Raw genomic sequence first — 72,089 nt, forward strand, 5'->3', positions numbered from 1 at the left:
CTGATAGGGACGAAGGGTACTAGAAAGACCAGGGTTCCGATTCTGGCTCGGGATTTCGTCGCTTTGATTGCTGAGAGGCGACTGTTTGAGCCTCGCCCTATCCCTCCGGTGCACATTCATGTGGCCTCCTAAAGCTTGAGCAGACCTGAACTCCCTATTGCAGAAGCTACATGAATAAGACCTCGGAGGCCACACGCACCCGAAATCCTCGGCAAAAGCCTTCTCCTCCCATGAATCGTTGCCGATCGGTGTCATTGCCTGCCCATAGTGCGACTTGAGAAGTTGTTGAATCCCCGTGGTCGACATCGAACACTGAGCTTGCTTCATCAATCGGCGGATCACAAGGAGAAGAGAAGAACAGACTATCAAAGAGAGCTGTGTAATCCCGGTGCAAGAGTCTAGAGACGACTCAGTTAAATATAGAGATGATCAATAAAGGAGAGGGAGTTTATTGTTTGTCTGTGATCATATTGAATGCCACGAAAGCTACCCTCTCTCTCTCTCTCTCTCTGGGGAGAGAATCTGTTAAGAGAAAAGGCTGAGATGCAAAAGTCTTCTTACTAGCTTTGCGGTGTGAAATTGCTAGTTTGGCTTTTGCAGCGAAGCTATGTCTGTTGGATTTTTTTGGTCATTTTGGCTATACCGTCATTGTTATATGCATGATTTAGGCAATTTGCTGAAAAGGGGGGTCCCATTCGGAGCAACTGTCATGCACATGCATTTGATCCACATGCTCGGGGAACGAACCGTCCAATCAATCATCTGCGCCTAAAACATGTAATCATCCGATAACTGTCATTCTTGGACTTAATTATAGTTTAATTAAGTTTCCGTGGGTGATTAGTAGATGGGGTTACTTAGAAGACTCAACAAGCTGCTTTGAACTTGGGGGCGATTGCTAAATTATTATTTTAGGTGGGGGAGGTAGACCCCTTAGTCAAGATCTTGCACGGGACAAATCGAGGACTTGGGCATTATATTGGATTTAAATCTGAAATCTTGACATAAAGTATCAAACACACAACAGGTTTTTCTTTAATTCCCAGCCGATTAAAGAAAACAAAATTAAAGCACTTCTAATTCTTGGGGTTTTGTGTTCTGACCGAAAAAAATTAGGGTTTTGTTTTAGATCATGAACCACGGTTGGTACAGTAATTAAGGTTGTTAACTGTTATATATTGTTTCAATTATCGGTATACATACACGATTATACTATTGTGGTACAGGGAAACCCATTCTAGCATAAAAATGAACAGTATAATGTAATTACTAGTGTTTGTGTGTGCATAATTTAAGGCCTAATTTTGACAACCTAATGATTGGGAGGCATTATCAAAGCACAAGGGCTATATCTGATTGTTCGGGAAAATTGCCAAAAAAGTTCTAAACCTATTGTAATTGTGCTAATTTAGTTCCAAGCCTTTTTTTTTTGGGCTAATCGAGTCACAAACTTTTTTGCATTTGTGCTAATTCAGTCTATCTAGCCAATTTTGGCTGGAAATCACTAACATTGACGCCGACCGTTCTACATGGTGTGGTCGGGTGTTGACATGGACAATTTGTAATAATATTTTAATATTTTTTAGAATTATTTATTAATTTATTCTTTTTTTTCCTTTTTTTCTCTTTCTTTTTTTTTTCTTCCCTTCTTCCTCTTGTTGCTCGCTGAGGTTTGGCAACTGGCTAAAGGCAAGGGCCAGCGAGGTTGACCTCATCGGCCCTTGGCAAGGCTCGACGTCGTCGTGGGCGAGCTTGACCTTGCCCAGTAACGACAAGGTCGAGCCTTACCCTTGCTAGTGGTAGGTGAGGCCTCGCCTCTGGTCTGGCAACCGGCTAGAGGAAGAAGGAAAGAAAAAAAAATGAAAAAGAAAGAAAAGAAAAAAAGGAAAAAAACAAAATAAATAAAAATTATTATTAAAAATTGTCCAAGTTAGCACTGGCCACGCCATGTAGGATGGACCGAATTGGCACAAATACAAAATATTTAGGATTCAATTGGCCCAAAAAAAGAAGAAATTTTAGAATTGAATTGACACAATTGCAATAAGTTTAAGATTTTTTTGGTATTTCTCCCTTGGTCGTTCCTAAAAGTATGAGATCTAAAATCCAAGTTTGATTTAGAGGGTTATACACGTATGCTTCAAGTGTTAATAATTGATGATGATTCAGCAGTTCTCGACAAAGTTTGAATGTAAATTTTGATAACAGGATTTATACTGTCACTAGATAATAATCCAAGGACTACAATTTTAACCGAATAATAAAAAAGGACCAAACTTGAAATCACTTAGGCTTCTTACACTTTTATCAACGGTTAGTTTGGATGTATGTATTTGGCTATGAATTTTGCAATAATTAACTTCTATTTTAGTGCAATTCCAGTCTTTTCGATCGAGGCATTTGATCCATGTCCACCCTTCTTGGTGTGAATTCAAGTTAGTGCATTGCTAACAAATTAAATTTACCGGAAAAGATCCATTACCATCTTCATTAATTCCAAGGTCCATTGATAATTAACTTACCTCCTCTACATGGATATCATATCGGTCTCTCATAAATCCAATTTCTTATAACTAACCACACACGAAATCCTCATTGATAATAACCCCCCAACACCCCCCCCCCCCCCTCTCTCTCTCTCAAATTATTTCCACTGGAAGCTTCTGCAATGCACGAAATCACGAGAGAAGGTACTAGAAATTATATAGAGACAGCGTTACTTTGCTGTCGAGATGAAAAATGTTGATGGTTTGAAGACTTGATTAGTTTAATTATCTCTTAATAATTTATTGGAGCTCAATAAATTGTGTGAACTATTTAAACGATTTCTTCAGACGGTCATCTTCTTGATGTCACGCTTGAAGATGAACATTCCAATTGACTTGTATGGAGCATGTACAGTTAATTTGACAGTCCAATTGTTATATATTCAAAGGGTTTGGTTTTTTTTTTTTTTTGCAAATCAAGAGTTTTAGCTTGCCAAAATTTAGCGCAAGCCCACACATATATACATGTATAGATATATTTTAATAAATATTTCTTCCTCAAGGCTTGAAGCATATTTTCTCTCGCTTGCCAAACACAGAGAACTGAAGATGATGATGAGACAGGTTCTTAGTCATCCTTTTGTTGTTCATTTACCAACATTAAACTATTCATACGTTCACATTCAGCATAATTTACTAAGAAAACATGACATAAGCGCTGACTAAACTCAAACTTGCTCGACCCGCATGATCATGGTGGTTCAGCACCCGAATGGAATCATCTGATGAGAAGCCTCTAAAGCAACTTGCAAAGAAAATGATTCCCTTTTTCATTAATTGACAGAAACCCTGGAATTCCAAGAACTAATTTTTTATAAATCGCATGGTTCAAACAGCATAAAGGATAAGAAAGATCGACCACGTGATTTACTTTTTTGCATGTTTGAATCTCTAACCACCATAGGCTAAATTCTTTTATAGTTAATTAAATATTGCTAAGTTTTGTCTCATAACAGATGGATATATTCCACCTAAAATGTCTCTATTATCAACTAGTGGAAGAAGGAAAACATATTAATTGGGACATAATGGCTCCCCCCCCTGAATTCTATGACTTGAGCACAAAGCAACAAGGAAATGACCATTTAAAATGACCCTTTGGAAATATGTGATTTAAGAATTTCTTAAAAAACTATTTGTTGAATATGACATTGATTGAAGTGCTTTTGTCAAATTATTGGACAAACTTCTATCGGTTTGATTGGGTTTCTATACGACGGGTAGGGAAAAATCATTCGACCAATCCTAAACTTATTGTACGAATGTCAATTCAGTCCTAAATTTCTCCATTTTGTCAATTTAGTTCTAAACCTTTCCGCAAAATTTTAATATAGTCATTCCGATCAATTTTTATGAGAAATTGCTAACATTACGGTCTAGTCATCCGTACAATAGGTTTATAATTGATTGGACAATTTTCATTGATGGGTCGTGTTCTAAACTCAGATTGTAGACGCATCAACAGTCAACTTTGTGTATCGGAGAAGATACACGAGATCTAGATGCATGCAATTGTAGGTTTTTCTCTCTTTTTTGGTGTTTATTTTTTCTACGATGATTATGTGTACGAACTATTTTATCGTGAAGGAGCTCAAAATGTCAATAGCTACATTACGCCTAGTATTGTAAAGGGTGTCGCACAGATCAATATTCTAGACGAATCATGTACGGATAAGATACCATTTGGAATTGTGGAGAAACATTCAAAATACGCGTATGCCCTCCCTACGAAAATAGGTATTGTTTGTTTATTCATCAAAGGGTCCTACTCCACATTAATACGGAATTTCGAGAGACCGTGTTCTAATATAGATGATAAACCACATCATTGATTGACGAATAATTTAAGCATATATCACAAGCGGTCTTATCTCCTATTGATCCAATCTCTTGCTCATTGTATAATTTAGGGTGATTGAGGCCGCTTGTGGGAAATTTCTTTTAAACTGATGGTGTATTCTATAAGTACTCTTTTGTCCAAGAGAATTAGAAGTAGCGTAGGGTAAAGGAATACTGTCTATGTTTTAACCCATTTTTGTTGCTCCCCTTATTAACTCGTTTCAGTTCCATGTGTAGTTGAATTTAATAGTGAATAGGGTCTTTCCTTGTCGTTCGATCGTTCGTCACATTTAACATAAAATTGGATAATGAGACATGACATTCTAAATTCATTTACTGAGTTGATCATGCGAATGGTCAGGAAGTTATCTCCTTCAGGCAGTATTTTTCATTTTCCAAGAGTGCGAGAGAATGGAATTATAGTAGAAATTTTAATAAGATAATGTGACACTATTACCGAAATTAGAGATAAAAACAAATGGTACATACGAACGGTCGAAAAAGAAATGCTTAACTACTTGAATAGAACCCCGACAGTTGGTGCATTTGGCTAGAGTGTTGACGAAATTTAAGCTCAGAGATTGGAGATCGCCCATTCGAATCCCACCAACTACTTGCAAACTGCTCAAGATCAAGGCCATTTGCACGAGCCAAATGCTTCTTATTAATTGGTTCATGGGGTTAATAGAGCGTCCCATGGCCTTTGGGTAGCCGGGTCTATATGCCCGTGCTCCGGATAAAAAACCGAATGGATGGATATCTCAAGCTAGACATAGCGTTATGGTGCCAAAGAGAAGAAAACCATGTAGTCACTGCCGTTGTCATGCCAAGTGAACGTCAACGTGAGCTCATCCAACGTGTATGTATATATAGGATTGGCTCAAATAACAGCAGGACTTTATTTGGTGTGGACTATCTAGTGAGGTTGGAGGGTACGAAAACCCTTGTATAGTACTAGCAAAGTTCCATTTAATTTGGAATAGTCATCTAACCGAGCCCAATAGCTAGTGATTATGATATACAAGAACCTTCATGTTTGGTTAAATCTGTAAATTTACATTCAATCATCAGAAGAAGGATTAAGATAGGATAAGAAATCCTCCGTATTACTTATATCCTTGTGTTTCGGGAAAATACCAAATATAATGTTGGATCGATATAGTCATATCCGATCATATTAACTATCTCGTGTACCTAGGTTAGGAATGAAAGGAAAACAAAAGAATTCCATTAAATTATTGAATAAGGCCAAAATGAAAAAAAGAGATCTAAGAAATACACGGCCACTACCGCGATGGTTGAGGTTCACACCTCAAATTTTTCATATATTTTTTAGAATCTTTTAAGTTTGACTTAAGACTGATGAGTGGTTGAGCTAGGTTTGACAAATGATATACAAGGTATAAAACCCACTTTAAAACCACAAAATTGGATTTCTCTCGATAAGACGAGTCTTTTGACACTTATATTATCATCCAAAATCAACAATTAATATTTTACTCCTTGAGATTGATCGCTCGTTTTTTTTTTTCACATAAAGGAAGTTTGCAATTTTTGAAATTTAATTGCAAATAATGAATCTAGAGATCGCAACCTTCCAACGCAACAAAAATCGAGACGATTGGATTTAGGCTTACGAGTTATCAGTTATAATCAGTTAAACTTCAAATAAATTTTCTAACACTTGAAAAGGTCATGGAGTCCAAAACCTTACCAAGAAGTTTTGGAATCAAACGAAACTTTCCAAATCTCTAAGTCATGACATATAATGATTTATGAAAATGTCAAGTCACTGAAACAAGATCTAATTCATAAACCCAAGCCTTACGCCTCAACAGGGGCCAAAACCTTAGGTCTATGATATCATGATTTACCTCTCAACATTGGGTTTGCTAGAAAGCTCTAGAGACGAGCATTCCAATGCTGTAAAAATCATACAAATTGGACAGTCGGATTTGAAAGTTATGGGACAAGACAGTCACATCCCTCTGGTTGAGGTGCGTACACCTCCGGTCGATGAATGCAAGGCTTGGCTCGGGTCAGCATTGCCTACGCCAAGACGATCCCGCATTCATTTTCAGTTATGGCGAGTCTTTGAGTTGCTCGTACTCTCTTGAATTTCACTCATTTTCCAATGTTTGGTACAGGAAAATTATGAAACACATATTTGAGAAAAAGTCTCGAGTATAACCTCGTGTCTCAAGATCAAGAGCTTGGGTCTCAAGCACGGGTGCTGTAATCCCGAGACCGGGTGCTAGGGTCTCAAGCTTAGGTGCTAAGGACTTGGGCCCAACCACCGAGAGATTGGCACTTGGTAGCTTATCCCAAGTGAGGCAGCCGGGATTTTGAGCTTGGCTATCAAGGGCTCAGGCATGGAGCTAGGTTCTTGGGCCCAGGTTTGAGGCACCTAGGTACCTAGGGCGAGGGGCTGAGGTCCTTACCCTAACCTCGGGGTACCTAGGCCCAATCGCTGGGGTCCTTGGCCTGAGCGCCGTAGTCCATTCCAAGTTTGGAAAACGATTATTGATTTTTAAAAGACAATATCATTCTCTTTAATTTAAACATTGGTTTTTCCGTTGATTACAAAAAATTTTCCTTAAAATAAATTTTCCTTAAATGAAATTTTCTAAACGATCCAAATACTGAGAAATGAGGAAAAAATTTTTCGACATTAAATTTTCCAATGAAAAAAAGAAAGGCCCAAATGCTCGATTGAATCTGGACCGATTTGACAATTAAAAGGGCCTCATGGGTTCGCGGGCTTAACTTTGAACTCATCAGCAAAGAAATTTTGCTAAATGGGTTCGTGGTCCATGTCAACCTGCTTTAAATTATGTGAGACACCGATTCATCGTGTACACAACCAATTATTTTCCCCATCTTATAAGAGAAGTGTGACCAAATAGGCCAAGCCTAATTGGCTCCTAACGAATTGGGAACCTGAACCCATCTTGTCTTTTCTAAGTTCTAACTATTATAAGTTTAAATACATTTTATAGTCGATCATCAATGGCAGTCTAATCAATAGTATTCTATAATTAGCTTGTAAACCCGTAGTGGATAGTTAGTAATATCCAATTTGGTATTCATGAACAAACCTAGCTTGTCCAATTTTATTTATAGATCTAATTGTCCATCATTGGGAAAAAGACAGGAATATATTTAGCTAAAATCATTGTGAATTACCTCCTGTTAAGAAAGGTATGATTTCATAGTTGATGACGTAAAATGGAATGAGATGTATGAGAGGTCAAACCTTTTCCAAGCCATTGGAATGAAATCAATACTCAATTGCTTAACCAATTAGTTGATTTATGAAAGTGACAGTAATTTACAATGAACACCATCTCCCGTGCCACGTACCAACTACCGTAAAAATCAAAATCCACCTTAATAGATGAACCCATCCATAACATGATACGGAACAAGGGAAATACTAGGGGTGTGTAACCAGTTTGGTTCAGCCAGTTCAGCATGCCGAACTGGTCTTACTCGGTCGGTTTTAGGCTAGTTCACTTTGGGACACGGAAATTAGTTTAGTTCCCTGGTAAGAAATTTAGGAACCGGCCTAGACCGATTTGGCCCTTAGTTAGTACTGGTTTCAAGGCCGGTTCATCGATTTGCCAACTCATGTTCAAGCACAATCGACAAAATAAAAATGCTATGTATACCGCATGGATCCTCTCTTATGTTGGAAGACAAAAACAATCTACATATTGTAAAGTTTTGGTAGAATGCCGGCCAATTGTTTTAAAAGATTAAATTATTAGATGAATGCATGACTTAATATGTAAATATTCTAACACTCCCCATCATGCGTAGGAAATATATAATATTTGAGAAATAAGCGGTACGAAAAGATTTGAACCCAAGCCTTCTACTATGATACTATGTAAAATTGGGTGGGGCCACAACCAATTGTTCAGCGTGATTTAATATTTATATATTCTACTGTATCACACACGAGTTGTAGTGAAGCGTTTACAATCCAATAGTAAGTTTCAAGAGGCTCTCTTTATTGAAGTAGAAATTCTGTTTACACTTGGCATTGTGAAGAGGGAAAATTGTTTATAAAATTCTAGACTTATTGTACGAAGGTCAATTCAATCTTAAGCACTTTAATTCTGTTAATTTAGTCCTAAGCATTTTGACAATTCGCCAATTTAGTCATGCACCTTTCAATTGTGCAATTTAGTCCTACATCTTTTGATGATTTGCCAATTTAGTCATAAACATTTTGACAATTTATCGATATAGTCCATCCGGCCAAATATACAAATAATAGGTTTAGGACTAAATTGGAAAATCTTTGAAAGGTTTAGGACTAAATTGACGCGAAAAAAATTTAGGACTAAATTGGCATATCGTCAAAACGTTTAGGACTCAATTACCACAATTGAAAGGTTTGGGATTAAATTGGCTATCATATAATAAGCTTAGGACTTTTTGGACAATTTTCTCTTCGTGTGTATGTCCCCTTTAATATTTGTGAAGAGTTAGAGATCATCATGACATTTTATGCATGCATGGATGATTAGGAGTCGTGGTAAGCGTAGAAATGCCCAAAATACAAAGAGGTAGACGTACGATGTTTATCAGTAAAACTACACTTCTGATTGGAGACTCCTTTAGCGCCTTGGGAAATATAATGGAGAGTTTAAAAGAACTTTTTTTTATTTGTTTTATATATATATATCCTTTTCCACATTAATATATTAGATTTTACAATTAACTATGATAATTAATGTGGCGAATAAAGATAGGGGCGAATCTATGGATTTGCACTAATTCATGCCAATTATGATGCTTGTCGGGAGTTGTTATTGTGGCATTAGTGGAGATTGAGATCATAATTGGCAATGGACTAAAGCCATCGAGTTATTTATATATATAGTAAATGGTCACGTAAATTTTTAACTCGGGAATTAGAGGTCATTCGCGCGAACTCATCAACTACACGCAAACTAGCTAGATTAGAGCTATTTACATAGATTAAAAACGTTCGACCAGAGAAAACATGGAATAGAAATCTGAATTTAAAGAGCTTTGTGAGATTTGCAGGGTGCATGATTCTCTAAATATTCGGGTTTTTGCACCATGCTTTTGAATTATAAGAAAAGAAAAGGTGTACCCGACTATCATGGAATGGATGGATGCGTAACACGCTCGAAAAGCAGTTTTTGAGTTCTAAGATGACTCCCAGATGTTATAATTACCAGTTGGACCTGCGAGTTGCGACAGGCATAAAGACAAATATCAACTATTAGTCAAAGTGTCGATGCTACTTATGTAAATAAAATTCTAGGGTCATGCCGTTGCTATTTATTATCTAGAATTAAAAACTTACTTATTATCATGTCAATATTGAAACCTAATCATGAGGCTGCAAATGTTGTTATTATCTAAATGGGATTTGAATTGGGATGGGATGGGATTGGATAGGATAAATGGGATTTGAAATACTCCAAATATTTTCTGGATTGTAAAAATATCCCATCATATGTTTAGTGCAACCTAAAATATGATTTGAAATCTTTAAAAAAACATCATTGAAAATCCGCAACCTAAGAGAAAAAATAAATTATATTTTAGGTTCCTTCTCATTTGAAAAGCTTTTATTTGTTCCTTCTCAACCTAAACATTTTAGTTGAAAATCCTTCTCATTTGAAAAGCTTTTATTTGAAATCCCATCTTCTATCGGTTCCTCTTGTACATGAGACTCAAACCCTCGACCACTGTAGTCAGCAAGCAACAGTCTCTAGGAAGTCAACCTCGGAAGCATGGTGACTCTCAATATACACGAGTTCACAAAGTTTTGGTACGACCTTGTGAACAGCGGGACGCACTTCCTACGGATCTTGCGGCCGGACTCCATCGCCGAAGAAAGCAGCGATGCCATCTCGGAGGATTTGAGGGAGGCGACAATGGTTGAGGGGTGCAATGTGGGGTGGGAGCGCAAGAGGAGATTTTGCACCATAGGGCCGTTGCAACATACTTGATTCACCGATAGGTAGAACTCGATGCTCGAGAGCATGGTCACAAAGTCGATGGTGTGCTAGCCATTCTTCGTCAACCAACAAGTGAACAGCCACCTCATGAGTCACGCATGAAAGGTCGGGCTTGACGTGAAGGATGCACGCGATAGGGAGGTTGTGGAAAAGATGATCTATACAAACCTCTCACCATTATCGTCTTTAGACTCATTTTCACCCGCACTTGTCGAAACACGATTGCCGGCCGGCGGTGATGATCAGCATGGTCAGAGGCGACAACTATCGTGTATTGGTTGGAAGTGATGATGATCGACTATCTCAATGATGGTCCTTGTGCGGTGTCGGCTAAGCAATATTCGGATGCGTCACTCCATTAGAAGATAACAAGAATTCTTAAAGTTATTTTTAAATTTTTTGTCTATTCCGAGTTTATCCTACTCCTTATGCCGGATTTCTTATTCGGCATTTTATCCGGATGTATCTAGGTTTATCCAGTCCAGTCACCAAACACTAGATAGGATAATATGTTATCATATCCAATCTCAAGTCCAGACTACTAAACACAGCCTAATAATTTTAGCATTCTTGCTGTCGGATTGGGATAAGAGAAATCGTCTTTAAACCTATTTTCGTTTCACGAAAAATAACTTCCAGAAAAAAACGTTTTTTGAATTTTCCAGCATTCGTTTCATAGAAAATAAATTAGTCATGGAAATCATTTTCTACAAATGAAATAAACACCTTCAAAAGTAAGGAAAATATTTTTCCGCTTTTTAGAAAGTGCAAAAAATTTACCATATCTTCTTTCACCTCATTTTCTTTCAAATAACATATTTTCCTTTTTTATTTTCTAAAAAATCGAGTTTTTAATTATTTTTTCTTTCTTTTTTCCTTTTCTTTCTTTTCTTTTTGCTTTTGTCTCGGCCGGTCATTGGCCACAGCGGCGACCAACGGCCAAGGAAGAAGAAAATAAGAAAAGGAAAAAAAAAAGAAAAAGAAAAAGAAAAAGAAAAAGAAAAAGAAAAAGAATAAATAATTAAAAAATGCAAATTTTTTGTTAATTTTCCCTAGAAAATAAAATTAGAGACTGAATGGCAAAAAACATTTTCCAGTTCATTTTCAGGTCTCAGCTGAACATCGAAAAATATTATCATTTTCATGCAAAATGACTTTACGGAAAACATTTTCTAGTCACATTTTTCGCGAAACGAACGGAACCTAATATTTAATAGTTTTAGCATTCTTACCGGCGGTTGCTTGAGATTGGAGTCGCTCAACTGTTATGCGACCTCATCTCTATTATTGGTTTTATGGGTAGTTTACCATTGCGTTGGCTCTTGGGATCTTGATTGCTATTGTTTGTAAAATTCAGAAAGTGTTAATGAACGTGTTGAACAAGCAATGTAATGATGAGAAAAATATCGTCCCACAAAGATTGTTGGTTAACAAACTAATTAAATATTAAAAATGGACTAATTCTAAAATTTATCTAACATATCAAAATAGAATTGAGAATAAATAAGGCAAAAGAACACTACAAGTGCCATAACTTGTGTACGGCGCTCACTTTGGTGCCATAAGTTTTTTTTGGATCACTTTAGTGCTAAAATTTTTGAAAAACGATCACTTAAGTGCTAAAATTTTTGAAAAACGATCACTTAAGTGCCAACTCCGGTGCCGTACACAATTTTTCGCCGGAAATCCGACGTGGCATTTTTTTTATTAATTTCTGAAGCTGACGTGGCTCGCCGGAGATTGGCACTTAAGTGATCGTTTTTCAAAAATTTTAGCACTTAAATGATCGTTTTTAAAAAATTTTAGCACTTAAGTGATCGTTTTTCAAAAATTTTAGCACTGAAGTGATCCAAAAAAAACTTATGACACTTAAGTGATCGTTTTTCCTCCAACTTGGCACCAAAGTGATCCGAAAAAAAGTTATGGCACCAAAGTGATCTCCGTACACAAGTTATGACACTTATAGTGTCCTTTTGCCGAATAAATAAAAATTAACAATCTTATAAACTAAATTTCAAAACTAAAGGCAGAAAACAATTAAATAAAATATGTTAGAGCATCTGATTTCACCATAACCGCTAGATATGAATTTCATATCATTATGCTTACAAGAATAAATTCAAACATGTGATAGCGGAATTTCCTAGTATATTTACTATCCCATCTCTAAGTATAGCAAATCTACTCAGTTTATCAATTCACTATATCTCTATGTAAATTTAAATAAACATAAATGCATTAAAATCTATGAATATTCCCGGTTTACGATGAATCTTTTAGACCACTTTATCACTGAAAACCACACAAATAACATGGTATATTTCCATCCACATTTAATTCATGCTTATAAATTATAAGGATCAATTGCATATTATCACTTCTCAATCTCAAACATGCACATCAAATCAGTCAAATGGTGACAAGTCACTTAAAGGCATTAAGCGCAATAATATATAACTCACATGAATGAAATCACTTGCATAACATAAAAAGCATGAAATTCATATCATTATGGTCAGGCTACATCGTAGCCCTAACAAAAGAAAATTAGAACATAATAGAAGAAGAAACAGAAATTTAAAGGGAGAAGAACAGCAGAAGTGCCAAAAGTTATGTACGGCGTTCACTTTAGTGCCAAAAGTTTCTTTTAGATCACTTCAGTACCAAATTTTTTGAAAAACATCATTTCAGTGCCAACTCCGATATGTTTGGCTAGAAATCTGATGCGACCTTTTTTTATTAGTTTCTTAAGCCGACGTGGCTCGTCAGAGAGTCTAGTTAGCATCTAATCCCTAAAACGACGCCGTTTAGTACTCTTTCGTCCAAATAATGATCCTAAATCCCCAAATTGAAAGAGAATCCCCAATTTTCAACCCTAACCGTCACTACAAAAAAACACGAAATTTGCGACGGAAATTTGCGACGAACGTTTTTCCGTCGCAAATTTGCGACGGATTTTGCGACGGTTTTATTTTCCGTCGGAAATTTGCAACGGAAAATGTAATCCGTCGCAAATTCCGTCGCAAATTTCCTTACGGAAAATAAAACCGTCGCAAAATCCGTCGCAAATTTGCGACGGCATTGTAAGTCCGTCGCAATACGTCCGTTGCAAATTCGTAGTTTATCAGCCCGTGATATTCCAACCCTATCTCTCTGTCTCGCTCTCTCTCGTTTTTCTCCCTCTTTCGTTTGTCTGAAATCAGTAAAATCCGTGCACGCACATATTAATCTCGGTGAAGCTTTTGTACCGGTAAGTGTCATAGCTAGCTTCGTGACTATTCGTCGTTGCATTGTAATTTCCGTTTTTTTAATATATGTTTATGTTTGTTTTTTTTTTGTATCTGCATCACCGGTTTAACGACTGGCGACCGGCGACACCTCACTAGCCTTTGGATGAGGCCGAACGGCCACGCCGTTTTGCGACGGAAATAGTTTCCGACGCAAATTTGCGACGAATAAATGAAAATTCTGTTGCAAATTTGCGACGGATACCTGATTCCGTCGCAAATTTGTGACGAATAAATGAAAATTCCGTCGCAAATTTGCGACGGAAGACTATTTCCGTCGCAAATTTGCGACGAATAAATGAAAATTCCGTCGTAAAATTTGCGACGGAGTTGAGTATCCGTCGCAAATTTACGACGCAAAACTAATTCCGTCGCAAATTTGCGACGGATACTATGTTTAGTCGCAAATTTGCGACGGATACATTCCGTTTCCATCGCACATTAAAAATTATTAAAAAATAATTTTTAAGTGATTATTCTTTTTTGGGTATGTGCGTAATTGAAGATCTTGCAATCCAAGTGGACGTTGCAATTCTCATCAAATTGATCACTTTCTCCTACAAATATTTCAGTCAAATATTTGGGTAAGTCTTCTTTACATTGTAGTTTTTTTTCTATTTTTGCAATTTCATATTAATTATTGCGTGAATAACAAAAATTATAATTTTCAAAATTTTATGATTTTAATTAAGAACAATAGATATGATATTTTAAATATTTTACCAGAATTTTTTATTTTAATACAGACACAATGCAAAGAGAAAGGGCTTGGATGTATAATAAGAACTTACCTGGACGTCAAGGATTGACAGATGAGTTTCGTACTGGGTTGGAACTATTTTTAGACTTTGCTAGTAGTAAATATGAGTTTATGGATGGAAATAAGTTAAGGTGTCCGTGTAAAAAATGCGGTAACGGTAAATTTCTTGTGTGTGATCAAGTTAGAGAACACCTTATTAGATTTGGGTTTACTCCGAACTATTATAATTGGACTTCCCATGGTGAACCATTTATATCTGATGAAAGATATAGAAGAAGTGACCAATTTTCAGTTAGGGAAGAATGTGGCTATTATGAGCAATTGAACCCATACGAGAGGATGGTGATTGATGCAGCTAGTTATAATTTTGTCACAGAATCAAATCATGCAAGTACTAGTTTTACTCCTACACGTGAACAAGTGGGTACTAGTCATGCTTCACAATTGGAAGATATATGAGTAACGGGTTTTGAGGAGAATGTGTATAATGAAACTTTTCAATCTAATCAGTTCTGGGATGTCTTGAAAGCAGCAGATGAACCTCTATGGACAGGTTGTGAGGACCACACTAAGTTATCGGTGACAGCCCGACTATTAAATATCAAGGCAGAGCATATTGTGTCTGCGGATTGCTTCAACTCTTTTGCTGAAGTAATGCGGGAATCATTGCCTCGTGACAACAACATGCCAAGTGATTTTTATGATATGAAAAAGCTAGTGGATAACTTAGGTCTTCCGGTTGTAAGGATTGATGTATGTAGTAGGGGTTGTATGATATATTGGAGAGATGATGAAAATGCAGAATCTTGCAAATTTCGCAGCCAACCTAGGTACAATATTAACGGGAGGCCGGGTCGTAATCGAAGCGTAAACCATGCAAGCAAATGTTTTATCTGCCCTTAATCCCCAGTTGCAAAGGCTTTATGCGTCTAAAGCCACTGCTGAACACATGACTTGGCATGCAAATCATGAAACAGAAGAGGATCTAATGTGTCATCCTTCAGATGCAGAGGCATGGCAACATTTTGATAGAACATACCCTGAGTTTGCAATGGAGCCTCGGAACATCAGGTTAGGTCTCTGTGCCGATGGATTTGCTCCATTTGGGAGAACAGGAAAAAGTTATTCATGCTGGCCAGTTATCTTAACGCCGTACAATCTTCCACCTGGTATGTGCATGAAGACACCTTATATGTTTTTGACATTGATCGTGACAGGGCCGCAAAATCTGAAAAAGTTGATAGATGTTTATATGCAACCATTGATTGAGGAGTTACAACGGCTATGGGTTGAAGGTGTCCCTACGTATGACGTTTCTACCGATCAAACATTTGTTATGAAGGCTGCCCTTCTTTGGACGATAAATGACTTTCCAGCTTACGGAATGTTATCTGGATGGAGTACAGCTGGGATCTTAGGATGTCCGATATGTTTGGAGAGGACAAAGTCATTTAGATTAAAACATGGAAAGAAGCCTAGCTATTTTGATTGTCACAGACAATTTTTACCGCCAAGTCATCCTTTCAGAAGGAATAAGAAAGAGTTCAGCAAGAATAGGACTGAAAGAACGCGTCCACCATTGAGGTTGACTGGCGATCAAATTTGGGAGCGTGTGCAGGACTTTCCAACTGTTGTTGAAAACCCGCACGGCACGACTTTTGAGTACGGAAGTACACATAAGTGGACAAAACGCAGTATATTTTGGGATCTACCATATTGGAAGGCCCATCTTATTCATCATAATCTTGACGTCATGCACATAGAAAAGAATGTTTTCAACAATGTCATAAATACTGTGATGGATGTCGCCGGAAAAACAAAAGACAACTTGAACGCAAGAAAAGATATGAGATATTTGCGATCGGTCAATACTAGCTGTGGATGCAAGCAGCAGGGAACCAAAACCGAAAGCAGTTTATACATTGGATAAGGAGCAGAGGCGAGTTGTTTGTCAATGGTTGAAATCTGTGCGGTTTCCTGATGGATATGCTTCGAACCTCGGGAGATGTGTTGATTTGAAGGAATGCAAGTTGACAGGTTTGAAGAGTCATGATTGTCACATCCTGATGGAAAGACTACTTCCAATAGCTTTGAAGGAAGTTTTACCGAACTTTGTATGGGGCGCCATTACAGAATTAAGCAATTCCCTCCATGATATTTGCTCGACAGTGTTAAAAGCATCGCACATGGAAAAACTAGAGAGAGATATTCCAATTATTCTTTGCAACTTAGAAAGGATATTTCCTCCAGCGTTTTTTGATTCGATGGAGCATCTCTTAGTTCACTTGCCTTATGAGGCCAAAGTTGCAGGTCCCGTCCAATTTCGATGGATGTATCCATTTGAGAGGTAATGTTTTCTTTAAAATACAGTTCAAATGAGTTTATCATATAATATGTCCCGATAAGCTTCTTTCTATTTCAACTAGATTCTTATATCATTTGAAGAAAAAAGTGAAGAATAAGGCACATGTTGAAGCTTCAATTTGTAATGCATATATTGTGGAAGAAGTGACGACATTTGCATCATACTATTTTGAGCCGCATGTTCAATGCAAGAGGCGAAGAGCAGGCAGAAATGATGAGGGCCCCATTGATCCCAATTGCACAGCATTCTCTATTTTCAATTATCTGGGTCGACCAAGCGGCGCATGTCAGTTTCGTTACTTATCAGGCGAAGAACTTCATGCAGCCCATACTTATATTTTACTGAACTGTCCAGAAGTCGAGCCATACTTCAAGTAAGTGTAAATTTGTAAATATATGTTTTGCGTGTCAAATATTTGCTAATAATGATATGGTTTTTAATATTAGGATTTTCCAAACTTCAATGTTTGGACTACAACCAAATGAGTTTGACCGTTTGTGCGATGAACAATTTGCAGCATGGTTCAAGACATATGTAAGTTGCCTATGGATCAAAACCAAGTTATTAAAATTATATACATCATTTAGTTAAATATATATTATTAACTTTGCATGTGTAACCTTAGGTTCACAGTAATTATGATGAAATTGGAGGGCAAGGATTGCTACATTATCTGTCATGGGGTCCACAGTTAAGAGTTCGAAGTTGGCCAGCATATTTCATAAATGTATATAATTTTCATACTCAAAAATATAGAATGGGAAAATCCACAATGAATAGTGGTGTGTCTGTTCGGTCATCCAATGGTGACAGTTCGAAAGATGATTTTTATGGCTTGTTGGATGAAATCATAGAAATAGAATACCCTGGACCATTAATGATGCGGGTTGTGTTATTTAAGTGCACGTGGTTCGACCCCGTCAAAGGAATGAAGGTGCATACGAAGTTCAATTTGGTTGAAATAAATCACAAGAAAAGGTACATGAAGTATGAACCATTTATCTTGGCACAACAAGCAATTCAAGTATGTTATGCATCATATCCTAGTTTGAAACGTGACAAAGCTGATTGGTGGGCTGTATGTAAAATCAAAGCACGAAGGAAAATCGAGGAACACTGGAAGGATAGAGCCTACCAACAGGAGGAAGTGTCTAACACGGTTGAAATTGAGGAATATAACATACCAACTTTACGAGATCCGTGTGGAGCAATGATAGATGTGGATCCAACTGAAATTTGCGAGTTAAATGTACAAGAATGTTCAGAATCTGATTTTCAGACAGATGACGAAGACGAAGACGAGGACGAGGACGAGGACGAGGACGAGGACGAAGACGAAGATTAAAATTTTTGTCACAAAACACTACAGATGTGTAATTATTAATGCTACAGGTGCTATTTTGATTGTTATAATTATTGTTCTTGTTATTATTGTTATTGTGCTTTTTTATTATTGTTATTGTCGATTATTCTTTTTATTTTAATTGATCGTTCGAAATTTTGTCCCTAAATGCCGACAAGTCTAATATTATTAACGTGCCCTAACATTTCCGATATTCTAATTTCTATTGCAACATTTGAGATGCCTAAATTTTGGATTGAAAAAAAGATATAGCAAATTTAGGACCCAAATAAATGAGATGCTAAATTTTTGACCGAAAAAAAAAAATTCACAAATTTACAACGTTCATGTAGTATGTGCATATTTGCGCCGGACTCAAGCTGTCCGTCGCAAATTTTGCGAGAGAATTTGTACCGTTCGAAATTGTATACAGATAATTTAATCCGTCGCAAATTTGCAACGGAATTTTTTTTACATCGCAAATTTGCGACGGAAAGTTGATTTTGCGGTAAGATTTTTACCGCTCGAAATTTTCGACGTAAAAAAAATCCATTGTAAATTTGCGACGGACTAAGATTTCCGTCGCAAATTTTGCGACGGACTAATCTGTCCATCGCAAAGTTACCGTTGAAATTTTGCCGTTTAAATTTGCGACGGACAGATTAGTCCGTCGCAAATTTTAGGAGGGAAATTTTGCCAGTGAAATTTGCGACGGAAAAATTAATCCGTCATAAATTTGCGACGGAAAAATTAATCCATCGCAAATTTACGACGGATGTTTAATTCCGTCGCAAATTTGCGACGGATTTTTGTTTTCGTCGGAAATTTTTGTCGGTGGAAAATTTACGACAGACGTGAGCGTTCGTCGCAAATTTGCGACAGACCGACGAAGTCTGTCGCAAATTTGAGACGGACCGAGCAAGTCCGTCGCGAATTTGCGACGGACTTGCTTGTCCGTCGCAAATTTGTGACGGAACGTGCAGGTCCGTCACAAATTTGCGACGGACGTCAGCGTTTCGTCGCAAATTTGCATCGTTATTAGCCCTCCCCTTCCCCGACGTCGCCCCTCGCCCGATTTGCGCATTTCCCCCCCGCCCGTCGCCGTCGCGGCCGTCGCCGCCACACGCCATCGCCGCTCGTCGCCCGGTCGGCCCTTGAGGCCCCCGCCGTCGCCGTCGCCCTACGGCGCAGCCCCCCCGGCCCCCGCCCATCGCCCGCCCCCCTGCCCGGTCGCGCCTCGCCCCCGCCTCGCCGACCGCCCCCGCCTTGTCGCACCCTCGTCCTCGCCTCGTCGCTTTGCCCCCGCCTCTCGCCACCCCGTCGCCCGGCCCCCGCCGGTCGCCCTTAGCTCCGCCTCGTCGCCCGGCCCCCCGCCGGTTGCGTCCCAGCCAGTGCCCGGCCGCCGTCGGCCCTTGCCCTCGCCGCCCTTGCCTCGCCGCCGTCGCCCGCCCGCCCGGGGCCGGCTAGCCGCCCGGCCGGCCGCCGCCGACGCCGTCGTCCAGCATGTCACCGCCACCGCCCGGGCGCCGCGCCAGCCGCCGTGCCACCAGACCGACCTGCCACCCGCCTCCCGATCGCAGGCCGAGGCGTGCGGACCGGTCGGCCCGCCGCCGTCGCCGCCGCCCGAAGCAGTCGCCGTTCCCCACGCCTTTGCCGCCGTCGACACCGTCGCCGCCCCTGACGCCGTCACCGCCGAGCTCCGCCGTCGTTCTCCCGGTCGTGGCCGAGCACCTGGCCGACTAGTCACCGTTTGAGCTCACGCTTGCGCCAAGACCGCCACTGTTCTATCGGCCGATTTTTATTGTCCTTGAACCAAGTAAGCAACTCTCTCAACCCTAGTTAGTATAATTAGGTAATTAGTCGGACTTGTTTAAGGATTATTTAGGATCACTTTTCGTTGGCTAAGTTACGGGTCAATTTCAGGATTGCATGTGGCTTTGATCGATGGTCGACTGGTTAATTTGTCTATTATGTGGATGATTAAGCGTTAAATGACGATAAGTTGATTGATTAAGCGTTTTCACAGAAAATGCTTGAAATTGAACAATTCTATAAAAAATCAAGGAAAATTACGGAAAATTAAAACAATGGTATATGTTGGCAACAAATATGAAATTTGACCGTAAAAGTTTTTTAAACTTTTTAAAAAACAAAAATTTCATAATATCACAAAATGGCAAAAATTAATAGTGACCACCCATTTTCAATGAAATTTAGATTTTTTAACGTTTCGAGGAAAAAAATATTAAAAAATTAAAAATTTCCATAACCTTATAAAATGGCTTAACATAAATGTGGTCACCCATTGTGAGGGAAATTTTTATTTTTTTGGGTGAAAAAAAATAAAAAAATATAAAATTTCACTACTGCACAAAATTGCCTAGAAAACATGTGGCCATCAACTTGCAGTGAAATGTAAATTTCTTTAGATGGCCAAAAAAAAATTAGAATTTAAAAATTTTCAAAACTTCACGGAATGACTTATAATACCTGTGGCCACCCACTTTTAGTTATATTTAATTTTTTTAACGTGCCCTAAAAATTATTAAAATAAATAAGGACAAAAATTTTGGAAACTTTACTTAATAGCTTAGACTACCTGTGGCCACCCAATTTTAGTATGGACAAATATTTTTATTTCACGAAAAAAATTTATATTAAAAAATAATAATTTAAAAATGCTTAAAATTTTAAAATTTCAAAACTTTACAAAATGTCTTAGAATATCGGTGGCCACTAACTTTTAGTGAAATTTTTTTTTAGGGCCCAAAATTTTTTTTTGCGATAATAATAATTTTTTTCTTGCAAAACTGTACAGAATGACTCAGAATACCTGTGGCCACCCACTTTCAGTGAAATTTAAATTTTTGTACGTTGTCAAAAAATTTTTAATCAAAATGAATGCGATTCATATAGTGATGTTTAATACCTGTAGCCACCCAAATCGTGCTCATACATTGATGTTTCATATCAAAATGAATGGGATTCATAGTATATTTGTTTGTAGGAAATTGCACGTCATAAACACTCGACATTAGCTCATTTCAAGGAAACATTTTCTCAGTCTTTCCATCAAAATGGTAAGCTTCGTCATATACATCATTATGTGTTCGTAATACGTGTCAATAGTTCTTTACATATTCGCATAACCTTCCTACTTGTCAGTATAAACGTGGAGGTCACATGCCTAGAAGACAAGGCTCTTCCTCGTCCTCGTCCCCGTCCCTTTCCTCTTCCCCTGTCCCGGCATCTAACCCTCAACCACAGTATGGTCCGTCACAATATGGACACGTTGGCCCTTCCTCCAACACTCAACAACATGTTACGGGACTTGGCCACATGCGAACTGAACGTTCTCCAGTTCAATCTCCTTTACCTCCCTCTCCTTCCGTTCCACCCCATTATTCGGCGGAACAATCGAATATTGACGGAAACATAGGTCAAGAAGATAACCGATTCTTCATATGCCCATTTGGAGATTCGTAAGTACTTCATTTTTATTTTAGTATATGTAATATTTAGGGCTTTAGATATTGATGTCAATTGAATTGTCCATGTTGCATAATATTCATATGAATGCAGATTCACAAATGCTCCGTCTGTTGTGAGGGAATTAAACAAAATAGTAAGAAACTTTTGGATGGGAGAGTATATTACTTACAGAAATGTTCCACAAGAAGTGAAAGAAATGTTGTGGAATGAGTTCAATGTAAGTTTTACATATTTTATTTTCTCACCAATTAAGTGTGGTGTAGTATATTGATGGTCAAGAATGATGTAAAGAGACCAGAACAACTCTGTAGTTTTCGATACCTAAAGGACCAGATATTTTCCCCGACATGAACTTTACAAAATCTGTCTATATTTGTCTGGTGCATGGTTATGGATATGTAATCATCATAATAATTTTCAATTTGTGTTTTTATTCATTGCAGCGGAAGTTCAAGTGGGAGGAAGCGGAAGACAATGAAGTGAGAAGAATTTTCGATAAGAAAATAAGTGATTTTATGCGAAATGTCATGAATAGAGCGAAGAGCAAGCAAGCGAAGCCGTCTTTCTTTACGGCTGACAATTGGGAGGCAATAAACACATTTTGGGCATCTGAACAGAGTCGGCAACTCTGTGAGCAGAATAAGAAGAATCGATCTTCTAGTTCTAGTGATGGGTCAGCCACATATGCTGGGGGCTCTATCAACATTGCGGAGCATCGCAAACGAATGGTAAGTCTGTTAAATGAGTTATAAGTTAATTTAATTCAATTACTCATGTTTACATTTTGTAGGCACATGAATTGGGGACGGAACCGACATTTGCAGCTACATTTGAATGCACATTTCAAAAGAAAGATAAGACATGGACTGGCGATCGAGCAAAAGCTGTTAAGGTATGTAAGGTTATACTTTGGCTTATATATAAACTATAATGAAAACCGTGAATGCTTTCAATATTTTTGGTAGATATATATATATAGTGATTTTATTTTCATCTACATTGTTAATGTAGGAAAAATATGATGAACTTTTAATGAGCAGTGCTAGTGGTAGTGATGATTGTCCTGAGTCCCGGCCACCAGTTGATAATATGGCATTATGGATGGAGGCAATGGGTGGGGCGAAAAAAGGGAAAATATTTGGGATGTGATCATTATCAAGGATGTACATGCCGAATAGTCCTGGAAGTTCATCATCCACTAGGACTGGTTGAAGGAGGTCACAACCAAACGAGCAATTGACCCAAGAAGTGCATCGTCTGAATAATTTACTTGTTAAGAAGGATGAACGAATACATAACTTGGAAGAACAAATGAGAGTCGTTATGCAACACTTTAACATCAATCGCTATGGCGATCCTCCTGTACCTCCAGCCAATCCAGTAGGTGATGGGTACAATGATGACCAACACATTGATGCCGAGAATGCTCCTGATGATGATGATGATGAAGATTTTCTTCGGTCTTTCTAGTTAAAATTCTCAAAATCGGGGGTAAGCTTGCTTCATAATCTTGGTTTTTCATAATTTCACTCATATTCATATGTAAGAACATTTATGTTCGTCTCGAAACGTATTTTGTTAACCCTTTTGTTATTTTACACCTAGTTCCACATCCATGCATAAACGCTTTTTTTATATTCTGGACTGATTTATGTATCGACATTTCCTCAGGTCTCGACAAAAGTGACTACTTTTGGTGTCCTGCCATCGTACCAAAGCCGCGTCTTCTTCTGTATGGTTTTTTTGCATCTTCTATGGTTGTCCCGTCTCTTAGTTCATGTTTTGAATGTATTGTAAGATTGGATATCAAATAGTATCATGTCAGACTCTACAACTTTCCTTCTGTTATTTGTTTCAATTACATGTCATTGTAGCTGGTTTGTCAGAATTTATGGTTTGTTCGTTTTTCTGTTTCAATTATATATCATTGTCTCCTTTGATTGATATGGACAAGAATTTATGGCCGAAATGATATAAAAATAGCGACGAATATTTTAAGCCGAATTTTGCTATCATTAAAGTTTGTCACTAATTTGCGACGAAATTCGCGATGAATTTTCTGACGAAATTCGCGACAAATTTTACGACGATTTTGCGACGAAAATTGCGACGAAATTGCGACAGAGTCGTTGCAAATTTGCGACGAAATTGCGTCGGATTTTTGCGACGAATTTTGCGACGGACAAAGTTCGTCGCAAATTTTCGACGAAATTTGCGACGGATTTTTGTGACGGATTGAGTTCGTCGGAAATTTGCGACGAAATTTGCGACGGATTTTTGCTACGAATTTTGCGACGGACAAACGTTCGTCGCAAATTTGCGACGAAATTTGCGACGAAATTGCGACGGATTTTTGCGACGGATCGAGTTCGTCGCAAATTTGCGACGAAATTTGCGACGAATTTGCGACGGATTTTTGTGGCGAATTTTGCGACGGATCGAGTTCATCGCAAATTTGCGATGAAATTTGCGACGAAATTGCGACGAATTTTGCGACGGATTGAGTTCGTCGCAAATTTGCGACGAAATTTGCGACGAAATTGCGACGGATATTTGCGACGAATTTTGCGACGGACAAAGTGCGTCGCAAATTTGCGACGGAATATTTGCGACGAATTTTGCGATGGACTATTGCCGTCGCAAATTTGCGACGAATTTTGCGACGAACTTGTGAATTTTCCGTCGCAAAATTTTGCGACGACCGAGTATTGACGGAATTTTTTCCGTCGCAAAATCCGTCGCAAATTCGATTTGCGACGGATTTTTCCACATTTTCCGTCGCAAATTCCGTCGCTAATCCGGTGTTTTTTTGTAGTGCGTGGGGGAAGAACACCTAATTGAAACCCTATTTAGATTCGCCCCCAAAATTATGAGCTCAATCTTGCAAATGGAGAGCAGCAGTTTCGGCAGCAACTCAAATTCGTTTCAACAAAGCGAACAAGAGGGTGAATGTTACTGTTTTTGCGGGTTACCGAGTTCAATAAGAACATCTTGGACTTGGTTGAATCCCGGAAGAAGATTTAATGATTGCACTAGGTATAGAGAATGCTTGAAGTGCAAATATTTCAAATGGGTTGATGCGAAATTCTCTGGTCGAACGACAAAGGTAATCTTGGAGCTACTTGACGGACGCCATCAACCTCCACCTACATTAATGGATGAATTGGATGATGTGGATTCAATGCAAGCTGAAATGAAGGCTTTAGCATCTCTGGCCAACCATTTGAAGAAGGAAGTTTTAAGGATGAAAATTAAAAGGAAATGTTATTGAGTATTGATTGTGTTGTTATTCTGTTGTATAGCCTATTTTATGGTTAAATGTAAAGCGAGTGATGAGAAGAAGTTTCTCAGTCCACCATAGTTGAAGATGAGTGGAATATGTACTTGTATTGGGTAATTTGTAAGTATAGTTGTATTAGTCTATTTTTGTATGGAACAAAAGTTTGCTGCAATCTATTGTGGAAATGGAAGGTTGAAATTCATTGGTTATGAGCATTTACAAGTTCTCTTGTTTAGTTGTGTATTCTCAATTCTTATTTGCTTAGTTTTGCTTAAGATGTTTGGATTGCTGCAATGGTTTGCTAGTAATTGTTTGCTGTAGTTTTTGCTGGTAATGGGATGCTGGTTTACTGCAATTGTTGCTGCAAATGCTTGTCAAATGAAGGAGTGGTACCAAGTTCACAAGTCATTATTTTAGTATCATATGTTGTAAATAGCGATCGTTTGAGTGCCAAGTTTTGCTGAAACTGATCACTTAATTGCCAATCGTGATGAAAACTGATCACTTAAGTGCCAATCGTGGTAAAAAGTGATGACTTAAGTGCCAGTTGTTGTTAAAAAGTGATTACTTAAGTGCTAGTTGTTGATATGTTCGTTTCACTGGTACTACATCAGCAACAAACACATAGTTGGTGTGCTTGCTTGCACCAGCTATGTGTTGGTACAGAGTGCATCTTGTGCTTGCACCAATATATAGCTAGTGCAAGCACAATATGCCTATGTGCTACACCGACACATAGCTGGTGGACTAGCACACTAGTAGCTTGCACCTTGCACCTGCACATATAACTGTTGGTGCAAGCCTTGCACCAGCCACCAAGTACCACCAACACCAAGCCTTACATAAGCCAAGCACTAACAACACCTCCACCAAGCCCTGCACCAGCACAACCACCAGTACTAGCACCAAACCCTGCATCAGCCAAGCACCCTGAACACCTTCACCAAGCGCTGTAAGGTGCAACCACCAGTACCACCCGTACCACCACTGCAGCACTACCACCACCGCACCACTACCAGTGCACTACCACTACACTAGCACCACCTATACCAAGCAAACACCACCACCACCACCACCACTGTACCACCACCAGTGCACCACCACCACCTATACCAGTCAAACAACACCACCACCACTGCACAAGCACAACCACATCACCACCACCACCACCACCACTTATACCAGCCAAGCAATACCACCACCACCACTGCACCACCATTACCATAGCACCACCACGACCTACACCAGCCAAGCAGCACCACCACCATTATAGCACCACCACCACCTATACTAGCTAAGCACAACTAGCATAACTAGAACATCCAGCAGAACTAGCACACCAATAGCACAATTAGCATAACCAATAACAAAATATGGAAATTTCAAAAGTATAGACAAAATAAATATCGGTCAATTGACATTACACTTAGTTTTTACATTTAGTCAATATGAATAACCAACTAAAACATCCACATCCAAGGAATAGCCTCCTACCAAACAAAAACATTCAACTAACTCAGCACCGTACAATGTCAATCTCAAGAGTCAATATGCAAAATCTCCCAACCAAAAATAAAAACTACCACATTTAGCACCCTCCCATCAGTCAATATACACAACCCCTCAGTTTCTTTTCATTTAAATGGATGTTTGGCTTGATTCATGATCCTTGCACTCTTTTTAACTGGATATGTAGGTTCTTCAACTGACCTTCCTGTCTCATATACATTCTTCTTAGCAGCAGCAGCCATTTTCTTTGTAGGCCATGTCATTTTATGAGAGCTCTCAGTAGGGTCATTGTTTGTGCCAGGATCACTTGGTTGAGATGCAACTGGTGTTGGGTTCCTTATTGGTAGCTGTTTTGGAGCTGCACCCGATGTCTTCTTCTTTGGAGCAATGGTCTTTGGCGCCGTCCCCCTTGTCTTTCTTCCTGCCACTTAGGTTCTTGTTTTGGGTGCAGCAGTTGAGTCTTGAGTTGGGCCACCTTAAGAGATAAGCACTTTCGAACTTCTCCCAAGCTATAACAACATAATCATATTGTCAATAAAAAGAAATACCATAAATAAATTAAATGCAGGAGTCCTATAAAATTTACATTCAAAATAGTCATTCTAGTACACTCGTTTGTAAAAAAACCATAATCATATTATCTTAGCCTTTTCTCGAGAGCCCCTCTTGTTTGCAGTGGCACCTCTTTTTCAACAACTTTTACGGTTGGTCTTTTTCTCACATGATAAAGACAAATCAAAGTTAAACTTTAGCAAAAAAAAAAAAAAACACAAACACCAATTATATAGCTTACGGGATATTTTCTCCTCGTCTGTTTAACAGTCTACTTAGTGGTTGGCCCTTGGGCTAGCCCTTTAGTTGGCCCTTACGCTGGCCCTTCAGCTAGCCCTACATCAGTCCCTTGAGCTGGCCCTCCAACTGGCCCTATATCAGCTCCTACACCTAGCTCTACAGTAGGCCCTTTAATTAACCCTTGGGTTGGCTCTGCATCAGCCCCTATATACGGCTGTTGTTGATATTGTTTTTTCAATGCACAACCTTTTTTATTGTGCCTTTCCTTTTGGCAATTGGAGCACCTCATCTTTGCACCAGTCCTGCTCATTCTCTAAATTGAGATCTCTCCCTCCTGCATTCTTCGTCTCTTTTTTGGCCTTTCGATTTGCTTCTTTAGTGGCAAAGGTTTAGGGGTGTCGCGACCTAACCTTCGCAGTGCACCACCTAGGGATTTGGTTAATGGATTATTAAGTCTAAACCTAATTCGGGCTCTCCCAAGCCTATACCAATTCGCGACTTAGGTTCAAATTATTTAACATGCAAGATCATTTCATTCTCACTAATCTATTTTTTATGGGTTGATTAGAAACCCAAGTAAAGTATCGGGAGAATTACTTTACTCCTACGAACAAGAGATTATGGATTCGGGGACTTGATTATGCTAGATTACTCTAACGCCTTTTCGGTACCTTTCTCTTTTATTTCAAAAATAATATTTGTAAGCAACTTAGATTGATTTTAAACCTATCCACTAACATGCGAGGAGATCATGCGGATGCGCAACCAATAATATAACACTCAATAAAGCAAAGTAGTAAATAAATTGCAAAGATAAGGAGGAAAACTTATCTCGAAGCAACGAAAGCTTCTGCAATGTTAATTAGATAATCACATCAACAACCCTAATATGATTTCTAATTAACACGCAATTTTACTCAAATCCTTTTTTAGGGTTTTCTCCGATTCAATGAAAACTAAACCTCATGTAATGCATTCTACGTCTAACATGACATGCGACATACGATTTATTTAAATGTCCTAATTTGAACAACAATTAAATGTCCTAAATCCTTAATGTGGCACGCAAATGAACCTAGACGTGAGATTTCTAATAACGAGAATCAATTTATATGCAACTACTCTAATATGACATGCACGTGGTATTTTTTAGTTTAAATTCGGAATAAATAATTAACCTAATTTAAACATGTAATAATAATATCTAAGAAAAGAATCTAATCTATTCTAAGAAAATAATCAAAATTTATGCTAAACATGCAATATATTATCTACTCAAATTTTATCTAATCTTTTTGTATTTTTTTTTATGGAAAGACAATCAATTCAATTCAAACAAAAGACGAAAAAAAATAGCAATGAACACGACACCCAATCACAAGAAATATTATCCATATCCATTTAAATTTAGAAATAATAGATTGATGAATCATATCTCGGGCATGAGGTTCGGATTGGTCAATCTTCTGCACAATCGCGAATCAAATCTCGGGCGGGAGATCGGATTGACGATTTTCCATGCAATCGCGAGTCATCTTTCGGGCATGAAATCGGACTGGCGATCATATGCACGTTGTGAAATTAGAAAAATTTCCAAATCACAGGTTTCGAAAATATTTTTGGATATGAAAATATCGACATGACATAATTGAGATCACAATAAATTCAAATTAGGCAACTTAATACATTGAAATTGAATCGAATAACGTATTACCTAATTCGAAATATTTCCAAATTTGAATGACGGATGGCTCGAGCTCAGTGAGCGGCGGTAGTGGCTCACGGCAGTGGATGCTCGTGGTGGCTTCTCAGTGGTCGTCTAAGGCATTAGAGGATTGACCGTGATGCTGTATTAGCCGAGGATTCTTGATTCGCGGCCAGCAATGGACTCAGTGGGGCTCGTGACTTGAAGCGGTGGAGCTCGTGATTTGAGGATGAGGGCGTCGGGACAACATTATTGTTAAATCTGGGCAAAAATCAAAGAGAAAAGCAATCCACCTCTTGGACTTATGACTTTGACCAAAGATCAGCCCCTTCGTCTCGCTCACAGCAAAGTTGGTTTTTACAAGATAGGACACGCCAAGGAAGCTGCAAAATAGAGTAATTCGACCACGACAAGGACGACGATCGGTGATCTTTTGCTGCTGTGAGCGACTGAATTCAACGGGGGCCAATGCCGAAGCTGATTGACTTGTCGGGAACCGGAAATGTTTGTGGGGAGTGCATATCGCCACAACAACAACGACGGAAGGAGATTGGCCCAGTGAACAGCAACAAAACTTGCAGGACTTCCAACGTTGTGGACAACGTGCAAAACCCAGTGGCTGACGTACGGCAGTGATCTGGAGCCGCGGTGATGAAGCTTGGACTTGCTCAGGTCGAGCTCGCTGCTGGTGAGGAGCCAAGCTACGGACGTGGAGTTTGCACCAAGCCTTCACGGCTGAAAGCGAGACTTAAGCAAGTCACGTGAGGATGTCGTCTCTCTCGATCTCAATATGTGCAGTGCTACTCTCCTCTCTCTATCTCTGACCCTCTCTTCTCTCCATTGTGTCTCTCTATATTGTGGCCGTGTGTTATGAATTGTGTGGCCCCCTTTATTGCGAACCCTAACACATCTATTTATAAGAGTTAGTTAGGGCTATCTTGCAAGAGCCAAGATATATTATTTCCTAATTCTGATACCCAACTTAGGCAATTTTTTTATTATTTCCTCTAGCTGAATATTCATAGAATAATATGAATTATCTTCCAAGTATATTATTTAATAATTTGATAATTCAATTATTCAAACTTGCTCTATAATGCAAATTTCGGCCATATATGTATTCAATGGGTTTGTACAAACATTTAATCTTTTAGGCTGAATCTAATCAATTAAGCTCAAAACCATTCACTTAAGTCCATCCGCCGGTCCAATGTAAATACAACTATATGAGCCTAATTACTGATGCAAGTGCTCATAATCTATATGCAATTTAACTAATATTTCTTTTGTCTAAGGGCTGAGATCGATCCTTAATTTTTATGCAATGAACGATTAACTGGGTCACCAAAATTTATGTGTCAATAAGGGGCTTCATGATTTGTTGGCTCTCAGAATTTGTCACTTCCGATAGGTTGCATCATGAATTGGTACGAAGCAAGATATGTGTTTTTCTTGTACCAATCATCTAGGTAATCCTCTAGGTTTTGTTGCTTCAACTGGATGGCACAAATGGCATGTGCACAAGAAATTTCAATTAGTTGTCAAGCTCAACATGAATACTTTCTCCTCTCTAGATAGACGACATATTTATCATCATTGTTCATGATCTTATATCCATCATCTTCATTCCAAATTGCATGATAGAACTTACTAGCAATTGCGTTCTTATCCAATCTCTTTGTAATCCTGGGACCACATTGTCTAGTCCACTTTGTAGCCTCATCTCTTTGTCTATGCAGCCTAGTCATGACCATAACTTGTATGTCTTCAAGCATGTTAATGATGGGTTTGCACCTAGCCTCTAGTACTCTGCCATTGAAAGCTTCGCTGAAGTGTTGTCAATGATATTGCACTTGAATTTTTCGCTGAAGAAGGCCCTACACCAATACTTAGGTTCTATTTGGAACAATGCTTCAAAACCTTCATTTGACAGCTGAAACAACCCCTATTTGGCTATTCTAAAATCAGTCGTGTTTGTGCTCTTTGTTATATGCCAAAATTGCTTCTGCAGCTTATCCCCTTTATAATTCTTTGCCCAGTCTGCATATATGTGCCTCGCACACATTCTATGTTTTGCATATGGCATCAACTCAGCTAATGTAAGAATAAGGCCCTACAATAATTCAAACCAAAAAATACTTGTAAGAAAAAATATGCGATTAATATTAAAAAGCCAATAGTTTTAAATGGCATTACCTTTTGTTGGTCGCTCATAAATGTCCAACTTTCCCCATTGGTTATCTCAAGGTCAGCCATTATATTTTTTAGAAACCAAGACCAAGTGTCCTTGCTCTCTACCTTGACAATAGCCCAAGCTATTGAAAACATTTGGTTATTGGTAGGGGTGAGCGGTTCCCGGTCCGGTCCGGTTCCAAGGTGAACCGGGAACCGGTTCCCAATTTTGAGAACCGCGGATCGGACCGGTTGGTTCTAGGACCGGGAACCGGACCGGACCGTCGGTCCGGTCCGGTCCAATGGAACCGATTACTTAGAGTTTAGGGTTTTATTTTGTCAAATACTTAAGGTTTGGTTCACATTTTACTAATTTTTGTCAATAAATTTATGTCAATGAAGTTCACTTAGGGTTTAATTCATATTTTACTATTTTTTATCAATGAATTTATGATAATGAAGTTCACTTAGAGTTTAGTTCACATTTTATTAATTTTTTTAAAGAAAAAAATAACAAAAATATATATTAAATAGTCGGTCCTGTCCTGTCGGTCCGGTCCGGTCCGGTTCCCCCTTGGAACAGGGAATCGAACCGCCCGGAAATCGGTTCCACTTTTAGGAACCGGGAACCGGACCGATAGTCCCGAGAACCGGACCAAACTCGTCGGTCCCGTCCCGTCCCATCCTGGTTTGGGCGGTCCAAGTTGCTCACCCCTAGTTATTGGCATCTCTCCCAATGGCAGCCAACAACTCTCACTTGCATAAACCCTTCAAGAAACATTCATCCAATCCTACAACTTTTTTACAACCAACAAAAAATCCCCGTTTGCATGCATCAAAGCAAATATAAAACTTATCGAACTTGGTCCTACAGTTAGGCAGTGGCCTCTTAATAACCTCTACATATACTCTACTGGATGGGTTTTGAAGAATATATTCGCAAGCATAATCCCAAACCTGGCCATATTCTTCCTTGTATCAATCCAACAGTGTACTCATCACCTTCTGGTTAACCCTTTTGCACCGATTTCTCGATACATTAACCCCTATATACTCCTTCACCAACTGCTTCAACTGAGGACTCTTAATCTCGGGGTATCGCCTTGATAGTATTGAAGAAGTGCTTCGATAACCATATACTTGTTACCCATTTATTGTCAAATATAATGGAATAAGTATGTTCAACCTGCAATGACCTAATCTGGAATGACGCGCTTTTCCTACTCAATACACCATAGATCTTCCATGAACAATTTGGTTGCGAGCACTTAGCTCTCACAAATTCTTTCGTATTTCTAATAAATTCAACATTCCTTTATTCAGCAATGGAGTTCTTGAAAATAGCTTCTTTAAACAGTTTCGCATTGTCAAATTTCATTCCTATGGACAATACAGAATATGTAGCAGTCGAATCACAGGAACGATACTTAATTTTCCTTCTATGGAGAGGTACTTCGTCATCTTCAAGCTTGTTCTCAGGGCTAGCACTTTCATCTTCACTGCCGCTCTGTTCATATTCAGTCTGATTACCATCGCCTGGACCTTCTTCGTTTCTATTTACTGGTTGTGGTTCGTGCGATTCTCTAAATGATGCAAATTTATTTCTCACAAAGTCTCTCTGCTTTTTCCTTGACAGTGCAAGTTCTTCATCGTCATCGTCATCACTTAGGAAATTTACATTTGCCAAAACTTCATCATCCGATTTACTAGATTGAGCAACTTCCCAATTTGATCCGGTCAATTCTTCATCAGGTATGTCTTCACTAGAAACTTGGGGACATCTCCCCGTTTGCTCAACTTTCCCTATATGACTTGCCTCCGTTTCCGGCCTCAGCTGTTGCCTTCGTCCCCAACCTGTGTACATTCTCCTACTTCTCCTATTTCGGTGCTCTCATCATCTTCATCATCTTCACAGTCATTCTAATACTCAACATAGACTTTAGCTTCCTCGCCATGAAGATAATAGTAAATAATATCCTTAGCACCATTATCAGCACTGCAAAATCTCAAGCCGTCCTTCAAGCTCTTCCTAAGAACACAATAATGCAATTTATGTACTTTGCATCGTAAATAATGCACTATATCCCTCATAAATTCAATATATGATGGCCTTCTTACATCGAAAAAGATAGTACCTTCATTTCTACCAGCATATTCCCATTCCTCGGTGCCAATAACAAATTCCCCACCATAGCAAACAATGGTGGCGACAACATTGTCCCCCGTGCCTATGCTACACTGAAAGAAAACAAAATAATTAGCTTTTGGGACTACAACGCACAAAAGCCAACAAGTTGCTCTAATTGTCTCGTTAAACTGAGTCAAGACCTTTGCAAGCTGTTTCAATGTACAGTGACACAGTGAAATTTACCCAATGAAGAAGCAGATAGTTGAGTTATAATGCACTAGATCAAAAATGTTCACATGTCTGCCGAATCTCGTAAGATATGTAGGAGTACATGTGAGTTCATAATTCATATGCTTGTGCTAGAACCTAACAAATAACATTTAGACTTGCAGTTTTTGAGTTTGCTCTGATCATTCATGTTACTCAAATTAAACCCTCAGAACATAGCCAACTTTTGACAAGATTTTTTGTTATTAAATAGAGACAGATTGACACTCTTGTGAAGTTCAATCAGATTTCACATGTCCTTGGAGTGCATAGCCATTCTAGAGAGACCCTATCCACAAGGAATTCAATCCTTCCGTCGCCTACAGACTTGCTATTTGCTTGACTAATTCTTTGTTGTAACACTACAAGGGTGACAATTATGTACATGTGGAATTCGTCGCTTACTTGGCCTCATGTGAGTAAAATACAAGAAAGAGACGTGTGTATTACACTATGGAGGATCCCGAAAGAAAACAAAATAATTAGCTTTTGGAACCACAATGCACAAAAACCAACAAGTTCACATGGAGGATCCCACAACCGCAACTAAATGATTAAATAAATTGCCACTGTCGAAATAAAATAATTTCAGTCGCTGTCGTTTAGTAGAAACGAAGCAACACAACTAGCATCGAGCCTTAGTTTTGCCCTCGCAATTAGAACTTGAGGTCCCCACAATCATTATTTCACAATTCTTTTTCTACTACTGTCATGCCTAATTTATCTCTTCTCCTGAGCCTTAGTTTTGCTCTCGGAGCCATAATTGTGCCCTCGGAGCCCTAATTTTGCCATCCAATTGAGCCATGGAGAGAATATGACAAAACCTGAATGACTAAAAGTAAGAGATGACACGCGAGCGACGGCCAACAACGACGGCGACGGAGCAAGTGACGACGGTGACGGAGCAAGTGACGACGGCGACCGATCGAGCGACTACAACGGGAACTTTATTCGCCTAAACGACGACCACACAAGCCCTAATTTCATCCTTCATCATGCGATGTCGTTTAATTAACCAGGGGGAAACGATGTCGCATTGCACGTCCAAGCCACGGAGGCGATGCAACGTCGTTTTTGAAGTCCACGTGGACTTTATTTTTTAAAAAATTTGCCAAGTCATTTACAAGATTTAATTTAAAAGGCCATGTATTAATTTTGGCTGGAATATTTTGCCGTTGGCACTTAAGTGATCGTTTTTCTTCCGATTTGGCACTTAAGGGCCTATTTGGCAACTTGCCAAATAGTAAGAATTTATGTTTTTTTGTTTCCAGAATTAGTTTAGGAGCAGAAATCCGTTTGTTAAATTTTTTGTGCCTAGGCACAATTTTGCAAAAAATTGTTCCCATAATCAGTTTTGGAACAGAATCAATAAGCAAAAAAAAGTAGCTTCTTGATTTTGGAACAATTTTTCCATTTCTAATTCTTCTTCATTTTCTTCTTTTTTTTGGTTTATTGTTGTTCTTCGGCCTACCACTCGCCACACGCTGGCTGCCGGCGACCGGCCGCAGGCTAAAGCCATCGAGGGCGTCGCGGCCCTCGCTACCTGGGCGAGGGCGTCGCGACCCTCGCCTCCTGGGTGAGGGCAACTCGTGGCAGCGACGGCGAGGCCTCACCCAACCAAGGCGAGGTCGACGGCAAGGGCAGCGACGAGGGCCGCGACGCCCTCGCTGGCCTTGGCCTATGGCCGGTCGCCGGCGCCGGCGACCGGCCTTGGCCAAGGAAGAGAAGGGAAAAAAAGAAAAAAAAAGAAAGAAATATTAAAAAATTAAAAATATTATTAATAAAATGAAATTTTGTGTAGTTACCAAACGCATTTCTATTCTTTTTCTATTCTAAGAAAATAAATTTTGGACAGTTACCAAATGCCTTCAAATGCTTAGAAATTATTTCCGGGCATAGAATAAAAAAGAATCATTTCTGAGCAAAATCTGTTCTCGAGCACAGAATGGTTGTCATGTGCAGCCTAAATAAGTCGGTGAAAAATTTTGGTACTAAAGTGAGCGCCATACATAACTTTTGGCACTTCTAGTGTTCTTCTCCCAAAATATAAATTAAACAAAACATCTTGAATTAAAAAATAAGAATTCAGTCACCACTTTTGTCTTCTCTTCAAAATACTTGAAAAACTCCCGTAATAATAAAATTTACGATCTAAAAGAAAACTCGCCATCCCCCAAGCTCTCAATGTTATCCTATAAATAGGATAGCATTCAAGACTCATATCACAATGCAACTGCTTCTTTTTCGCATAAAATTGGGGAATAAATCACGGAATTCCCGATTTGGTATCCACATTCTAACTTTACTCTATGTGGCGTCTTCCTTTCCTTTTTTTCCATTTTTTCCTTATTTTCTCAATGTCTCATTATTCTACATAAACAAGGAAAATTTGAGTAAATAGAAGGAAATCTAAATATTTTCTCACATTTATTACATTATTTGTTGCTTAAAATACGTAAAAAAAACTCTATATTTATAGAGTTATCAGCTATCTAGGGGTGTCAGAATCGAACTGAAAAACCGAAGCGAACTAAAACAAAAATTTCGTGCGTTTTGGTTCAATTTAGTTGTCGATTCAGATAATGACAATGTGTGAATGAACCGGAACCATATGGTTAAACCCGAGGATAAACTACAATGCCTCCCCACAAAACTTAACGAGGATCGACAAGTGGGTTAACAAAAAATACATCGCCTTACCCAACTCACTCAAGCTAGAAGTGATCGGAGACCTAATATAGAGAATTTGGAAAGCTCGGAACTAGCCGATATTCCAATCGCGTCGGTCGTATCCAAGACAATTTGTGGACAATCGTGGGCTCGGTTGTTGCCTTATCCAATTCGTTGGCAGTGCACCTTAAAGTTCTTTATCCTTGACTGATAGAACATTATTTTATACCTAGTGTTGAACTGTTTTATCCCAAACTTATTCTTTCGTAAACACAATCATCTTTAAGAGCGTATCTCACCATCATCCATGTTGACTCCTCAACATCACGACCCGAAACTCAACATCGGCAGGTGCAATTTGCGAGCGAGTTGATTGATGATCTTCAGTGACAATACCAACGAAATGGCACGTGATGACAAGATCAACAATCCTTCTATTTTTATCATTACCCAAAGACTTGCAAGTACACTAGCTTGATCTAGGTACCTCCAAGCCACCATGAGATACCACTCACACTGATACTTGTTCACCCTAACTATCACAGCCTAGTTTCTCGTCTTTGCTGACACAAATGAATCATTAATATATGTATAACTAATTTACCATTTCACATTTGTCATGATAAATATTATAACTAAAAAGGTTTTGGAATCATCAAAATTCCATGGGGATGTTTTCCCAGCACACTATACATTTCAAAATTGCGAAGGTGAGTGACCATGCTTTCTCTTTCTCACTAGATTTGGCATTAGCTAACTGATATATATTGTCAACGAGGTCTCACGTCATCCCTAAAACAACTGAGGCTCCTTTTGTTTTGCAAAAAATGTGATATTTCTAGAAAATATTTTCTGTAAAGTCATTTTCCAATATTTTTTAGTGTTTGGCTGAAATATGAAATGAACTAGAAAATATTTTATGCTGTTTGGTACGGAAAATCTGATTTTATTTTCCTTCGTGCTTTCATTTGAATAAAATTTTCATTTTTCTTTATTTATTTTATTTTCGTTTTTTAAAAAATCAAAATCAAAATTTTTTTCTTTTTCTTTTTTTTTTCCTTCTTCTTCGGCCAATTGTCTACCACGATGATGATTGATGACTAGCCATAGGCCATGGACGATCTTGCCCAAAGCCAGAGAGGCTCAAGCTTGCCTATTGGCGACTGGCTGAAGAAGACGGAAAGAGAAAAGAAAAGAAAAAAAAAGAAACAATAAAAAAAATTCAAAAATAAAAAAATCAAAAATTTGAAATTTATTAAAAAAGAAAAGAAAAATAAAGGAAAAATAAAAAAATTATTTAAAGGAGTGCACGGAAGAAATTGTGCTTGTTATGGGCGAAAGAAAGATGGGGGAAAATGATTTCTTCCTTTCAAAAAGAGGAAATCATTTTCCCCATTTTTGAAGGTGTTTTTTCTATTAATGAAAAATGTTTTCCTCGACTTGTTGTTTATTTCCTATGAACTAAAACCCGAAAAATTTAGAAAACCTTTTCCTGTAACTTGTTTGCTGTTAAAGAAATGGAACCTTTGAAAAAGTTTTTTTTTTTTTGGACGGATGAACCTTAGAAAAAGTTTAAAAAGCTGAAAAAAGTCATAAAATGTAAAAGGGAAAATATATGTGGAGGGCTAACACCGCTGTTGCATAGCTTCGTGTTGCCATCTAAAAGGCAAGAGTCGGTCACACAAAATTGTAGTTGCGAGCATAAGGTCCCACAACCCCAGCCCTGTTTTTCTTTTCTAATTTATGAATTTTTGAGTTTTTAAATTTTTTGAGTTTTTATCAAAGCTTACGATATCCGCTTGGAAGTCATGTCAACGGTATTTGTCCTCAATTTTAGGATTTGACTTGAATCCGTGCATCAATTGCAAACACAATAATATTTTGTTGAACTGAGTGATTGAAATCAAAGTCCGACAAGCAAATTGTAAATACCAGCTCAATTGAGTGACCCCTACACAAATTTAACCTTAGCCTTTAAACCATGCATATCTACTAATCGGCCAGTGCCCTTATTCATCCCATATTATGAGCCAGGACTTTATTAGGTGATACGGGAGCATCAAATTCCATTGAAGATCCTTCGATATTTATGCAAGTAAAGGAATGTTTCAAACAACAAGATCGGATGGGTTCAATAAGGAGAAAGCGCCCAAGATGGAATTTCTATATATTGAGGAATAAATGCTCATTCAGCTGAATCAGCGGATGGAAGGTTAAATCCTGAATTGAGTATATTTCTTAAAATGAGTAGATGCCCTAGTTCAAGTTGGTTTCCTAATTTGGTATTTCCTAGTTTAGTATTTCCTAGTTTGATGGTTGCTAATTTAAAGTTTCACAGTATAATGTTTTCTAGTTTAGTTTCGTAGTCCGTTTGTAAGTACGCAATATTTAGTTCGCTATTTTCGCTCAAGTGAGTGATTCCTTCGATTCTTTATCCAAAGTTTGATTTTTTTTCTCCAGTTTGTTGATTGTAAACCTTAAAGTGCCTGATTGGTAATACATCAAAACACTCCCTTGCCATCAAACACGTCCGGCAATCTCATCCAAACTTTTCAAGCATTGTATTACATGGTCCCATCGTGTACGTGTGCACTGGTCAGAGGGGACACTCCATTGAGTGCATGGACTGTTGCTGGAAATTTAAACCGCACGAACCTCATCCTTTTCCTTAACTTCTTCCCATGTAAATTGGTGGAAACGTGTCGTTCATCCGCAGCCTCTGTCTCGACTGTAGCGATCTCGTCAAATCTGTGGAAAAATTTTCCACCATATCCGCACTAACCATCTTCGCGCGACACATGCCCTCTCCCCACTCCATCTGCACTGTCTCCTCCCATCTTTTGGAAGCGATGGAAACGGCATAGAATCTGTTGGCGGAGGAATATACATTGTATCGTCGAACCATCGTCTCCAGCCTCGTCTCGTTGATCCTTCAATCCGAGCGAGCGAGCGAGCGAGAGACCGCGAACATAGCTGGATGGAGTGCAGAGTTTCCAGCACCAGCGGTTTGTTCTTGGGTGTGTTCTGGAATTTGGTCTCCGTTCGATCTTGGCCGTGATCTGCCCATGATTTCTTGCGTTCCTGGGGGATTACCGGAGACTGTTTATCTCCGAGCAGGGGTCTTCTCCGATTTCGAAATTCTTTAGCCGCTGTTACCCGTGCAAGAATCCATCTCTTCTGGTTTTTCTCTTCGTGTTTAGATGAGTCGGGCTCGGATGGATCCAAGTCACGACCCGCTCAAACCCTCCAGCACCAAGTTTCTCTTCAACCCGGATGCGCCGCGCGAAGTTCTCGCTCTCTGCTGGAGAATTACGTTGCTGAGTTGCCTCGCCGGTTCAATCTCGCTCGTCCTCTACTCGGCCTTCACCACCCGGCATACTCACTGGCTCCGGCTCCCGGAACTCCCCCAGCCACGAGCCCGAATTCCAGGACCCGACGGGGCCGGACCCACCAACATCTCCCACATCCTTTTCGGCATCGGAGGCTCCCGCCGCACCTGGCACGACCGCAGCCGCTACTCGTCCCTCTGGTGGGAGCAGAACTCCACCAGGGGATTCGTGTGGCTCGACGAGAAGCCCGCGGAGAACGTCTCCTGGCCCGAGGGCTCGATCCCGTACCGGGTGTCCGAGGACGCGACCCGGTTCAAGTCCTCGAGCTCCAAGTCCGCCCCCCGCATAGCCCGGATTGTCCTAGAGAGCTTTAGGCTCGAGCTGCCGGACATGAGGTGGTTCGTGATGGGGGACGACGACACGGTATTCTTCACGCAGAACTTGGCCACGGTGCTAGCGAAGTACGATCACCGTCAGATGTGGTACATCGGTGGCAACTCGGAGAGCGTGGAGCAGGACCTGATGCACGGGTACGGAATGGCCTTCGGCGGCGGCGGGTTCGCGATTAGCTACCCGCTGGCGGCCAAGCTGGCCGACATACTCGACGGCTGCCTTGACAGGTACTCTCATTTCTACGGGTCCGATCAGAGGGTTTGGGCGTGCGTGCTCGAGGTCGGCGTGCCCCTCACCATCGAGCGCGGATTCCACCAGGTACGTTCGTTTTCTTCACTAAGGCCTTCCTTTTTGCCGATGTTCTGATTTAATTGGAGGGTTTCGCAAGTTACGTGCACCACTGTTTAGCCACTTCGAGATTATGAGGATGGTCGACAATTGCTTGAAAGTGATATGGACATGGCGCCACTGCGCATCAAAGTTGGTCAAAGGTTTTCGCCTATTGGCCGACAGTCGTCAACATTGAAAGATCCATCATGAAGGTGTTTTTTTGCTGGTGATTATGGATGCACCCACTTTGCGTGAGCCCATTAGATGATAATCGGGAATCATGTTTAGTCTGGAAAAATTCTCCAAAAAGTACTAAACCTATTGTACGGAGATCAATTTAGTCCTACATCTTTAGATTGTGTCAATTTAATCATAAACCTTCTGACGATTTGCCAATTTAGTCATAATATTTTCAATTGTATCAATTTAGTCCTAAACATTTTAATAATTTGCTAATTTACCTTTTAGCGATTTGCCTCCTTTCGGTCAAATATTCAAATAATAGGTTTAGGACTAAATTGACAAATCGTCAAAAGGTTTAGGACTAAATTAGTACAATTAAAAGATTAGCGACTGAATTGATTGTCTTACAATAAGTTTAAGACTTTTTAAATAATTATCCTTGTTTAGTGCTAAATTAGAAATCTATAATAATTAATGGTTGTGATGGTGTGATGCATTGGTGATTGTTTTGTATGGGTTATGATGTGTTGTGGGTGGGCTCAATTTCGTGGGAAAATTACCAAGTTAGTCTTTTTGATTTTACTAATTTAGTCATAAACCTTTTCATAAACTTTCAATATAGTCTTTTCAATCAATTTTCATCATAAATCGCTGACGTGGCGGTCCAATCATGCCGGCCGTGTACCTCAAATATCAATAGGTAGAAATGGACAAACAAGTCTAAATTTCTTTTGCTCTTCTCTAGTGAGGGGAAATGTAGGTGAAAGGGCGACATTGTGCCTCAAATGCCAACTGGCCATGCATCATTGGAGGGTCCTCCAACATTAAAGCATGTCCTTTCCTTTGGTATCGTCTTCCTGTTTTCCTTTCTGACTTTTGTTAGGTATTGATAGAAAGCAAAGCCCCAATAACTACAAGCTCACCCAAAAGGGTGTCCTCTTCACGGATTCGGGATTCTCATTTTGTCTCAATAACATCATTTACTCAAGCCGAAAGTGTGTCGATGCACCCAAAAGCAGTCTTGACATTTGAAGGAGTTGACCGCCATGAGTCACGTCCATCTCACATGGCCTATTTTGACGTCGAGCTCTAATTTCCATATGTATGTTATGCTTTGTCTTAAAACCGTAACCCTATCTCATTATTTAGAAAAGAAAATGGAAATTTGATTGTTTTAGTGAACAAGGAGAAAGAAAGAAGAATTTCCTTTGCATATTAGTTTTTTCTTTGAAAAGCATAATTATAGGCTGATATTGTTCCAATGGACTGAAATGCTTGAAAAATTACACATGAGGTTTTTGTCGCTAGCCTTCTGTGTTAGCACTCCCTTTTATTTTCTTACTTATCAGCGGAATTGCCTGGGTTCTGTTACATTTCTGCACAAATATGTTCTTTTACTTGGCCTGATAAAAGGCATGTGAGATGAACGTGACTTGAAATCGTCCAGATTTCTCAAAGTTAAGTTACTTTTGGTGCACATTTGACACATCTTGGGCGAGTAAATGAGGAATTTTGAGACAAACGGTATGTGAGATACTATGAAAATTTCAGAGGGGATGTCCTATCTTGTGAAGAATCGTAGGTTGGAAGCTTGTGTGACTGGCTTGTATAGTTATAGGTAAACCCATTAGTTATTCCTTAAACGAAACATTCAGTGGATGGTATAGAACCCTTACTGTAACACAAAAAGGAACAGCTACACTAGTTTCCCTTCACTATTCTTGTAGTCATAAAGAAAAAGCTTAGAGGACACTCAGTTTTGCAGGGTATCAGCATTTGGCTATTTCTTCCGTTGTGTCCCCTAGAATGTCTTGCCTAGACCCGGATCCATCGATCTAGAATGATAGCAACTATTGATCATGTAGTTCCCACTTGTGAGGCCAACACGATCAACAGTCATGATAGACCTGGTCCGCGTGGACTCTGGTCCAAACGAATATTTGCCAGCTAAGCTCTTAGATGATCAGAACAAGAAATTGATGGTACCTTTTTGTCATCACGTCCATGCATGTAGCCAAACGGTAACCGTAGAAATGAGTTTGTAAGCTTACTTTCCCCAGCATGATATAGAAAGTTAATCCCTCTTAAGAAGTTTCACGTATGTCTCGCGTTTTCTGAACTGCAAAGAGAAAAGTTAGACGCAACTAATTCGTTTTGGGAAAAAGTTTTCAGATTGACATTAGAGGGGACCCGTATGGCATTTTAGCGGCACACCCGGTGGTGCCTCTCGTGTCGCTCCATCACCTGGACGATGTGGATCCGATATTGCCGCAGCAGACCCAGATCGACTCGTTGAAGGCCTTGATGGACCCGTACCGGATCGACCCAGCCCGGATTCTCCAACGGAGCCTTTGCTACGACCCAAAGCGAAAGTGGTCGATATCTATCTCATGGGGTTACACAATCCAGATCTATCCGTCACTGGTGACGGCAAACGTGTTAGAAACGCCGTTTCAGATGTTCAAGACCTGGAGGACTTGGGGCGATGGGCCATTCACGTTCAATACCCGGCCTGTGAGCTCCGACCCGTGTAGCCAGCCGGTTATCTATTTCGTGGATACGGTTGAGGAGGTGGGTTGGACTGGGTCTTTGACCACTTATAAGAGATCCGATTTGAAAGGAGGCAGAGGCTGTAAGAGAGCAGATTACGATCGTGTGTTGGCAGTGCAGATGATTACGGTCTCGTCCATGAAGATGGCCCCGGACTATTGGAATAAGGTAATCCTTTTGGCTCTCTTCTTCCTAAGTACATAATAGCATATGGCCTGCAAACCCTCGAGCTTTAACAGACATTATACCCATTGAATTTCTGCTGAGCTCATTGACTCATTCACATTGTAACCAAGAGAAGCTGAGATAATGCACTTACTGTCACTTACAGTTGTTGTGGGAACTTCTGTATGCAGGCACCACGCAGGCAGTACTGCAAAATCGTGGATCGGGGAAGCATCAGGAGCGGGAGCATGCATATTAGGATCAGAAAGTGTAGAGCACATGAGATGAGAGCATCGCCATTTGACCCTTAGCAAAACAGGTTGATCCTATGCTGCATATAAAGATGAGTCAGAGCTACTTAGAGAGATTTCGAGAGAGCAATGAGATGTATGCAAACTCGGTCGATCGTTAGGACACAAACTTCTCAGACTGATACCAGAGCAAAACTGACGCGGAGCACTATGTACTTAGCGGACAAATAGATAAATCTCCTATGTGATGAGTGATGGTTACTTAGGAGTATTGACAATGTTTTCTATCACATATTGTTCGTCCTTTCATCATAGGGAGTTCCTGTTCGGCCAATGCCCGATCCCTTTCTTCGTCGACGGTCCCTTCCGCTCAATTCTCCAGAAACACAGAAGTAGTACAGTACCTAGCAGACATCGAATGCTATCTTTTTACTAATTAAATAGACAAGAAGTTGATTAATTTTCTGTTCAGTACTCGGATGTTCGCAAAGCATATGTGCTCACCGGTAATTGCAGCTGCTGCCGGAGCAGCTAGCGACTGGTGTAATAAACGGGCTTCTAAAAGAAAAGGAAATAAGCTGAAACCCAACCACATTGCTTGCCCCAGTTTCTTTTGCAAGCCCATATACTCAATTTTTCAGCCCAAATGCCTCTTTGTTGCAACTGGAGGTCTTGGAAGAAGAACGCGTAGGGTTAATATGTTCCAGAGTGCTCGATAAGAATTCGAAACCTTAATTAATTCATCTATTCGAAGAAATGTTCTTGATCAAGCTATAATTTTGGACCAGTTTGGGTTTTAAGGTTTCCGGTTTGATTTTAGTAGTTATTGAGCTGGCAAATCGATTGAATAAGAAACTTTGCGGTGTAGCAAAACCATAAGATTTTACACCTTGGTTATGCAAACTGCACGCGAGTGCGAAACGTATTAACGGGGACGAATCAAATCAAATCCCGACGAAAGCGTTGTCCAATCAAACGGGCAAGAATTCAATGTTGAATCAATCAACACACCGTGTTTATGCGAACAACAAACGTGTGCGGTAAATGGGCAGTAATTCAATCCCATCAAAGTAGTATTCAATTCAACCACATGATTCCAATGCCAAATCAATTAACACATCTACCTATGCAAAAAGCATCCTAGTGCGGAACAACTAATAAGGATGAATCCAATCCATCAAATCAACGTTAAATTTCAATATCAACGTGCAATTCCAATCGATATACCATTTCATCGCATCAGCACCTACATGAAAATCTTAGCCCGCAATTCTAATTGATGTCCCATTTCATGTAATTTTATCACGGCAGAGAATAATCCAAAGCAGTGTACAATTTAAGTTCAGAGTGTGATTTCAAAGCAGTCTGCATCTTAATGACAGCGTGCAATCTAAAAAACGACGAGTATATTCATGCATCTGCGTGGTGTGATTGTACTATCAATATACAAAATCACGACATGCTTCATTATAATGCAACATTCATTGCAAATCAGTGCTTCAAAAATTCAATCAATAACATTAAATGCATAGATCGAAATTTTCGAAAGATAGAGTTAGTTTAATCATTTTCAATAATTTCTACAATTCTTTAGAAAATACTTATCGCACACATAAGGCCTCACTTCACGGATTGACGACCTTCGGGTGTCTCCACCCCTCACCCCTCCGATTCGTCGGACTGATCCCATCAATGTTTGAACCAAGGGTTAGCTTGTTTAATGAGATTATCTACATATATAGACACATCGATTTATTCTTCTCAATCCCCATAACTTCAGTTTAAGTTCAACAATATAAAAGCATCACCTCAATAATCAAGAGGATAATAGCATAAATGGTCTAAGAATTTTGGTCTAATTTACAACGTCGTAACTTTTAATTTGTGCAATGTAGTCCATAAACTTTGATCTAATGTGCAATGTCCTCTCTAGACTTATAATTTGTTCAATGTAGTCCTTGAACTATTGGTAAATGTTCAATATAGTTCTTAAATTATATAAATATATTTAAAAGTTCATGAATGACATTAAATATTAGATCAAAATTCAGAGACCATATTGAATAAATTAAAAGTCAAGGGACAACATCGCACATTTGATCAAAGTTCAGGAACCACATTAAACAAATTAAAAGTTCATGGATGACATTGCCCATTGGATCAAAATTCAGAGGCCATTTGTGTCATTTTTCCATAATCAAGATAGTAGCTACACTTATTTCAGTAGCATAACCACTTATTTTCTAACAAAAACATGCTATTTTATGAATTAGTTTGGACATAGTAATGATTTTTTTTTCTCACAAAAACTGTTTCAACATTATTTCAGCCTACGCATGCAAATTTTCTAATTTTAGACATACCTTGCCTAAAGGAGTTTAGACACTGCAAGAAAATCACCACAACCCGAATGAACTTCAAGTGAGAGAGATTTTCTATTCAAGAAAGCCAAAATCACAAAAGAGAGTTATGAGAAACTTACATTTAAGTGCAAATGAAATGAACCCACATCTTACCTTACCAAAAAAAAAAAAAAATGAACCCTATATATTAAAAGAAAATGAACCCCTCTATTTACATGGAATTATTTAAGCCTAAGGAGAAGCTAGCCTTGTGCAAAGCCTTGCAAAAGGATATTTGGGCCTTGCAAAGAATCAAAATGGCCTTGCGCCACGTCCGCATGGTGCTGACGCAGGAGAAGGCCTCTCTTGCGACTACCAGGCGTTGCAAGTTGGCGGGCCTAAAAAGAGCCAAAAATATATATTTTTTCTAAATTCAAATATGCAATTTTTTTTCTCTTGTCCACGTTTGATCGCGGGTTCCTCTCTCATCCAACATCCAACTTTCGCATCCACAACAAGCTCATGACTCGAATAATTTTGAATTTGGTCTTATGTAGGGTGATCGGTTTTAGGTTCTTTATTTTATGGAACCTGGAACTTACCAGTTGGAACCTGCAACCTAGAACCTACCTTGTCACAGGTTCTAGGGTAGATTCCATGGTCTAACGGGTTTTTTTTATTTATTTCATTTTTAGTTAAACAAAACAAAATAAACGTAGGAATATTGAACAAGCTTGTCATTCATCAAAGAGAATACAAAAGACTAGTTTTCCTAGCATTACGGTTCAAATAAATACAATTAAAATGAGAAGTCATTGTGTGAATTGATACTAGGGGTGAGTGGTTTCATATTCCGTATAGGTTCCATTTGGAATCCACTCATGATAATAGGTTCCTCAATTTTTGGAACCCGGAACCTACTATATCACAGGTTCGAGAGTTGGTTCCAACATCTACCCAAGTTCCACATGTATTATTAATTGAAAAATTGTAGTGAATCATCGCCTTTGATGACTATCACTGGCTGCTATGATCCACTGAACATAACATATATTTAGACACATGAAGAATATGAAATATTAACAAGAAGAGAAGAGTAGTAAAAGTGCCAAAAGTTGTGTACAGCGCTCACTTTAGTGCCAAAAGTTTTTTTCGGACTACTTAAGTGCCACTTTAAAAAAAAACGATTAGTTAAGTGTCAACTCCGATATGGGTCATCGGAAATCTAACGTGGCTATATTTTATTAATTTTACAATCTTACGTGGCTCGTCGGCGTGTCCAGTCAACATAAAACCTCTAAACAACGCCGTTTTATTGTTTTGCCCAAATATAAACCCTAAATTAGACAATTAAGCTTTTTCCCAAATTCCCCAAATAAAAACACTAATTCTCAAGAGCCACCAATTAGCTAAGGTCCTCTCATTACACTCTTTCAGGATCAACAGCAACAACTGAACGCACCTTTTCAGCAATGAACATTGTTAACAATAGGCATAGAAACAAGATGGAGGATTGATGATCCAGTAGATTGCCCTGTTACTTACATTGAGAAAAGACTTGTTGAAAAGCTCTATACATACTTGATTATTGTTGAATTCTAGGATATAAAAGAGCTCGCGGACGACTTCGATGATAGGCGCGACAATATATGCGTACTTTTATTGATTGTTGTTTACTTGTAACTCAACAATTTATATGATACTTGAGATTTTGCTTTACCTCTAAATTTCTATATCGATCTCTAGTCAAAAAAGTTGTTGGGAGTGCGTGGCAGAAATCCGATACTTTCACTTGGGATATTACTAAGAGGGAGCCCATATTCAATCGTCAACATATTCAGTTGGATCCAATTTTACTCAAAAATTCATGACAATGAGTTATTGATCAATTATGATATACTAACTACTAACATATTTCAACTTGAATATCCATCAACGTCCATCATTTTATCTTTAGTCGGTTTCTTCATATCGAACCATGAAGTCTACCACTGTAGCCCATATTGCTACACCAGAATCGGTAGCTTTAGCCTAATCTCTTTCATCAAGCAAGAACCATGAAAGCTGTCATTGGAAACCGCGTTAGCCATGGGATTGCTTTCTTAAGATATTCATCAAACACCATATTAGATTTGAATAGATTTGGGGTGGAGTGCCGTTCAACCATAAGTTATGATACCATTTGTTAAGAGCGCACAGTAAAAGTCCAAATATATTCATCTAAAGAGATTGTTAAAAGAGAGCCTAAATCCGAATTTATTAATATATCCAGTTAGTTTGACAAAAAAGAAACATACGCAGTTAGATCTACATTTACTAAAAAATATATGCGGATTATGAGTCAATTAAGATATATTAAATGTTCCATGCTATATTAATTATTTGGTGTGTGACTTTCCTAACTTAATTTACACGTTTATTTTAACAAAAAGTTGATAGTGGAAGAAATTCTAAGATACATCACTGGATAATATAGTTACAAGCGCTTCAAACTTCGTTGTGATGAGAAATACCTTCACGACGTTTATGCACTTTGATAACGGTTCCTATGTCGTAAAGTTGGCATCGTGTATTTTGGCAGAAAGCATCTGATGTTGCTCAGAGAGATAAGAGTACACGGGGAGACTGGTCAAATACGGTGCCCGTGAGAAAAGCTTGAAGGCTCGTACTTTGGTGGGAAGGGGGGAGGATAAACAGAGCAGAGCAGCATGGGTAGTCGACACTTCTTGTCGGGACTCGCGGACATCGACGTCTTCCCCCACCACCAGCCCACCATACCACCCTCTCCGACCAATGCGCACGCTACCCAACGCCACTTCTTTCCCCCAAGAAATATATTTAAAAGAAAGCAAATTGCAGGAATTAAGAAACTTCAAAAGAACTCTTGGAAAATGGCAAGAGCCGCCTCCGCATTTGTCCTTTAGGACCTACTCCCGTTGATTTTTAACACTCTCAACGTTATTATAAGATCAAGGGAAAAAAGTTATAAAAAAAAAACTCCAAATTATAATTATTGTGATACTTTTAATTTAATTTTTTTTGTATCATCAAAAATCTTCAACTATACCAACTGCGACACAGTTATCCTAAACATATTTTTTGACATAAAAAACCCCAAATTTGATTCTATGTGACAAATTTACCCTCAATCAAGGCTTCATTTGATGATTTTTCAATTAAAATAATGTCATTTTTATTTCACTTAGGACGTCATGTCAACACCGCTCGCTTTCTAGCATTAATGTAAGTAGATTTTTAATGGTTCTTGTTAATGAAATTTTGACGGAGGGTAAATGTATAACACATGTACAAGTTTAGGATTTTTTGTATCACAAATATTTTTTAACAGTAAATGTGTAATAGCGGGTATAGTTTACGGATTTCAATGGTTTTTTCTCTAAGATCAACTGCAATTTATTATTAATAAATAAGATCAACACTTATTCTTTATTTGAAAAATATAAATGATTTGAAAAATATATATTTTTTAAAATGATTGTTGGTATCACTTACAAAAATGAATGCAAGAAAATATTTTCATTCGATCACAACGTCATTTATGTGAACGAAAGATATTTCCGTGCCAACTGTTCTAAAGTTTAAACTATTAGATGAAAGCGTGTTTTAATATTTAAATAGTCAAACACTAATATCATGTGAGTGTAGCAACATTGATGTGGATGCAACTTTTGACAATCAAGTTTTTGAATGGTTCAATCAGTAGACTTCCAACAATCAGGTTCGCAAATAGAATTAGCATGGTATTATGTTGATGCAATGATTTTTTGTTCAGATGAAGTTACTAGGTCCGCAATATCGATGTTAGGATGTGTAATAGTGATATACACAGCTGTCAATACAGATTTGGAAAAGGAGTCCTATCTATATCATCAAATTTGACATTAGTCTCAATGGGAGTTATAACAATATTGTTATCAGTGAGTCCCGCTTGAGAAAGAAGATTAGTGACACGTTTTGCTGGAGAAAGTAATAGCTTGAGGAATATGAAGAAATCTCTAAACCTAGAAAATAGCTGAGTCACCTGGAATTTTTCTTTCAAATTATTAACTAAAATGATACTGAGTTATGTAATGCTAGTATGATCATCTCCAGTAATAAGAATGTCAACGACATGTAACAATAGAAGTAGAATATACCCACGAGATGTTTTCCAAACAAAGAGAACATTGTCATAGCGACTGGATAAGAACAATGAATGATAATACCGTTTTGGGAAACAAACATGATAAACTCTATGTCTTTATATTTTATGGCATTATTAGTATGAAAAATCTTGATGTCTTGGTAAAAATGCATTTTGATCATGACAACAAAATCATGACACATATGAGCAAGTTCAAATCGATTTTTCATAAGATAAAGCTATGTATAATGGGAATGATCATCAACAAAAATCACAGAATAGCGAGATCCTCCCATTGTGGGAGTAGAAGATGGTCCCCAAATGTCAGAATGAGTTAGATCAAAGGGCGCATAAGAGATTGATTCACAAAGATCAAACCGTAAAACATTATGTTTTCCCAACTTATATGGTAAGCAATCAAAATGTTTATTGTCAATAGACCTAAATGACCATTGAAATTAAAGGACCTAATCTAGAAAAGGAAGCATAATTTAATCGACAATGCCAAGTTTTAGATCATGCGATGACAACATTGCTAGAATGAATTAGATCAAAGGGAGCATAAAAGATAAATTTGCTAATATCAAATGGTAAAGCATTATGTTTTCCCAACTTACATGGCAAGAAATTAAAATATTTATTATCAACAAAACCTAAATGACCACTTGAAATAACTAATCTTAAAAAAGAAGCATTACCCAATCAAGAATGCCAAATTTTAGATGATATTATAGCAGCACAGTTAGCAAAAGTGTTAGGAAGCTTTAAAGAGATAAACTCGAATGCGTCCCACTTTACAGCGTAACCCAATCGCGATATTCAGCAAACCTGCAGGCATCAGAAGCTGCTTCCCATGGTGGCTTAGATAAGTATTGTTGAACCTAGATAGCATAATGGAGGATAAAAAGTTAATAATAGACTGACCTATCTCTTGATGCCTCAGATGCAAATTTTCTAATAGCTAACACTGATGGGTAATATCTGGATTGGAGTATCGACTAACAAGTAGATCCCAAGCTTCCTTTGCTATATTGAGGCAACCAAACTGAAGTTTGATAAATGGAATTGAAGTGTTTCGAAACCACATGAGAATATGATGATTCTTGTTATACCACTTCTCCAAGTTTTTAACAAGTTTCTCCTTAGTTAGCTGGCGCACAAATATAACCGATTATGTAACGCCAAAGTCTGCATCCTCTAAAAAAACTAGATATTTCTTGAACCCATAATATATAGCTTGATCCATTCAAAATGGTCTAAATAGGTAGTGAGACTTCCAATTTGTCCATAACGTGCACTTAGGAACTGGTCGGAAATGCCAAGAACTAGTCGGAAACGGTCAAACCAGTCAGGCCGATCTAACAGTCAACAGTCAGTGGTCGGTCAATGTTCAATGATCAACGATCAACTATAGACATGGAATGATGACGTGGCGGTAATGTCAACGACTGGCTAGCACGTGAGAGATGACATCAATGACATGCAAGTGATAGCGCGTAGATCTCAATCGCAGTGGTGCATGTGTGCTTGTGCGGTGATTTGCAGAAGAGTCTCCAAGATCTGACTCGTTAGAGGACGTCGAGGCTGATGTTGGTGTTGATTTTGAGAAACGAGCCACCAAAAATGGAGGTGTGTGAGGCGCATGAGTCCCACTCGTTAGTGGTGTGTGGATGTGCATGAGGGCGTGTGCGACGGCCATGAAATTTCAGGATGTGGTTGGTTTGAGGACAGTGAATCTAATCGTAGTGATGATTTTTAGAAACAAGCATCTAAAAGTGCCGGAACATCACTCAAGAACGATCGGTTCGAAGGAAAACGGACACAGGCGTGGCTGACATAATGTTGCTATGACCACCACTTTGTAAAAGATTTAATGGACGCTTTTTCATATAACAAGAGCTCTGATACCAATATAAAAATAAAGTGGATAATGTCTTATAATAAGTATAGATGTGCCCAATGATAGGTTTTACATTAAGACTATATAAAGTAACAGAATGCTACAATATCAACCATAATCAATCAAGATTGTCAAGGAAGATAATTCATAACCTTGATAGATATATGAAATCAAGGAAAATATATCTCCAGTAGTGTATAAATGTTTATTTTTCGTCCTATGATCACTTAAACTGTCATCTTAATAATAGAAACGACGTTAAATTCCAAAGCGACGCCGCTACTCCTGTTAAAGTGGCATTCCAAGCGAAACATTGGACGAAAGATCATTATTTGCAGCTTAATGAACGGTTAATTATCATCGAAACAATTTTAAAAGGTGAGGGCTTCTTGGAATAAAGTTAGGATACGATACGATAATCTAAAAATAGATAAAAAAGAGAGGCTTCTCCTGCATATATATTATTTGTGTTTTTACAAGATATAATTTTCGTTTCGACGAAACTTGTGCCGCACAGGCCGCTGGCCAGGAGACACCCGCGAGAACTAGGCCTTTGTGAAAGCTTCTCTATTAAGAGTGTGGCACGAATCTTCATAACGAGCCCCTAGAACTGGAACTAACACTGGCTCCTCCTTTGACCGATGTACACCAGCTAACCTTAGTCTCTTACGCACGAAAAATTCTTACACGCCGCTAACAAAGTAGCCGCAAAAATGGAGTTATGTCATAACAGCAGCAAGAGCTAAAAGTGAAGCTGACCTCTGATCGTGTCTGAGGTACAAAAGCTCCTCTCTCTCTCTCTCTCTCTCTCTCTATAGATGCTCAGAAACGGTGCCAGAAACCTAGGTGTTCTTCGTGCGTTTCATCATTCTGCTTGCTCGGTCATGAAATCTCTCAGTTTCAGGTGCGTACACGCTTTGCTTGTGACTATGACGAGCAGAGATTTCTTGTCAGATCTGAGGTTCAGGTGGGTTCTCTAGCTCATGAGCCGAGGCTTTCTCTATCCTGGGTCATGCTGGATCTAGAAATATCTCAGGAATAGGGCATCGACGCAAGAAAGAAGAACAAGAAACACCCATGTCTCCAATGTCCGATTCGAGCAACATGCAAGCACAGCTGGGTTTTGTGCTGTAGTGGGTAAGGAGGAACAAATTAGGGAGATAAGGTATATTTTCTGGATTTTTATCAGTTGGATTTTTGGGTTCCTCGCATTTACATCTTTGACGCACCTAGCAGCAAAGTAAAGGGAAGAAAAGGGAGGCAGCTGTGTGCAGAAATAATCTCTCTTATCCATTTTCGGAGATCCTTTTTTTGGTTGGGTCTACTGGTCGTTTATCGTTGTCTGACTCATCAGCGACCATAAGAGGGTCTTAGTGACGGTTTATTTGCCTCTTCTTGCGATTGAATTCGGATGGCGAATCGGTGGTGGGCCGGGAACGTGGCGATGAGGGGTGCAGATCCGCCGCCGTTCCAGCTGAGTAACGCGGACGATGACCGCAGGGGCGGTATGAGCAGGGGCATACCTCCGATTAGAGAACAAGACTTCATGGACAGCGCCAATAACGCGAATGCCACACCCACCAACAGCAGCGGCACTAGCAAGACCAATCCAAACCCTAGTGAGGCCGACTCTCAGGATGACGACAGCCACGACAACGATGGAGCTGGCAATGACCCAGGAGGCTCCATCCACGAGACTCCTGAGCCCCGCAGCGGCAGTAGCAGCGGCGGGAGAAGCGGGCGAAGGCCCAGAGGCCGGCCTCCTGGGTCGAAGAACAAGCCGAAACCCCCTATTGTGGTCACCAAAGAGAGCCCTAACTCACTGCGTAGCCACATACTCGAAATCAGCAGCGGAAGCGACATCTCTGAGAGCATCGCGAACTTCGCACAGCGCAGACATAGAGGGGTTTCCGTGCTCAGCGGGAGCGGAATCGTGACTAACGTCACTCTTAGGCAGCCCACTGCACCTGGAGGAGTGATTGCTCTTCAAGGAAGATTTGAGATCTTGTCCCTGAATGGCGCGTTCTTGCCTGCCCCATCGCCGCCGGGGGCCACTGGGCTGACGGTCTATTTGTCGGGTGGGCAGGGGCAGGTAGTTGGGGGCACAGCGGTGGGCCCGTTGGTTGCGTCGGGGCCGGTAATGGTTGTCGCAGCCACGTTTAGTAATGCAACGTATGAGCAGCTGCCGGTGGAGGATGAGGTGGAGGAGGCGGCAGTGGGGGATGGTGGCGAGGCTATGCAATTGCAGCCGACATCGGTGGGATTGAGTCATCCTGGAAATAGCGGTAACCATAATTCTGGTTCTCAGTCTTCTCAAGGATTAGCAAATCAACATCACGTATCGTCTTCCATGCCGATGTTCAATTTGCCTCCTAATTTGATGCCTAACGGACAAGTGCCTCATGATATGTTCTGGGCCGCTCCTCGTCCCCCGCCTTCTTACTGAGTCATTTAGAGAGAGAGAGAGAGAGAGAGAGAGAGAGAGAGAGAGAGAGAGAGAGAGAGAGAGAGATAGACGGGGATGTTGTAGCTTAGGTTCATTTTCTTTGTTTATTTGTAATTTCTGCCTGTTGTTTGAAGATGGTCGACAAGATCTTCAAGGGAAATTGTCAAGGAAAGGCAGGACCCTTTGTTTATATTACTTGCAACTTCGTTTTTCTAGTGCATGTAATTTGTGCGTTGCCTTATTCTTTTTCCTCTCTGATCTATGTTGATGTTCTTTTAGAGAGAGAGAGAGAAAGAGAGTCTTATGTTCAAATTAGATTCAGGAAACGAAGTTGGATTGGAAAGAAAAGGCTCTCAAGTCTCAACTACGAGAAAGTACTCCCTGCAAACTTCTCGACTGCCTCTCTGTAGGTATGTTTTCTTGGCTTCTTTGCACTTTGTTGTTACCGTGTGGCTCATGCGCTTATTGAGTGTTTCAATTCTTTTTGACTCAGAGAGAGGAATAGTTTTGGTTCATATGTATCTCGCGCAAGTATGTCACTTCGTTCTTGTTTGTCGCAAATGCCTTGTCATCATTGCCACTTGCTGCACTGATGTTGCCACTACGAGGGTTGGGATTTGCAACTGCAACTTGGGTATTGCATGGTCTACACATGTTGGGTCGTTTCGGGTATGATGGCAGTACGTGGCGTAAAGGCTCACCACTGGGTCAACAGATCTCACTGACATCTGTCGTGAGAAAGCTTCTTTCTTTGTCTAATCTTTGTTATTTGCCTTTTAAAAAGGACCTTTAACAACTTAATGCTACATGGAAAGTACTGATCCTCCGAAGGTTCTATGACGATAATAATCGATTATATGACCTTCATGGAAGGAAAATCATCGCATAACATCATTATTAGCAGACAGATTAACACCATATATATTTTAGTAGATGTACTTTTTAAGATGATGCATCTTTTATGAAAGTAAAAATTAGTCAAATGAAGTGAAAGCACCATTGTCTTTTCAACTGAGGAATTTTATTCAAAGAACTATTGATGGAATAACTTCTTTAGCAAGCAATGGAGAGTTTGAAGAAATTGAGGTAGTTACTTCCCTGATACATTAGCCACTTAGGGTAATTACTTAGCACATACTACATATAACATTGCTCGGTATACATGATTCATTTTATCATCAGTGAAACCGTTACTCCTAATTTATCGTATGCTCGAGCAAAGATAAAATTTTGACCATCATCCTATGCTATAATTTCCTACATGTTTTAGCTATCAGATAAAGCCATATTATTACTATTGTCCCATTGCTATTTTGTATTGTTTCCTTATATGTCGATCAGTTATAAACTGCAATAAATTTAGTTTCTTCGTGTGTAAGAACTTTGGCTGCTTTTAATCTTGGTCACACCCTCGTTATTAAATTGTTCATGAACCATGATTTCTCATGCATTTTTACCACTTGTACTGAAGGTCCTACAATTTGACTTAAAGACCATGCTTTTACCTCCTAGGGGATTCTCAATGATATGCTTTTTTGCATATAGAGACTGCAACACTCCTTCCAAAAAATCTCGTAGCTTATGTGAAATAGTGATGCACACTTGCTTTAGCATGAAAAGGCAGGTTCAATTGGGTCTACATTCCATTTGATTGGACACTTCCGCAATTTTCTCTTACTCATGTCATATCGATCGGATACTAGAAAAAATTTGGTAGTCTATTGGCTCACATATTCCATTTATCTCAATGGAAAGTTCTCCAACTAATTGAAACCCTTCAATGAGATCACCATCCATATTTAAGAAAAACTAAGAGAAAGTGAGTATAATATATGTTGTTATACATTTGTGTCATGTGATTAAAGTCTTTTCCTTCTTCCTTTTCTGAAGTTATATGGTCAGATGATTGTGTAGTCAGTGTTCCTCATTGTCATATTTCTCTTGCAATTTTTATCTTTGTATCAAATGATTTAAGTTGCTTGATGTGCGCTAGCAACATACATCCTTAGGTTACTATAGTGATTGGGAGAGAAGTAAATTAATGTTTGTGATTTGTTTGTGGTCGGAGTTGTCCGTGTGCAAATTGATGCATGGACAAGTTCCTTTCTGGTTGTTAGATATATGTTGACCAAACTAAGGACAGATGTGTGGATTATTCTTATCTTGGAGAAAAGACATTTGAGCGGTAGATTTGTTATGTATGTGGGTTGGTAGGTATTTCTCATCCGAATTGACTTTTGAGTGCAATTTGTTGAGGAATGCCCACCAAACGTTGGACTGGGTTTCACTATCAGGTGTGCTAATTAACGACTCTGCTTCTCAAGTGGAGATGAACTGGTTATTCATGTTTTGTTCATTGTTCCTACCCTATAATCTCCTTTACAGTCGAGCAAATAGGGTTCTCCTTGTCATTCCTCTTCCTCTTCCCGGCGATTGCAGCAAGTGACATGCTCTCAAGTACGATGGACAATTAGAACTTTCAAACTGGGGTTGGTTTTGGTATATCAAATGAGTCCACATCAATGGCCATTTGAACTCGATGGTTTTCTCGAAACATTAATCTTAATCTATACATGCCCACCCCCGTGCACCCGCACATATGCCACCACCTTCTCAATTAAGAAAGGTTTGTGATTTGTCTAATCTGCTAAGATACGAGGAATTGTTCAAACTAATTGCACGAAATTGCAAGGCAAAACAGTCTTGTTGTCCATCTCTAGTGGTAGAGTTGAGTTAATTTATGGAATAGCTGCTTTACATATTGGGGTCGCTTTGTAATCTTGTACTTAATAAGGTATTGAAATTATGTAGAAAGGAGCCCAGCAAATGGTAATAGAGAAAGTGACATACTGTCGAGCATTTTGGAGAGAATCCATGTCTTTTCCCAATCAAAATTGTGACTACTTTCAAAGCCTCATTACTTAAATTCGGGCAATCTGAACTGATGGTTGCATAGGGTCAAACAGCTCATCATTTGATTGTAATATAGCCACGCGGAGCCCAAATCAGATGTCTCTTTTATTTTTCTAATCACTACTATTTTCTTGTGCAAAATTGAAAAAAAAATCTGAATGGGATTGGAATCGATCTAACTCGCTAATGGAATGTTAGATTTAAGGCGCCAACAAAATATCATGTGCTCACTAGACGAGTACTTAACGTAGCCCACCGGGTGTGAGTGGGGAAGCCCAGGACCAAAATAAACCTAAACTTAGGCCTTTTGAGAGGCCCTTTGATTGCAAACTAGTCGAGGTTTTCCTGAGGTCGAAGATAGAGTGAGGAATCGCATTTATAATTTTCAGCTAGCAAACGAGTCTTGGACAAATAGACCAACCAAAAGATCAGTTTGTCACTACTATTATTATATAAGTAGTTGCCAATCCACATCGTGGATGAAATGACCACCGCAATCAAACCCCTACTTCAATTGTTTTACGAGAGACTCTCTAAAATCTTATCGCGAACAAGTCATTTGCTACTAGTTCTATATGTATACCCTCCTTATCGGGGAAAACTAGAACTTGAATTAATACCTTTAACTTTTAGAGATTCTGCCATCATTGGGCAATTTAATCTCATATTCATTTTCATTAATTTTGATGATTTTTACAGGCTAGGGAACGTATGTATTTTTCCTGTTATTTGTTTTTCATTGCCACGCGACACCCTTCAATGCGAAAGCAAAATATGACCTTATCCCCTTCAATAAGAACTTTGTTTCTCCCATATTTTTTTAGCTGTGAGTTTATGCTTAGCATTTGACTCCTTTACCTTCTTTTTTTCCACCACGACTTGGATTAAATGAGCTTGATCATCCATATTACTTGATTCTGCAGTTGTCTCATGAGTTTTTGGTAGTTGCACTAAGTCCGATAGATGATGCGACCTTTCTGTAGACAAAAATGAGTGATACTTCTATTGACACTCAAAAATTGCCCAAGTTCTTAACTGTCAACTCGGACTTCATAAGACCAAGCAAGATATGGTTAAGATGAAATTTGCTAAGTCCTTTTGGTCGGCAACTACATATAGTTAACAAAGGTGATGAGGAGTTGCCGATAGGCGACACAAGAGAAAATTACTAAGTGTTGAGCCACGAGATGTCGGTAAACCAAACTCAGCTATAGTGAAGATCGACAAATCAAGAGCGAGATAAGTGTTGGAGTCATGAGACCAATGATTTCAGACAACATGATTACTAATTCGTAGAGTTGAGAATCATGAAAGCCACTCACGATAGTGGTTGAGAGTTATGGGCTGTTATACTCATCAAGAAGAGAGTTTGTGAGCTGTGGAAGAAATCGTTAACGTAGGAGCAAGTGGTGAGGCCCTAATCGTCGAGCAGTGAGTCTTTTGGTAACCGTTTGTAAATATATGTTGCTGAATTTTAGAAGTCACGCAGGTTGTTATCTGCTTTCTTTGTAATTGTTATTAGCCGTTTCTAGTAACCACAAATATTAGGATTGTAATTTGAGGAAGGGATAACCAATCAATCAATGAACACCAATTGTTCTATTTTATTTTCTTGTTACTTTTATATTTAAGTACCTTTTGTACATGGCTGGCCACGATTGCCTTCAGTCTTCATACCTTTAATTTTTTGTCAATCCGCATTTCATGTCCAAGAATCAACAAAGGACTCTTCACATCTTTTATCGATTTTCATATTGATTAAAATTTAGAAAGATGCTTTGTCTAGAATTTTCGTCGCAGTGAACTTATTTGTTGATATAAGGAAACACCACGGTGAGAACCAGACCCAACAAGAGCTAGATAGTGCTGTTGGTAACAACAACCGAGCACCATAAACTGGGAATGAAGTTGCAGCACAACCGAGCGGCAGAAGAAAGCCAATGTGAAGTGGTAGACCTTCCTTGATGGCTCACTAAAGAGCAGTGGAGAGAAGTTGTACCAAACCCTCATATGGTGGCCACCTGAGAAGGTTATTTGAGGAGCAGTAGAATGACTTGGCTAATCGTATCATCAGCCACATGTCCGACATGATCATGCTGATGGTTATTATCGTTAATTCGAGATATAATTTAACAATTCCCACTTTAACTCAAGGTTTTTAGAATGAGAGGTGCTTGAGAAACAAAGAGATTCAAATGTCAAACAAGCTTTTAATGTTTTAATTATGGAAGGTGCCATGGATAAGACCAACATGACTACGAAAATATCATTACTCAAGTTTTTTTTTTTAGGTCGGACATTACTCAAGTTGGAAAGTTAGGAAAAGAGATTGCGAAGAAAGTGGATAGAGAAGTACCTAATTTATTTCTTTCTCCCGAATAACAAGTAACAAGAAGCAAGAGGAAAATGAAGGAGTTGAATTTAAGGAGGAAAATTTCCTTTAGAATCCACAAAAATCAATTTGTCCAAGTAAGAAAGTGATGAGAGAAATGACAATTATCATCTGTAAACGCTGTTGTACCTCTTATTCCACGAAATTTTATTTTGGATAATTATTTATTTTGTTCCTGACATTATACCGTTTTATCACTTAGTAAAAAAACATCATAGTTTCCGATCCTTGATCTTCATTTCCATTATGTATAAGGATACATAGTATAATTCTTTTTCTTTACCGGTAGTTACCATTCTTTGACATTTTTTGCAAACTATATTTTCATAAGTGCTAATTTATAATTTTATATCCTCTTCGTTTCTGACCATTCTATCTATAGTTTATCTACAACATAATATTGAACTTCCCTTTAATATTGTGCAAAGTTTCTTTCCTTACCCTGATCTCTCCTATAACAAGAAGTTTCATAACATTCTGCCAACTTAAGGGAGTTAAATTTCCTTCAAGGGAAAAAAGTATTATGACCCTAATAGTAAGATTTTTTCCTCCAAGTAAATCATTATAGTTAGATTGGTGAACTAGGAAAAAAAACCATAGCACACATGTGCATGTACATGCATATGAATGATCAAGAAAGACATAGATAGGTTCTTCATAATTAAGAACAAGATATCAAGAACGAAAGAAATATATTTTTATTGGGTCAGGGCCACCTGTATAGGTCAAATGTCTGAATTTAATTGGCCGATAAAGCTTATACGATGTTTCATAGGTTTTCGGGTAGTCAGGTCTCAACGGCCATATTCGAGATTATTAATTTTTTTTAAAAAAAAAGTTTCTAACTTCTATTCCATAAGATGCCCTATAGATTTGGATGATACCTGTTCTGCGATGCTAATGGGCCTAAGCCCGCAAGGCTGAAGACGACCTGCAAATCAATGACCGGTCATCACAACCTATTACAATAAGTTTTATAACATGGTGCAACGGTACTTTCCTTTTCTTGATCTCTTCAAGGAGCACAACCTATTCCACGAAGTTTTATAACATTCTGCCAACCTAAGCGAGTTAAATTTCCTTCGAGGGACAAAAGTATTATGACCATAATAGTAAGATTGTTACCCCTAAAGGAAATCATATTAGTTTGATAAGTAAACTAGGAAAATAAGAACCATAGCAAGCATGTGCATGTACATGCATATGAATGATCGAGAGAGACAAAGATAGGTTTTTGATAATAGAGAGCAAGATATTGCGAAAGAGAGAGATATGTTTTTACTGGATCATGGCCACCTACACAGGTTAAATGTCTAAATTTAACCTGCTCATGGAGCTTGCACGATATTTCATGGGCCTTCGGGCAGTCAGGTCTCGATAGCCGTACCGCGGATTATTTAAAAGAAAAAAGAAAAGAAAAAGCTTCTAACTTTTATTCCATAAGATGCCCCCATAGATTCGGATTGATACCCATTTTGTGATGCTAACGGGCCTAAGCCGATAAAGCTGAAGACGATGTTAAAAATATCAATGACCAGTCATCACACTCATTTCTATGCCGAAAAAATTATGGAGTACATCTTATTCCGAGAATGATGAAATGGGAAAATCGTACAAACTCGCAAGATAGGTTTTGTTGCAAGGGACAAAGATCTTCTCTCCGCTTCTTTTTCGTTTTTCCTTTTAGATTTCAGGTAAAACGCTACAATAATTGCGACTTTGACAAGCAGAGACTCAGACACATGCAAAGCCAAAAGACATTAGGAATCATAAAAAAGACAATAAAACGAAAGTCAAGTCTGTTTCTTAGGTTGTGTGGCTATTAATGGCTGAGAGATTTTAGCGTAAGAGATAAATGCTCGAACGCCAACCTCAAGGACCAACGAGCGAATGTGATACGGGCACTCCAAATTCTGCCACGTGTGATCGCCAGGCGATCAGCATTGTGTGGCCGTCAGGGAGTTTCAGATACCCCGTCGATTCCTGGACACACACCCGATCTATCCCAGCTATAAGTTATCCACCTCTGCTCTTACACTCCCTTCTCAAAGCTTGCTCTTTAGTTGGGGGGTGGTGAGTGGTTCTCTGTTTCGCAGAAAGCTTCTGAAGCGAAGGAGAGACGTCCAGTCGTCGCCGGAGATGGCCACTGCCGTACCCACCGTCGGAACTGTTAACAGAGCTCCGGTAATCTCTCTCTCTCTCTCTCTCTCGCTCGTGCACGTAACTTGTAGAGATAGAAATTAGTAGTACAAGATCGTCACGTGATACCTTGTTGTTACTGCTGTTGTCAAGGCATTTTCTTTCGTTCTTTCTTTTCAATGATTTGGTAAAGAAAGTCCCTCTCTGGTTGAGCATGACACTACACGCATATGTCGATAGTTCGGAGATGGTGTTTCTGTTCGTTGAGAAAATATGCGTTCAGGATGTTATGCAACACTAGTTTTAGAGGGGGTCATACTTACCATTTAGCATGGATGAAGTTGATAAGCAACGCAGTCTGATTAGGAGTTTTTATCTGTCTCTTCCTTACAATCATAGTTAACCTTAAAGTTTTTCATTTCGGAACTCAATAGTTAGGCACTCGTCAATTAAATTTCGATTTTCTGTGATGACCCAATTCATATCTTCTAATAAGGTGAACCTTTTACTTAGGAAATGTCAATATTTCTTTCACTTGACTTAGATATTAACTTAGAGTACCATCCACTGATCTTTCCGTGATATCTTCGGCTTTGGTTATGCCAGAAGCTGGAGCTCCGACGAAGTGACACCTATGCATGCTTCGTCGCTTTAAATACTTTGATCCTATTTCTAACTACTAGATCCAAACACACATAGGTCATTTCTCTGACCGAGTGTTAAAGTCATTAGAATCACCTTGGCGATTATAATGTTGAAATTGAATAGTAAACAGTGTAATAAAAACAGTGGGGACTCTTTCCTCCTAACTTTAATTAATCAGTTATACCGATTCTATTTTCAATATTGATGGGGGAAAAATGTCCTCTAGTTCCTTAATCGATCATACACAATTGGCTCATGTTGACATTCATGGATGTTTTGACAAGAAGTTTGTGGATTCATTTTTTGATGAGTGGATGCTAATGCAGCTCAACCTAAATGGCTCGAACACCGGAGCATCGGCTCCAAGCTCAGCCTTCTTTGGAAGCAGCTTGAAGAAGATGACTCCGAAGCTCCCCAAGGTTGCCTCGCCCTCCGGTGGCTTGCGAGTGTGCGCGATGGCAGACGACGAGGAGAAGCAGACCGAAAAGGACAAGTGGAGAGGGCTCGCATACGACACCTCGGATGACCAGCAGGACATCACCCGCGGGAAGGGAATGGTCGACTCCCTCTTCCAAGCTCCCATGGACACCGGCACCCACTATGCCGTCATGAGCTCTTACGACTACATCAGCACCGGGCTCCGCCAGTAAGGAAGAAAAACATTCCCATTGATAATATTCTCTTTTACTTTTGGCCAAATTATTTTCTTAAAATGATTTCATTACCAATAAGCCTCATTAGATTTTTGTTCTTGGTATTTGGTCAAGTGGTGCAGCTGATTTATTGTATAAACTTTTGAATGAAGGTACGACTTTGATAACACCATGGGTGGATACTACATTGCACCAGCCTTCATGGACAAGCTTGTTGTTCATGTCACCAAGAACTTCATGACCCTCCCTAACATCAAGGTCTGCCTCAAGTGATTTAGTTGATTTTGTTCTGTCGGTAAATTTCTGTCTAGGAATTAAACGAAACATGAATAAGATGTCCTCTTTCTGTACAGATTCCACTAATCCTTGGTATCTGGGGAGGCAAAGGTCAGGGAAAATCTTTCCAATGTGAGCTTGTCTTTGCCAAGATGGGAATCAAGTAAGTCACGCATATGCACTTTGTCACTTCGAAAAAGAATCAGATGATTCTGAATTACCCATGATGTATCATTTTAAGATGTGGAAAATTACAAATTGAATTTATTACTGGTCGCCCAACTAAAAATAATTCAATTCTATCCTGTTTGGTTTGCATTTTAGCCCCATTATGATGAGTGCCGGAGAATTGGAAAGTGGCAATGCCGGAGAGCCTGCGAAACTGATCCGACAGAGGTACCGTGAAGCCGCCGACATCATCAAGAAAGGCAAGATGTGCTGCCTCTTCATCAATGATCTCGATGCCGGTGCCGGGCGTATGGGCGGGACCACCCAGTACACGGTCAACAATCAGATGGTCAATGCCACCCTCATGAACATCGCCGACAACCCCACCAATGTCCAGCTCCCCGGGATGTACAACAAGGAGGAGAACCCGCGCGTCCCGGTCATCGTCACAGGGAACGACTTCTCCACGCTGTATGCACCGCTCATCCGTGACGGGCGTATGGAGAAGTTCTACTGGGCCCCAACCCGTGATGACCGCATCGGGGTCTGCAAGGGGATCTTCAGGACTGACAATGTGGCTGGTGAGGATGTTGTGAAGCTAGTTGATGCTTTCCCTGGACAATCCATTGGTGAGTATCCTCAAGCTCTCTTTACCTAGAAATTTATATGAAAGAACATACGTTTGACGATTAAGTTGGGGCTTGATCAGTATTCAAGTATAAATAATAATGCGATCGTACGAAATTTGGCAGATTTCTTTGGAGCCCTGAGGGCAAGAGTGTACGACGACGAGGTGAGGAAGTGGATTTCGGGCGTCGGGGTGGACACCATCGGGAAGAAGCTGGTGAACTCAAAGGAAGGGCCTCCGACGTTCGACCAGCCGAAGATGACCCTCGAGAAGCTGTTGGAGTACGGCAACATGCTTGTCCAGGAGCAAGAGAACGTCAAGAGAGTCCAGTTGGCGGACAAGTACTTGAGCGAGGCCGCTCTTGGTGATGCCAACCAAGACGCCATGAACCGTGGCACTTTCTACGGTCAGTCACATACAACTCTCTTTCCATTTTACCTCCATAAAAACATGTTTGCTTCTGTACACGCCCTGTAGGTTTGGATATAAAAAAACCTAGAATTGGATTCAAATTATAGCTTTTACTAAACATTAGTTGTCAGGTTTGAATGTCCATCACGTAGTAAACATCTTTTTTGTAAATCGGCCTTCGTTTATTGAAGGTACATTTGTTAACCCAAAAGAAGTCCTTCTTCTTATGAGTTCTTTGAAAAGGCATATGTCAGACAAATGTGTGCGAAAACAAATTCTCGTTTTACTGATATCCTTCTGATTAGTGTAATTGTTCCGGGTTGTTCTTGATCAGGCAAAGCAGCTCAGCAAGTAAATGTCCCCGTGCCTGAAGGATGCACCGACCCGAACGCGGCCAACTTTGACCCGACAGCAAGGAGTGATGATGGGAGCTGCCAATACACGTTTTAGAGGGAGGGAGAGATTTGAGTTAATCATGATTAAGATTGTGAGATCAGTGATCGAATCATCTGATACTTTACGCATTTCCTGCGTATTAAGAACGGGTTAATGTGTCCTATGATTTTGTGTCATGTAATTTCAATGTGTACAAAATCTGAATCACGGTGTGCTGTTTTCTCACTGCTTGCTGTCGTGAGTTCTCGGAGGAGACTAGGACGTCTCTTCTTACAATAGAGCCGAAAATACGATCCAACGAGCGAACACGAATAACTCTCGCTTTGGGTGTTTTGTCAATTGCCGGGAAACTTGAGCAATCGGCCTTTTCAACAATGGACTGCCACCGTGCTTGCCCACAGACAGCACACTATTGGTCCAATATTTGTTTTAAATTGGGCCTAATTTCAACTAGTTCACTGTAATGTATCAGCCCAATTCATATGGGCCGAGCATATAAAAGCAGAAAAAGTAGTAACCATTTCAAATGAAATTTTAACTTATGAATAACATTGCAAGTTCTCTCCGATGTACGTACATACTCCCCTTCTTAAAACATAGTATCGTTATGTCCATCCATACCACTCCAAGATACTTTGCTCCTCCTCGCTCGCTCCTTTCACCTCTTGAGAAGTTTTCGCGAGCCGCATGTTATCCAAGTTCTCTACCCAAGTGGTTGCTCCTTATCTTTATTGAATCGGCCTAGTTCGTAGGCGGAACACTAAAAGTAGTACTTTTAACTAGTTGGGAGTAGGTCGCATGTATGTATAGCATCATAAGCTCTCTGATTTTTCAATCTAATGTGGAAGTTCAGGTGTTATGTGTACAATTGCGCGATTCTCAAATCTGTTATTAGCCTATCATGTGCTACATAAACCCTTAACCATGTAAGATCCCATCTACTATATAGAGTTAAAACTCGAGACTGAGCGAATGTTCACTCTTGTGCTCACAACGTGATACTTCACTTTGCCTCAATGCTTTCCACACTACCACGTGACAAAATACGTGGCATATTTTTTTACACATGGCCTAACGAGCCCAGTGAGAATGCTTGCTCCAATGTTCAACACGTGGTACTTCACTTTGCCTTTGTGCTTGCCACATGGCAAGACATTGTGGCATAGCTGTTTTGCCATGTAGTCTAATAAGCTTAATGATTATTGATAAGAGCATTTCAATAGGAGTCCTAAAACTTGTTGCAGAAAACGCCCCGTGGCTTAAAATAAAAATAGTCATGTGACATTTGCCATCCACTAGAAACTTTTGGAATTGATGGAAGGAAACATATGCATTGAACTTGCAAGTTTTAAGACTAATTGCACAAAAGGAAAGTTTAAAATTTTGGGTGTGTTTGCTAGACCAGCTTTCCACAAATTAGTTTTATAGACTTTCACATGTTTAGTTTGTTGAAAATGGTTAGACAATAGAAAAGTATTTACAATCTAACAAAACACCCACATATCCTAAAGGAAGCAATCTTATTGCTTGCAACAGCACAAGTGTATATGGACATTTAAAGTTGTGTAATGCTGTTTGTATATTTTTTAAAGTTATAAAAGTATGTCGGATAAGGCAAAGTAAACTTATTGAAGTTACCCCTACCGACTATCAAACTAATTATCCTATGCTCTAGCTTGGTCTCTCTTTATGTATGTGCAAGATATTTGATTACCATCTGATTAGTAAAATTTATGCTACCCCCACTTGACTGGACGAAGCAAATCTGATACATGCAGGTACATATTCATTAAATAACTCCAAGTTGGTATAAAAAACAAAATAAATGACCGCACTGTACACGAAACTCACGCAAGTTGTCTAGTTTTCTGCATAAGCTCATAGAAATGAAGGTTCGTTTTGATCGAGCTTTAATGATTCCCCCCAAACATAGGTGCTATCGGCGTTGGCTACGCCATCCCAAATACTCGAAAGCTTCCAAAAACTTAGATGTTTATAATGTAATCAACATTGGACGATAAATCCTTTGAATGAATGGAAGTTTCAATTTGTTTATTTGCTTTTTCTTAAGAACTTTCTTATTTTGTTTTTCCAACTTTGATCCCCACTATATTTGATAAAGGAATGACAGAATTACTGAGAAACCTCACGAAAACCTCTTTACTATATGATATGTCGAGTTCCGATTGAAAGCTAACACATATGAGACTCATGATTTATATGATTGACTAGTTTAAGCATCAAATGTGAAACTGTCACGTTATTTAGTAAAAGAAATTAGTACAATACCTTAGCACATGTAACATTACTCATACTTGATACTCTATTACACGGTTGGGCAATGTCTTATTTTTTATGCCAAATATAGCTTTCTCCAAATTGATACAAGGCCTCCAAAGTTCTTCTTGTGACTAGTTCCATAACAACTTCATGCGTATAAGAGTGGTTTAAACGCACCACGTACCAGAGGCAGCAAATAAGCAATGGCTCTTCCCGCTTTGTGCACGAGCTTCCTTCCCTCCTCAATCCGCCATCGCCAACCATCTCTCTTACTCTTTAGAAACCCTTTCTCCTCCTTCTCTGTTGGCACTGATTGTGGTATCTAAGGTATCTAACTGTTGCAGTTACTACTTAAAAGAATGTATGCACAAGTTTAATATATATTTGAAAGACTTCTTGAGAGAACTATGACTATACGTCTAGTTTTTCTGAGATTCATCATTTTGTTAGTCTTGATGTTGCAAACTCATTTGTCTCCTGGGGGCTTAAATTGATATTGATGACCTCATAGGATGAGCAAAAGAAAAATCAAAATATGGTTCCGTTTATTTCGCGGAAAATGAATGATTTGAAAAATATTTTCATAAAGATTATTGCTTGTATTGCTTGAAATAATTAATTGATGAAAAATATTTTTATTATCAACAGTAATTTAGGTTTAAACATTTCCATGGTCAATAAAAACATACAGAGATAAGGCAGAAAATGAGCGGGCTAACAATTTGAAGGGCACGGGGTTAAATAAAACCAACATAATGTCTGTTTGTTTTAGATTTAGATTTGCTATAGACTTTTCATCAACAAATAGGTGTCGAGCAGATCATGCAGTTCGATGGCTCGGATTAGTATACCATTTTGAGGTAGAAATCAAGAATGCATTGCAAGCCATTTTCAATGGCACAACCAATAGGGTTTGGGCTTTGATGAAGATCTCCACGCCACATCGCTCTGATCCAGGCTTCTCCACCCACACGGGGTCCCTTCTAATTACTTTTTTTTTCTCTTTTTACTGCTTCTTATTATTGAATACTCTTTATTAAGAGAAAAGACACCATAAGTATCATAACCTATAACTTATTTACGGTGTTCACTTGAGTGCGATAACTTTTTTTTCCGATCAATTGAATGCCATACAAATTTCCAATCAATAATCACTTGAGCGCCATAATTTTTTAAAAATGTTCACAAGTGCCGTGCTCGTCAAATTTTGGGCACATGGGTGAACGTTTTAAAAAAACTATGCCACTCAAGTGATAATTTGAAAGTTATTACACTCAAGTGTCCTTTTTTTTAGAAATTATGGCACTCAAGTGGTCAGAAAAATATTATGACACTCAAGTGAGCATCGTACAAAAATTATGGCATTTTCCGTATCCTTACCCCTCTTTATTTACATGGGGGACTTTCTTTTGGTACCCTTTTGGTAAATTGGACATCAGTTCAAGAAAATAACTTTAATTTTAACCAAACGTTTTTATACTATTTATACCCAGCCCGTCCTTTGAACAATCTACCCATAAACGACGTAATCTCATTCATATTAATATATACTTATCATGCTAATAAATCATTGGATCAAACCGGGCCACTGAGCAATCAACCAATAACAACCTTAGTAGTCTGAATTCTCTTATGTTCTTATCCAGCGAACTTCAATCTCTTTCGGGTTGTGGGTGAATTTGGGTCGAACAAGACGGACTTTTTCCAGGATAAACTAATGGAACATCACTTATGGAATGCTTTAATGGTCTATGAACCGCAATTTGGAGCTTTCAAAGAGATGAGCACCAAGATCACACGTTTGATCATGTTGATGGACGATTTTATGACGTTTTTGACCCTCGTGGGAAGAACTTCAGCTCTTGATGAAATTCATTGATAGGTTTGTGCATTAGATCATCCTAATTTTCTCGAGATTTTATGTATAACCTAATACTGAGTTAATACTAATGTCATGCTCATAATGAAAATGTTGGAGATGTGATATCTCTGAAATCGACAAGCTTACTCCAGCTATAATGATTTGTTTCCTTGCCATGTACAACACTAGCAATGAAAGTGGCTATTGGACCACGAAAGAGTGAGGCTTCTAAAATAAATCTCGTTTTTTAAAAAAAAAAAACTCACTCACTACAATAGCAAATAAATATGACAAAATTATACCGTTAAAAAAACATTCATTCCTAATGATTCTTTCTCCTAGAGCAACGAAAGCATGGCCAAATGAGAGAGATACAATATGCAAAATGTTATTCGAATATATATACTATTTTGCGATGCGCAATTATAAATTATGTTGCTCATATGTCAAGGCTTGTTTGAAAGATTCATGATAAAATGCGAGCAGTTTCGAAGAATCACTGAGGGGGATATGTTAAGGGGTTATTGAGCCTGTATGAAGCATCTTTTCATGGATTCAAAGGTTAAGTCAACATGATGAAGCCAAGGCTTTCCCCTCTAACATGTCTGGGAAATGTCGAGGGGGTGATAATATTTGGGCAAAGAAGATAAACCACGCTTTAGATATGCACATTATTCACTGGAGGCCCAACAGATTTGGGGGCCCAGATGGTTCATGGACACATATGAGGAAGATTAGCGTGGCTTGATTTGGCTAGGGATAATGACACAAATGGTATCTACACTTTAGTCCAATGTGCAATATAATCCATGAACCTTAGCCCAATGTGCAATGTGGTTCATGAATTTTTAATTTGTTCAATGTGATATTTAGACTTTTAATACATGTTTAACTTAGTTCCCGAACTATATAAAACTGTTCAATGTTGTCCTTCAAGTAGTTCAAGTTCAGGGACAATATCAAATATATTTCATATAGAACATGTACCAAAAATCCAATGACCACTTTAAATAAATTGAAAGTTTAGGGACCATATTGTACATTAGGCTACAATTTATGGACCACATTGAATAAATTAAAAGTTCAGGGACCACATTGCATATTGAGTCAAAGTTCAATGACCATTTATGTCATTTTTCCATTCGGTTAATCTCGATTTCAACATAGTGCAATCAGTTTGTAGAGACGAAATCAGCAAATTAGCTAGGTACTTAAGCCTTGTAGAAGGACGTAGTCCTTCGGCCCACTACAGACCCAAAAAAAAAAGTCCTTCGGCCCACTAAATCTTTGATTTTCGTTGAAAGAATCGAGTCAATCTGACCCAATTTCTAAGGCTAGTTAGCGATAATGACCCAATTTTTGTATAGCGCAAAAAAGATCAACCCAATATTAGAAGAATTATCTGTAGGTGGGCTTTTTGCAATGAAGATCTGCAGGCCTTCCTCAGTCTACTGAGCCCAACAGGTCCCTTCGAGTGAATCTTTTTATTTCCTTTTATTTGTGAATACTCTTTATTTACCCTCTTGGTATATTGGACATCAGTTCAAGAAAATAACTTTAATTTCATCTAACGTTTTTGTATTTTATGTATCAAGCCCGTCCTTTGAACAATCTGCCCGTAAACAACGTAATATTATTCATTTTCATATGTACTTGTTATGCTAACAAAACTATTGGATCAATCCCGTCCATTGAGCAATTGACCAATAATAACCTTAGTAGTCTGAATTCTCATATAGACTGAAGTTAACAATCAAGTGAGGGGCAAATTGATTATTGTGAGTTTTTTGGAACCTTTTTGTGCACCAATGTGTAGCGGATGAAACAGTGTTTCTAGATGACATATGCTATATAGAGCAAATATCTTCTATCGACTAAAATGTAAAAAGAGCAATGATAGGAGAGATTGTGGAGCAATTTATACGGTGATTCCACTTGGCTCACTCCTCTCTCCCAATTCTAAGATCTTAATAACAAGGCCGAAATCCAGTAATGCAATCCCTCAAACCTTTTAGAGCGTTTACATTGAAGTATAGCGCTGCCCATCAAAGGAAGCCGACAATTGCCCGTACACCAAGTGCCTATAGCTCACTCTATAGCTAAACGCACCGCGGCTGACACTTAATGCAAGTATTACAATTATTATTGATATCACAAGTTTTTCCCTCAAAATATAGGTACAAGAAGTAAGAACAAGTTGTAGAGTGCTCTGATCCACTGGTCACCTTCAGCTCTCATGTTGATGTTTGTATATAGCCCTCCAAGCTTCCATAGAACATTAGAGACTTCAAATAGGTCAAAGTTACTGTAACATAGGCAGTTCATAGCTCAGATTATTCACCTGGAGCTAATTAATGAATCTTGCCAAAATAGACAAAACAATCTCTGCAAACTTGCCTGGCACTTACTCTACTCCGCGAAAAATAGTAAACCCTACCGTGTCTTCTCTAGAATGTCTCTCTATAAATTTTAAAAACTCAATTGGCTCCAAAGCACCAATTTAAATTTGAATCTATTCGATTTAGAGCTTGATCTTCTTTTCCGAGTACAGGAGCATCGTCCACTTTGTCTATTGCGTGAATCAAAACTTGGCAATTTCTCCCAATACCAATATTTTCGCTTATACACATAGTTCTTTCAAGCTTATCCAAGTTGTTCTAATTCTATCTGTACCATCCAAGCATCTCCACGATCCCACTTCCTTTGCTTGTTCACCAAATTCCAAAGGTCCTTCTAACTCTTAACATTTTCAACTTAGCATCTTATTCTCCATTTGCATAGTAAGGAAGCACTCCACTAGTAAATATGTCCTTTTGTTAACTTCATCTGCATATAAACTTGTGTGTGTAGAGAATATTTCATCTGCCCATCCAAATACACACATTAGTTCATAAAGAAAGTTTGGTCATCTTTAAAAAACTTATAGTTTTCCCAACACATTTTTAACTACATACCTCATCTTCACATGAATCTCACTGATGAAAACCACAAGCAAATATGAAAAAAATTATGCCATTAAAATCACGTTCATTCCTAGTGATTTTTTCTTAGAGCAATGCATGATCAAATGAACAAGATAAATTCATTCTTCCAAATGTTTGTTTTTCAACATCTCCCATTCCTAGAACATGT

At 39.0% G+C, this 72,089-nt stretch overlaps 4 protein-coding genes across 5 annotated transcripts in view; 3 read left to right on the plus strand and 1 right to left on the minus strand.

Annotated features, from left to right (window-relative positions):
- LOC115688150 (transcriptional regulator SUPERMAN-like) overlaps positions 1-306 on the minus strand; it is an 858-nt gene extending 552 nt beyond the window's left edge. The window contains exon 1 of the mRNA XM_030613906.1: positions 1-306. This exon is cut by the window's left edge and continues 552 nt beyond it. Coding sequence (XP_030469766.1) covers positions 1-306 — 306 coding nt within the window.
- Positions 307-38,710: 38,404 nt separating this feature from the next.
- Positions 38,711-43,670, plus strand: LOC115688165 (uncharacterized). The gene is made up of 3 exons (XM_030613923.2): positions 38,711-40,202; positions 42,570-43,115; positions 43,304-43,670. The coding sequence occupies exons 1-3, from the start codon at positions 39,363-39,365 to the stop codon at positions 43,421-43,423; spliced, it is 1,506 nt and encodes a 501-aa protein (XP_030469783.1). The 5' UTR covers positions 38,711-39,362; the 3' UTR covers positions 43,424-43,670.
- Positions 43,671-52,364: 8,694 nt separating this feature from the next.
- Positions 52,365-54,453, plus strand: LOC115688135 (AT-hook motif nuclear-localized protein 15-like). 2 transcript variants are annotated; one of them, XM_056312952.1, is made up of 2 exons: positions 52,365-52,525; positions 52,648-54,453. In XM_056312952.1, the coding sequence occupies exon 2, from the start codon at positions 53,161-53,163 to the stop codon at positions 54,193-54,195; it is 1,035 nt and encodes a 344-aa protein (XP_056168927.1). In that variant the 5' UTR covers positions 52,365-52,525; positions 52,648-53,160; the 3' UTR covers positions 54,196-54,453. The 2 variants fall into 2 exon arrangements, with proteins under 2 accessions (XP_056168927.1, XP_056168926.1); XM_056312951.1 differs by having other exon boundaries at positions 52,654-54,453.
- A 7,070-nt stretch (positions 54,454-61,523) lies between these two features.
- LOC115688134 (ribulose bisphosphate carboxylase/oxygenase activase, chloroplastic-like) lies at positions 61,524-65,041 on the plus strand. Its single transcript, XM_030613875.2, has 7 exons — positions 61,524-61,684; positions 62,611-62,930; positions 63,090-63,195; positions 63,291-63,376; positions 63,538-64,010; positions 64,134-64,415; positions 64,755-65,041. Exons 1-7 carry the CDS (start codon positions 61,640-61,642, stop codon positions 64,868-64,870), a joined length of 1,428 nt encoding a protein of 475 aa, XP_030469735.1. The 5' UTR covers positions 61,524-61,639; the 3' UTR covers positions 64,871-65,041.
- The last annotated feature ends 7,048 nt before the right edge of the window (positions 65,042-72,089 follow it).

This window comes from Syzygium oleosum, unplaced genomic scaffold (assembly GCF_021117445.2).
Source record: "Syzygium oleosum isolate NSW1041296 unplaced genomic scaffold, Sole_v2.1 Sole_v2.07, whole genome shotgun sequence".
NCBI lineage: Eukaryota > Viridiplantae > Streptophyta > Magnoliopsida > Myrtales > Myrtaceae > Syzygium > Syzygium oleosum.

Bases quoted from the DNA above. Each gene is read 5' to 3' on its own strand.
- LOC115688165 (XM_030613923.2), top strand. From the start codon at position 39,363: ATGAGTCGGGCTCGGATGGATCCAAGTCACGACCCGCTCAAACCCTCC. The intron at 40,203-42,569 runs GTACGTTCGTTT...AAAAGTTTTCAG, and splicing joins TCGAGCGCGGATTCCACCAG to ATTGACATTAGAGGGGACCC. The intron at 43,116-43,303 runs GTAATCCTTTTG...TTCTGTATGCAG, and splicing joins CCCCGGACTATTGGAATAAG to GCACCACGCAGGCAGTACTG.
- LOC115688134 (XM_030613875.2), top strand. From the start codon at position 61,640: ATGGCCACTGCCGTACCCACCGTCGGAACTGTTAACAGAGCTCCG. The intron at 61,685-62,610 runs GTAATCTCTCTC...ATGCTAATGCAG, and splicing joins GAACTGTTAACAGAGCTCCG to CTCAACCTAAATGGCTCGAA. The intron at 62,931-63,089 runs GTAAGGAAGAAA...TTTTGAATGAAG, and splicing joins ATCAGCACCGGGCTCCGCCA to GTACGACTTTGATAACACCA.
- LOC115688135 (XM_056312952.1), top strand. From the start codon at position 53,161: ATGGCGAATCGGTGGTGGGCCGGGAACGTGGCGATGAGGGGTGCAGAT.